General features: G+C 31.5%; 2 protein-coding genes across 2 annotated transcripts in view; one reads left to right on the top strand and one right to left on the bottom strand.

The window, feature by feature from the left end:
* Nucleotides 1–4158, bottom strand: part of LOC123656379 — a 15323-nt gene extending 11165 nt beyond the window's left edge. Inside the window, exon 1 of the mRNA XM_045592067.1 lies at nt 3901–4158. Coding sequence (XP_045448023.1) covers nt 3901–4158 — 258 coding nt within the window. The remainder of the gene's footprint in view (nt 1–3900) is intronic.
* Nucleotides 4159–54347: 50189 nt separating this feature from the next.
* On the top strand, nt 54348–71503 carry LOC123656608 (histone-lysine N-methyltransferase SETMAR-like). Its single transcript, XM_045592276.1, is given in 2 exon segments — nt 54348–54375; nt 70777–71503. Coding segments are annotated over 2 exon segments (720 nt in total). The 3' UTR covers nt 71469–71503.
* Nucleotides 71504–72089: the final 586 nt, after the last annotated feature.

Here is a 72089-nt window from a genome sequence, read left to right as displayed (position 1 = left end):
TCTAGCCGCATATTATTTCCTGTGTTCACTTTGAATCGTATTACAACAATTAATTTACTACGAGTATATATACGTTTATGTATGTCAATTATTATTATTATTAATATTATTTTTATCTTTTTACATTTTTTATTTGTCTAAATATATTGTATGCGTTTAGATAAAAACTGTACACCTAGACCATCTACATGTATATAATTTCCTCTGCCAAAAAGTTTCCTGGAGAGATAGCTTATTAGCGATACGGCCGTCTTTTGTACTTATCTCCTGTTTTTATTTTTGTAATCTTGCTCATTCTTGGTGTACAATAAAGTTTTTATCATTATTAATATTATTATAAAATTTGTACAAAAAAATATAACCCGTATTTAGGCATAATTTTACGCAGACGTCAATACATAACTATCTGGGCTTATTTCATCCAAATCAAATATCGATATGTAATACATAATTCTATTCGACTGTAATAGTATATAATCAATTTCCAACATGATTCCACCTCTATTATCTTATTGTACATTGTAAAAACTTGATGGGCTCCATCTAGATAATTACTAAAAGGGTAACGTTCTCATAAATAAATTGAATATTGTATAATGCGTAGCGTATTCATAGTAATGTACCTATATATAGTATTAATAGTTAATGACGGTCGTTTTGTATTTTTTCTTATGTAGTAAACTTTAGGTAATACTCAAAATGTGTTGTTAATTCGTTTAAGCTTCTAATTAATCAAATTGGTTGTGTAAGATATATTCAGAGGTTTAATTTTATTCTTGATATCTTTCTAAATTAAACCAGCGACAAAATAAGGGTCATAATTTTTTTTATGTTGCTAAAATAGGTTTAACATAAATAGGTTATTTTATTGCCAATTCTTATTAACGTTAAATTTTTTTTACGAATGTTAATAGTAGGGTTCGTTATTATTTTCTGCAATAGCGGCGAGTAAATGACACGTAATTGTAGAACATTGGATGTACTCGTAAACGTAAGATGTAACCCAACGCGTACAATCGGTTTGATTAACTATTATTTTTAATCATGTCAATATACAATTTTAAAATTTATCTTATGAGATTGCGGCGGGTAAATTTATTATTTAATTAAAATAGGTTTCAAAGTTATAAACCTTCTTACAATGTAAGAAAGTTACGAGTACGTTATGATAGTTTCATATTATATTAAATAGTAAAAAAATAAATAATTTGACATTATATATATACAACTTTATATGTATGTTATTATAGGCTAAAATATCATTTTAATAAAAAATTGTTACGGCTGAAGAAGAAACATAACATTATAAGATTCGAGGAGATATAAAATAGTTAAAAAGCACACGATTACCTTTATTTTAAGTAAAGATCAGCCACGTTTCTCGGGTTAGAAACTAAGGTTTGACCATATCGGGTGAGAATAATAGTTTTATTGTCCTGCTCGACCCCTGATCTCGACTACCTCCATACGCTCGCTTGCAGTTTATGGTGAACTGATTGCGAATTTTATGGTAATATAAATTATATTATTACATTTTATGTACTTATGGGCACATATCTATATGATAATCAATAAAAACAAGCAATGAAACAAAATTTTGTCATACTTGCGAGATTAAATTTTTTGTGACATTTATATAGATCCGAAATGTAGACTTAAGCAGCTTTCTGAGCAGCGAAGTACAGCAATATTTAGTTTGTGTAGTAAGTAAATACCCTGCGTATAAATTGAAGTAGGTACATAAAATTCCTTATGTTTCTCACCTATATAGTCTCATACAGATGTAATATGCATAATCTATGAAAGCGTTTTTAATATGAGATTAAAAATTAAATTCAAAGTATTCTCTTTTAAGATTATACCGTAAAGATGCATACGATCTATTTCATCCCCACACTATGAGACCTAAGGCGATGTATGAAATATTTCCGATAGTGTAGTGTGGTCACCGCGGTAATAGATATGCGCGCGCGCTCGGCGGCAGCGCCTTTCTATTAGAAATACCCCTGGATATTGATTCCGATTTATTTTACGTCTGACTTCCAAGGAAAGATTATCAGTATTGATATTACAAAACAAGTTTAATGTTATCTTTAGTTAGCTTTCAATACTATTGTATTTCCCATATTTTTTTTTTGCTCATATTTTGTGATTTATCTATAAGATAAAGAAGTGTATAAAATATTTTGTTTCCACTGTTTATCTGATAGGTATTTTGAGACTAGTCACGAATAATAGTTCATGATAAATATTACAATATTTTTCTAAATTAAATTATATATGATATGGTTTAAAACAACGAATATCTTAATTTTTGTTTAATTAAAATTATAAATGTACAACGACAAAGCACTATTTAGGCACATATAATATGTAATAATTAAAAAGAAAATGAATTAGTAAGTTTACATAATTGCATACTTAGCAGTAAGATCTTTTTGTTTAAATATATTTATGTTCTGATGATGTTTATTATGCAAATAGAGCCCTGCCAATACCGCTATGGAAGCTATAGATTTTTTAAACCTTTAAAGAAAAGCACTCATGCGCGTGCGTCTAAGCTAAACAAAGAATAAATTATGCAATTTGTGCATTTTTGTAATGCGTTTAAAATACTAAGTCCACGGACAGGAAGTTAGGGTGAATAATCAGTATATTTAGTAGTAGATTGTATTCCTATTTATATCTTCTCACTCATTCTTGGCTGCCTTATTTGCATAGACATATTGTTAGAAGTTCCAGCGTTAAGTATCGTTAATAACCGCATTATAAATTACTGCTAACTACATATTGTTATATGTTAACGGGTTAAAAGAACTTGCGAAAACAGGCATAGTAATGAGGTGTAATGACCGCGTAATTTCATAATCTTGCTTGTGCTTAAGAAAAAAAATAGTTAAGTGTAAATCTAATTTAGAACGCGAGAGTTCTTTTTATTAAAAATACCCTTAGTTAATATCATGTGATATCATAATTTTTTTAATAGTCTAGAGACGAACTAGTCTAGTTTGTATCTCCCTACTATACGCATTATATTATGTAATACTCGTAGATGTATACACTGTACTAGAATTTCCTACTAATACTATTTTTTAAAGCAGCAAAAAAGTTTGATTTTTTTTATCTTTACAGTAAAACCTTGTTTTTTTTTTGTTAGCTTCAATAAAAAAAAATATACTAAAAAGGAAATACTTTGAGTTTATTAAAAATAAAAGTTAGCAATTTAATAAAAACTAAATCTCATATAAAATTAATTGTGATTGCTCATTAAATAAAAAATTTCTAATGAAAACACGCTACTCCCCCAACTGAGAAATGTAAGAATGTCGAAGATTTATATTGAAGAGTATATGATTTGTTCAACTAACATATATATACGTTTTCAGCCTGTTAGAAAAGCCATTATGAGACTTATGAATTTGAACTGGAATGTTCTATGACATACTTGCTCGTCCAAGTTCTAATGAGGCCATAATACTATTCAAACTCATAAGCCTCATTTGATTATGTATAAAATTTCTTAAATAAAATCAATAAATAAATTAGCATAAATAGTCGTACTTCATTTTAACATACGGGGAACTCTAGCTAGAGTAAGTTGCAAAAAATGGATATAATTATGATTTTTAAACGGAATTAACTTTCGTCACGGTTAAGTTTCACTTATGATTATTCTTTATAATTATCCACCAGCCAATAACTATATGTACCTACCTACATTCGTTTATAAAAATTTTGAATCTAACAAACCGTGAACTATAATAGGATTCAAGAAATTATTATTTGTAATTGTAAAATATCTGAAAGCTTTATAATATTTTAAATACATATATATATGTGTTAGAATCCATTTAAACTACTTAATGATATTTTAAATAAGATAAATTTTAAGGTGCTTACAATATACGGTATTTTTGGAAAAGCTGGTAGCCTGCTACAAGCCACCGGGGAAGGTTTGTCAAGTTCAGCTTGCTTGCTTTCTGAGTATGCAACGATGGTGCGCATCGTCGAGAAGGTCTCCTGTGGTATTCGGCGATCTTTCCAGCGTATTCCTGAGTGCCATTCGTTAACACATGCTATCCAGCTAACACAGAATATAGTCACACCGGCTAATAAAATTTTTGTCACTCGGAGTAATTTACGTGCGGAACGCGACATTATTATTTCTAAGTAAGGACCATGTCAACATAAAAGTTTACGTTAAGTTTTTGTATTGATATAAATAAGAAGTTTGTGGGTCGTGTCGGCGACGTCGCAAGAACTCTAAGCTGCTTAGCGCTGTGCGCATGCGCTCAAGTCGCGCTACCATGGCGGACTGCGTCGGAACAGCTGATAGCGTATCAACAAAACGTCCCTCACTACTAATCGTTCTAAACGCCCATGGACATGGAAATCTAGTTTTCTATACTAGTTTTGCTCGCGAACCTTCTTGCCTGACGATGGACACGGACGATATCCTAAGCATGACTAGTTATGTATAAAAAGCGAAGATGTTGCAATCTCACGCGGAACAAGATATTTTATAGCAAGACAAGTCTGTTCTCTCGCTCATGTAGTCATTGATTTAATTGCATAAGATCGATTATTGACGGCTTGCATTAAAATTGTCGGATTAATTATGCATCGAAGAGGCCGTACCAATATCTGGATTCTATACATAGGTATCTAATAAAATTGTAACGAAACAAATTTTACAAACTGTGTATTTTGTCTAAATTTTTTATTTATGTTATCATGACCAAAACTAGGAGCTTTTTAAATTTTTGTTAGTCGATATGTTGTCTGTTTAGATAATTGTGCAAATTCTAAATATTTTCTATTGATTTCGATGGATCATAACATTATTAATACAATTAAATCTGTTCATAACATTCGCCGTAAAACAAAGTTACATGTTGCACAGGTATATTGACGCAATTAATATCACGCGGGTCGTCTAGTATCTAACAGATTGATGTAAACACATGCCGTGTCAAATCTACTTAACACTTACAAATTGATTTGTTTCAGTAAAACGTTTGTGGTTTTACCTAGCTTTTTAAGAAATAAATATATTAAATAATAAATATATTTAATAATTATAATTCTTATATATAAAATTCTTGAGTCACAATGTTAGTTATAATACTCCTCCGAAACGGCTGGACCGATTTTTATGAAATTTTGCGTGCATATCGGGTAGGTCTGAGAATCGGCCAACATTTTTTTTTCATACCCTTAAGTTATAAGAGGGAAGGGGCTATAAGGGGTAAATAACATATATAGCAAAACAATGTTTTGCGGTCAGCTAGTAGATTTATAATTTAGAATATAAGGCTAATAAAATAAAGTCCTATTTCGGACTCACAACAAATGAATGTGAAGTGTACAGAAGTCTAAAAAGCGATCCTTAAGTGAATGTTATACTGTGATTGTTCGATAAAGTTTATCTTTTTGATAAATTGCTGATAGCATTTACGAACAAGTGTTAAAAAATGCCAGCCAAGGGCAGTTTTAGTCTGAATAATTAAACAGAATAATAATATACAGAATGTGCATAGAAATATTTGGTAGATAAAGTGGAGCTTGTTTGTGAAAACAACAAAACTATGATTAAGGTTAATCTGTTAGATATCGTTATACGTCAGATAGAGCTATCAGTGACTGGCGTAGCTGGCCCTTAAGTGTTATTATGCTTAACTAAACGTTAGTTGACGACAACAAGAATGATACGTAACGTGTCTAATGCAAATGTCAGTCCGTAAGGAAACAAGAATCCATCAACGGTTTAACTCGGTTCTCCACGGACTATCTTGCGAGGCGAGGCGAACCAGTGATCATTTATAATATATACCATACTTATTTTTATAGCGTTTCATAATATCTTCTTAAAACAAATACTAATCTCTTGTTAAAGTATAATCAAGTAACTGAAAAAAAATGAGTTAAAAATTTGGATTACAACAATGACGATGTTTTATTATGGAAATTCGACACGATTGGAACTGATGCGAATAAATAGCTAACCATTTGGTTTGACTTAAAGTGTTTTAAAGTATAGCATAGACAACAATCTCTTCTTTTAGAAGGGTTTTTTACTAAAAACTTTGTCGACAATGTAATCTTACTATTTAATGTACTATGCAAGAAGATATGGTTATATTTTTATTGCATATACAGAGATTATATATTTTATTTATAATATATTATAAGCTATTCCAATAAACAGCAATTGTTAAAATATTAAATAAAGATAAATTTGTTTTCCAGTTACAACGGCACGCAACACTAAAGTAACAATATGTTGTATGTTAATAATGTACATTACAGATTGATGTAAACACATGCCGTGTCAAATAATGTCAATATTCTTTCTTTAAACTCGGTACCTACTTAATAAATTTATTATAGTTATTATAGTTTATGACTTATATGAAAAATGTTTTAAATCTGTTTAACATTTTTCTGACCTAAGTATCTTCATACTCTCCTTTATGATAAATTTGTCGAAAAAAATAACGTACTTGATTTGACATTATTTGGATTGTAATATAAAGTAAAATAAAAATTGTAGGTATATGTTTCTATTCTTAGAATAGACTATCAATAATCAAGTGTGAGAACACTTAAAAAAATTGGGCATAGCTACTTTACACTTATTACTTTTTTATTTATTTATTTATTTATTTATTTATTTATTCATAAGTCAACACCAACAAGTAGTACAACAACAAATACAAAATTAACAAAGTAAACATCAGTATCTAGATAATTGCCTATTTTAGCGATAAGATCGCCTTTGTACATCTTTTTTTGAATGTATAACTTTTTGTAACTTTTTTTTTTTGTGGTGTACAATAAAGAGTATTTATTATTATTATATTTATAGAAACCTTTAATTAACTTTTATTCCTTCAGAGTGTAAATTTGTATACATGTGAATTTCCACTTGCCTGTGATTTGTTGCAATTTATGGAGCACCGTCCTATTACATCTTCCTGCGAGATAGGTAAATGACTCGACCCTAGAAGAACAGGCAGAACGGGGAATGTATAAATATATTTAATAAGAAAGTAACATTAGCACAAATTCGATTAAATTAATATAATTAATATTTAAGTATTCATTCAGAAATATTTATACAGTGATTTAATTTGAGTTGATTTTTTTTTGTTAAATCTCTGTAGAACTATTACTAGATACAGGTATATACATATATACACAGACGGATCGCAAAAAACACTATCTGCCCGAAAAAATCTTAAAGGCCGATTAAACATACCTGTTGGCTTTAAATTTGCAATTAAACCCTTAAGGAAGCCATGTAAATAAGTAAAAATATTAATTAAAATCAATCAAATTAAAATAATTGTTTGCTGGCAAACGAAAAAAACCGACTTCAATTACATCGACAAGTAATACAATGTAGATATATGAAAAAATAGTCAAGTGAATACGCATTATCTAAGATTACTCCAAAAGTTGTAATCAGATCTCGATGAAATTTAAATGTGACCACTTGATAAACATCGGATTTCGATTAAATTAAAAATCATAAAAAACGGTATACCTAGTAAAAAGTTATGCGGATTTTGAAGGGTTTCCCTCGATTTCTCTAGGATTCCATCATTAGATCCTGGTTTCCTTATCACGGTACCATATCTAGGATATTTCCTTTCCAACAAAAAAATAATTATCAAAATCGGTTAATAAACGACGAAGTTATCCCCATATACATATAAATCTCTGAACATATATATACACGGTTGAATTGAGAAACCTCCTCGTTTTTTGAAGTCAGTTAAAATATATTCGTTTAGATTTTTGAAATGAAAGCTTAAACATGAATGTGTAGAAAACAGCTTAAAAAAAACAGACTCTAGTTGAGAAAAATATTACGCAAAGTATCCGGCATATGAAGTATTAATTTTATCAATTTTATTTTGTTTCCGTCCATTGGTTGTTTAAGACGATTATGATAAACACATACGCGTGTGTCCGGAGCTGAACGGGCTAGTTCTTTCCTCGTAAATTACTTACGACAATTTAATAAATACATCAAGACATAAATGCTTTTTCAATAGCCTTAGATTGCATCGAAGGGTATTAATTTGACTCGGTAGAGCTGTGCACTTTATAATTGTTCTCGCTGAAGGCTATATTGATGTTTCATTCGGACTATGAAGTGGCATGCATGTATAATTACTAGCTCGTTGTTGATAAACAGTTTGTTTCTAATACATGTACTCTTATTCTTGATGAAATTCTTAAAAATATTTTATTTTTCAAGTAAAGACTATCTTCAATGTAAATCCTATTCATCATATCAATTCATGTAATTGTGTGCCAGGTTGTGGAGTAATAATACCTCCTTATTCGTACCGATTTCATTTTTTAAAAATATTTCTTTATAGTAAGTAGTAAGAGAACTGATGAAGTGAAGCATAAAATTATTTCCTGTGGTCAGTTTACGACGTTGTTTATTCCCACAACGATCCCTCTAAGTCATTTAAAAAGTCTAATTATGCCTTTTGTGGTTCTGTTACGTGAATTGCTAAAAGGCTTACTCGGAAATTTTATGACACAAGAGATTGATGTACAATTACGGAAATACGATTAACTATTGAAGGATTTCTATTGCGATACAGAGCAGATGGACAGAAAATGTTTGAAGGAATTGCTCAAAATAGTACTTTCAAATACTGTTGACTTTTTTAGACAAAGTATTGTATATTAGAATTTTTTTAATAGTTTTAAAATAATCTGCTCAGTCTATTTATTTATTTTATTTTTGTCTAATAAGTATAAGAAATATAATAATGTATGAGCATAGAATTGTTAATGTCTTTGTACAGGGTACAGGGTTTGTATTAAAATGCTAGTTTTATCTGCTCACGAGAATCTTGTTCGTTAGCGCGAGTGCTGGGTCGAGTATTGAACTCACTATCGGTGTTAGACGCAATAGCGGAGTAACTTACACCGCTTATTTATTTCCCTCGTGATACAATGCTTTGCCGAACTCGATAAAAATAATGATAATATTGAGTAAAATACTACCCGGTATTCTATTCTAAGGTTTAGCATGCTAGAAATTAAACGTCTTTTCAAAGTTTTGAAAAGTGTGTGTTCAACTGAATTTAAAAAAATTGTTTTCAACGTATAAGTTAATAATTAAAAATATACATATTTTAACGCTTATTTTGTTGTAAAATAAAGGGTTAGTATTATTTATGTTATTATATCTCAAACCTTTTGCTTAGATTCTAATGAATGAAGCGTGGACCACTAAACGATTTGTCAAGACATTTTATGAAAGGTGATAGAAAATGTTTAGAGGACGTACTAGTAAAACTTAATCACTACAGTTTTACATATAATTGTGAAAACTATTAAATATTGGTGAAGAGCGTTAGTTAGAAAAATAATTCGCTTACTATACGTATTTGTACTGAGTTTTGATGTATTTAATAATATAAGGTTCAGAACTATAATATTATTTTTATATTTATAAATAAAAATGGACCGCCAAAATGTGCCTTGTAATTAATTACATGCATGACTTCCGAACGGCTCCAATGAGATAGTTTTAATTTGTATTCGTTATTGTTACAAGGTTTGTATAAAAGAGTCATGAAACAATCGGCATTTTCAAGAAAAAAATATGGCGGTACTATGAATGGCTAAATAGAACTTGATTCGTGGAAATGATGAAACTGTAAACAGGAGCGTGTATGTGCACTAAAAGCTTTAATTTAAAATTTAAGTGACCGCTGTAAATGCATCCTTATTTGCACTCAATTACAAAATGAACACCTCTATAAGCGGACGAGCCGTTTGCAAGAGGTTAAAGAGAAAATGCCCTGTGGTTAATATAAATTGAATTTAGCATGCGTATTGAGTGGTCGTTATAGTGATATGTGAGTTCGCGGTTTAGTTCCATCAGATTGCACAAAATGGTGTTTGGAATTTAATCTACAACATATGCATACCATAAATGCATTAAGTTACAAAGAAAATAAATAAAGTTATTATCGTTTAAAATAAAAAAGAAAAGAAAAATAGAATGGTGTTTTAATTCAAAATAAAACTATGCCTTATTTAGAAGTAAAAATATATAAAAAGTTATACAAAACGTTTGACATAGTGTAATGTCGAGCTCACATCAAAGTGGTACACACGATTTTTCACCATCGCAGTTGCAATCTCAATAAACCTATTTGTGTCTGGTCTCGACGTCAATGATACGTGATCCTACATTATAGGCCTTTGTTTCGGCGACCACGACGTGCTATACGACCAAACCGACCGACCGACAGAGGTATTCACTTAAAACGTTTATTTATTACGTCTGTGCACTGTCACGGGGTAACATTGTGTGTCGTATTTATGAGCCTATTTTCGACATGTAATCGTAATTCAATTATTCGTATTATACAAATAAATTTGCACAGTTTAACGCTTGATTTTATCAACAGGAAGCTTATCTTATATTATTTGTCGTGGGTATATGATGATTTTATAGTATTAATATTTAAAGTATTGCTGTTCGCTTATTTTTTTTACATTTAAATATTTTTGATGTATACTAACACTTTTATTTGTGTGTGCTCATAGTCGTCTTGGACTATTGTAGCGTGTCAGGTGAGTAACAAATTCATTGCTCGCAAACGGTATATATGTAATGTTGGAGATAACTTTTCTGGCTTACTATTTCTGGCTTTTTCATTTAGCAGCGGAGTGGCCCAATAGCACCAATATGACAGCTGTAACACTTTATTATAGTACCCGGTTAAATCAGCAACAAAGTAGGAATTATGTGCTCACAGCTACACTTTACGACGATATTGTTATAGGTGTTGCAATTTTATGTGTATGACAATTACTTTATTATTTTGAATACATCAAAACTATTTAGTATATAACCATTTATATCAAATAAAAATTAATAATTATAGTGTAACTAAAAGCAAAGACACGAAGTGCGGCGCTAATTTAATAGTGATTAGTATAATATTACTAATTTCCATTTTATAATATAGTAGTGTCAATAGTGTGTTGGTGTTCTAATTTTAAAACATTTCATTAAAACATAGTGGTACATCAACAAAAATTGTAAATATGTATTTGCAATGAATACCTTCGTATCCATGTATATATTTCAGAAGGTTTGTGGAATAAAAAAATAATTCATTTATAAAAACGGAAAAGCTCAAGTCGATCCAAAATAAGAGGCACTAGAGCCTCATTCGCGCTTGATCGTTTTTTATTTTTATTTTTATAAAATAGTAATTGGATTATTTATATATACGATAAATATTTCAATTAAATTAATACTCGACTAAGGGATAACAAGGTTCCACAACCATCTTGGAACTTAAGAAGCCGACCGATGGCGGGATAACCATCCAACTGCTGGCTTTGAAATACACAGGCCGAAGACGGGCAGCAGCGTCTTTGGTGCGACAAAGCCAGTACTGCGGTCACCAACCCGCCTGCCCAGTGTGGTGACTATGGGCAAAACACATGAGTTCACGTTATTTTTGACGTAAACTTGTGGAGGCCTATGTCCAGCAGTGGACTGTATAGGCTGTAATGATGAAATTAATACTCGTAATGGCAAATCAAAATGTATTAATACATTATTAAGTGATTATAGGTCTATTTGTATACATTTCAAACGAATAAAACACAATATATGTACAACATTATTCATTTCTATTTCCAGACAAGGAATTTCATCTTACATTAAAATATAACCCAATCTATTACAGATATTACCATTTCCTTTGAGCAGTGGTAATAGTTCCAAATGATATTTATTACCGACGTCAATGAACGATTGTGCGGTTCAGGAGTAAAACGTTTTTATATGTAAATAAAATATTGCAAATGATATTGTTGTTATTTATTTAACATGTTACTCAATTAAATAGTTTTGTAATTTTATATTTCTTTGCATAGTGGGTGTAAGTCTATCAAGAAGAATTTTAAAACCACTTAGTTTTTCGAGTAACGTATTTTTTCATAATATTCTTATGGTTGAATTTATGATTCTACTAACTGACGATCATCTTGACATTAGTATCTGCACTATTTTACTATACGAATTGTTCTGCCTTTCCTACTATTAAAAACATTGTTTACTTTTAGAATAAATAAAAAACAAATGACTCTAGTTAATGTTTCTGGAGTATATAACAACAAATAACTCTCAAACATATGTACCTACCAATTTATCTGTTGTTGCGCGTTAAATCACATGCGTGTCAGCGTGTATGTTGTTAGTTTTGAAAGTAGTCTAAGATACGAACTAAACGCGATCTTCAGCCAACGCGATCTTCAGCCATCTGCTTGGTGGATAAAAATTAAATAATTATCTTCTTCAGTATGTTAAAGATAAATCGTGAAAAAGGTGGCTGACAATTACTGGCAGGCTATATATTCGGCAACCGTCATTAAACCCAGACTTTTGCAGGCAACTCTACGTCGTCGTGTTCGCAATGAAACAGCACTCATTTTGATGTGAGATTTATTTATTAAAGATGCTGGTGAAAATAATTAGAACATTACATATTGCTTTACTTGTTACCTGCCAACCCAGTAGTGTCAGGAAAATAAGAGGTTGTTGAGATTGAGGATCTTTTGCATTTTCTACAGGTTTCATACTGTCGGTAGGTATTAAATTTATTCTTTAAACTCGTAGACTCATTTTTAAATTAAAAAAAAATAATCCAATTTTGAATTAAATTTGGACAGGATTTTTCAAGCAATCCTTTCGCGATTATCTTTCTAATATACTAAAATAAATATAAAATAAATTTCATTCATTAAGCACATGGCTGAGATTCGTCTCTAGTTTGGATCTCCTACTATAGTTATTTGTGACAGTTACCGAGTATAATAAGTAGTAAATTGAACGTGTGACTGTTGGAAATAGGATAAACATACAGTATATCAGTGCTGTATCTAGCATTTGGCGCCCCTGGATGGATTTGGTTATTGCCTCCCGTCGATCGAAAGAGAAATATATTGATTGCTATTTATTGAAATTTGTTTACAAAAAAATAAATATATACGTAAATAATTTTCTGTGCGAGAGGCTCGCAAATACCTTTATCTTTACCAATACCAATTACCCTTTGATTGTGTCTTTGATTTCCATATTTATATCTTTAGTTTTGTTTTTTTTTTTTACTTGATATTTTAATTTGCTATGAGAAAATAACTACTATGATTACTATCTGGCTCCAAATTATTGTAACCGATTGTCAGTAGATAACAAGGTTATAGAGTATTGTATGTGTTAAAAAAAAAGAAAACATCTGTTTAAAAAAATCAATTAAGAAAAAATATATAATAGGCTAGTTGCATCTACCAAATATTGCGTCTCTGAATTCTCCGCCCCTGGTTCATGCCTGGGTTGTCAAGGCCTAGATTACGGCGCTGAGTGTTTACATTGTGTTATCAAGTTTGATTATTGTCGAGACAATAAAAACCGTTCCTATGTGAACTTTACAAGATACGGTTGTGCGTAACATAATTTTCATCAAAGTATCGGATTCAATTTTTTTAAAAGATAATTTTCACATCAAATGCGAAACTTGAGTATTAAAAATACTTAAATATAGCTTTTTATTATTTTTAATATAATCTTAGACTTACCTTTTGTAAACATATACTTTTTATTTTCAGAGAATCGTGTCGAAAATTTTCTCAAGTACCTATATTATTTATCTATATCTATAATATATATAAAAGCGAAAGGCCACTCATCACGAAATCTCCGAAACTATAACACCTACAAACTTGAAATTTGGCAGGTAGGCTCCTTATAAGACGTAGGCATCCGCTAAGAACGGATTTTACGAAATTCGACCCCTAAGGGGGTGAAACGGGGGTTGGAAGTTTGTATGAAAATCCTACGTTTTTGAAGTAAGAGACTTGAAATTTAAAATATATGCCCTATAGATGGTGAGAAGGTGTCTAAATAATGTATCTTTAGAAATCAACTCACTTTTAGGGTTAAAACGGGGGATGGTAGGTTGACTCACTCATCACGAAATCTCCGAAAATATAACAACTATAAACTTGAAATTTGGTAGGTAGGTTCCTTATAGGGCGTAAACATCCGCTGAGAACGGATTTTACGAAACTCGACCCCTAAAGGGATAAAACATGGGTTGGAAGTTTGTATGAAAGTCCTATGTTTTTGAAGTAAGATACTTGAAATTTAAAATGTATGGTCTATAGATGGTGAGAAGATGTCCAAATAATGTATCTTTAGAAACCAACTCCCTTTTGGGGTTAAAACGGGGGATGGTAAGTTGACTCACTCATCATGAAATCTCCGAAACTATAACACCTACATACTTGAAATTAGGTCACTGACTCACTCATCACGAGAACTCAAAAATCGCTGGATGGTACATCCATCCAGGATGGACAAAGATGAAATTTAGCAGGGAGGTAGATTATAGTTAGTAAACGTCCGCTAAGAACGGATTTTTTCATATTCCACTGCTAAGGGCGTTTGATTGGGGTTGATAGTTTGTATGAAACATATACAGCAGCTATAAGTTCGCCTGCTAGGTTATTTATACTGCAGCCTAAAAATAAAACTAAAAATGTGATGTATAGAGAGGTTTTATAAAAATAACAAATAAATTATACTAAATTGTGCCTTTTAAAAAATTACTCAGCGTGATAAGCATTTCAAGTGACTGAAATAAAAAAAATAATTTGCTTAAACATATAGATACACATACAGATAGATAGTAATGCATATCTTCATAACCACGCGAACGTAGTCGCGGGCAACAGTTAGTGTATTATAACAATAAGTCCCCAAAAGTGTATGTGATCGATTCCCTCAAAATTTACTGAACGGCTTTTCATGCGGTTTTACCAATGGAGAGAGGGCTTCAAGAGGAAGGTTTACGGAACGACTAAGCCGATTTTGATGAGATTTTGAGTTTCACTGGAAGTTTGCCGGGAAAACTTTGTGACTCACTGATTTAAACGCGGGCGAAGCCGCGGGCACATCTAGTAATTATATATAAATATATTGTTATATTGCAGAAAACCGGGATGTCTTGCGCGAACTCAGTTAGGCCTTTGTCCAGCAGTGGACTGACTGACTGACTTGATATAAAGCTTAAACAGATAGTCGATTTCGTGTTCATCATCATCATCACTTTAGCTTGATACAGTCTACTGCTGGACAAGCCGCCTCCGCAAGTTCAAGCTCCTCATATGTGTTTGCCATAGTCACCACGGTGGGCAGGCGGATTGGTGACCGCAGGGCTGGCTTTGTCTCACCGAAGACGTTGCTGTCCGTCTTCAGCCTGTGTATTTCAAATTCAGCAGTTGGATGGTTATCCCGCCACCGGTCGGCTTTTTAAGTTCCAAGGTGGTAGTGGAACTATGTTATCTCTTAGACGCCTCTTACGACACCCACGGGAAGATAGGGGCTATATATTTTATTGCCGTAACAACACAGATATTTTGTCCAAATGAAAGTCCAGTAATAAAATAAAAAATAAATAAAACAACTAACGCAGGTTAGCTGGAAGAGACTTTTTCTAGAGTTATCTCTACCGGATTTCTACATATAAATTATATAATGTGTATAACGCCTGACTGAGCGCAGTAGTCAGTGGTCGTCCGGGCTACATCTGACGCCCGTTAGCAACAGTTTTCATTCATTAGTTTTGTTTCATTTTGGAAAATTACTAAAATCGGAAACATCGACATTTTTTTTATTGTCCGCTGAACTTAAACACGCCAATACGCCAGCCAACACGCCAATATGACTAAACTCCAACACGCCAACACACCAACACGCCAACACGTCAACACGCCAATACGTCAATGCGCCAACACGCCAATGTGCCAACACACCAATTTTTTATTTGTTTTCTTTTTTTTTTTACGCAGAGGAAATCTTCAAGAAGATGGCTGGCTCTTGGGGTTGGGGTAGAGACGAGTTATGTGGGACACACCAATACGCCAACACGCCAACACGCCAATGCGCCAACACGCCAACACTCCAACACGCCAACACTCCAACACGCCAATACGCCAATACGCCAACACCCCAACACCCCAACATGCCAAAACCCCAATACGCCAACACGTCAACACGCCAATACGCCAATACGCTAACACGCCAACACGCCAATACGCCAATGAGCCAACACGCCAACATGCCAACAGTCCAACACGCCAACATGCCAACACGCCAATACACCAATACGCCAACACGCCAACACGCCAATACGCCAATGCGCCAACACGCCAATGTGCCAATACGCCAACACGCCAATACGCCAACACGCCAACACGCCAACACGCCAACACGCCAATGCGCCAACACGCCAACACGCCAACACGCCAACACGCCAACACGCCAACACGCCAATGCGCCAACACGCCAACACGCCAATGCGCCAACGTGCCAACGCACCAATGCGCCAACACGACAGGACGCCAACAAAAATAACAAACCTGTTTAATAACGAACCGTTATTTATGATATTATATCTGTCCAGGTCCGGAAGAAGCCACTTCGCCATCTAAGGACATCGTGGCAAGTTTGCCGGGAAAACTGTGTGACTCACTGATTTAAACGCGGGCGAAGCCGCGGGCACAGCTAATATATATATATATTTATTATATGTCTGGCGCGAACTTGGAAAGGCCAGCAGTGGACTGCAATTGGCTGAACTGACTGACTGACATCAAAGTAGAATAAGTTGTGTAGACTTATTCCTTACATTTCAAAAATGTTTTTATCAGTAATATAATACTTATTTATATTAATCGAAATGTTTTATTCGATGTATCAACAAATGAAACGTGCCTAAGTAGCTTTGGGACGCAATTTATCTTGACAATAATGAACCATGGACTTTTTAATTTTTTTATTGTTAGTATTTTTGTCACAATTGACATTTAAAGAGCGATGTTACGCCCACGGTGAATAAAGCAAATCCATGTTCCAACTGTAAGGCGAAGGATTTTTGCGCAACGAATGCCTTTGTAGGCGTTTAAGAGAGGTTTTTTTATTATTTTTATATTCAGAAACTTTAGTTAAATATTCATTGTACCACTTCAATATTATTCTACAGTGCCTACCTTGATAAAATATTCTTTATTATAAATGAATAAATATAATAAATAACAGAACTTACTTCATAAATATGCTTGTACAAATTTGAATACTGTTAATGTGTACTTTTAAATAAATTGAAATATTTTTAAATAGGTACATGTGCTTGAAAACTTTTGATTTTGAAATAAAACTTTTCAATATTAATTATTCATCATTACATCATTACAGCCTATATAGTCCACTGCTGGACATAGGCCTCCACAAGTTTACGCCAAAAATAACGTGAACTCATGTGTTTTGCCCATAGTCACCACGCTGGGCAGGCGGGTTGGTGACCGCAGTACTGGCTTTGTCGTACCGAAGACGCTGCTGCCCGTCTTCGGCCTGTGTATTTCAAAGCCAGCAGTTGGATGGTTATCCCGCCATCGGTCGGCTTCTTAAGTTCCAAGGTGGTTGTGGAACCTTGTTATCCCTTAGTCGCCTCTTACGACACCCACGGGAAGAGAGGGGGTGGCTAAATTCTTTAGTGCCGTAGCCACACAGCACAAAGTATTACTGTAGGTGATTAAGTAATTAATACAAGTAAATAATTTTGCCTCTGTGTCGTTTCCATCGTGATACATTATAAAACTTTATTTGCTATTACTTTACAAAATAAACAACCAAAATTATGATATATTTTGAAACAGAAATAGTAACAAACAAGTCATGTTACCGATATTAATTCAGTTTTAACTAGGTTTTATTGCAAGAAATTCTAATTTATAATCGTGGTTGTCCTGTCTGTCAATGGCTAATCTAAGAATAATCCAGAATAATATTCATTAATATTAATGCTGTATGGTTTCGTATATGGAAAATGTCTTTTAATTAATGTTCTCAGTTGTTTACTAGTGAGTATTTTAACGAGGAAAGATAAATTTATTCGCTCTATCTATCCTATCGAGTTGCGTGATCTTGATCACTGTGACCGGTAAAATACTCTATAGTGACATTGGTAACTAACTGCAAAAGTATCGAATCACTTATGTACCTACTTGTAATTGGTTCCGCACGATTGTTAGAATTAAATCACTTGTGAATAAAAATAAAAATTGCATTATTTCAAAGGTAGAGCTGTGAACTTTAAATTGATATAAAATTAATTAGAATCACGACAGTATTTCAGGAGCGTTATTAGCTACAGAGCTAAGAGCTTAGAGCTTTAGAGCTTGCAGTATTAAGTAAAGGAGAAAGGAAAAATGAGGAAATAAGATAAAAAAAAAACAATATTAATAAAAAAATATTGCCTTTAAAAATAAATTTCAATATTCTGTGCTGCATTTCCTAGCCCTAATTATGATGGTTCTACAGAGACGTAATTAACATATGGATCGATTCTTGATACTTTCTCACTATTAAAGCCGATATGGCTATTATTTTGATTTAAATATTCTTTTTGATTATTTTTTTATTAAAAAATCTGAAAATGCCATAAAAATTTAAAGTTATTTAATACAATTTAAGGGCCTTAATTATTTCGAACCGAGCTTCTGGTAGTCAAATAAGCTGTGTGTGTGCTAAGTGTGAAGTTAGAATAATGTACCGTAGAAGATTATTACAGATTTACTTATTTTCTCATGGTAATAAAATATAATGTTAAGACTTTTATGAGCTCCATTATGATTTAAATGACGCCAGTACCAATTATTTATTACGTTCGGCAATAACATTAAAAGCTTAATTGATTTCATATGCAATAATTTAGTTCAGTGTGAAATACGTACAGTCATAATGCAGCCGATTCACTTCGCATCTGTACTTGCCAACGGATTTTTTATTACTTGTACATTAGTTTACAAGACAATTTATTAAATATCTCTTGACACGCAGTAGTCACTTACGATTGAAATATACGTGCAAAAAAGTTTCTTTACATGTATAGTTATTTTTAAGATTTTTCAACGTTTGTAATAAACTTAATTAAAACTACTATCACTACTTTTTACAATTTGTGTATATTTTGATAGTGCTGTGACACAAGAAACAAGAGGTAGATTTTTCAAAACCAAAAAAGCAACTAAATTAATGATACTTAATTGATATGTTGTTAGTTAATTGTCTTGTGGAATAATTAAAGATTTTTTCGTCAACTTATGGGTAGGGAGAGTTCATTTAATACTAAAACAAAGTTCACGACTTTTAAACGGGTTTATACTAACGTCTTGTTATCTTTTTTATGAGAACGACAAGTTTCTAGTCATTGAGTTGTCTGCTCTGAGAAATTGTTTTGAATTTACATATAAAAGGGTGAAAATTTTCAACGTACCAATATTATTACGAGAATTTTTTTATAGACCTATAAAAGTCAGAGAACAAAAGGTACATTAATATACATGAATTTTTATGGTGTTAAAATTAGCACATTTGAAAATGAAATTTTTATATGAATATAATTTACTATGTGTTGTAGCTAGCAATTAATAGTGGAAAATGTAGTTGAGTGTTTTGGAAATAATGATTATGCTATGGATTAGTAATGATATTCGAAAACCTGTTCTGCCTTGCTAGTCTTATTTCTCTTCTAAAACTGTTCAAGGCGGTCCTCAGGCGATACATAAATTTTACATATACCTAGCAAGATTCCCTTTCCGGTTCGAAAGGCTATTGAACTTCCTAGAAGTTATAAAGGAATCCACATTTCATTCAGGTTTATTCTTGCGTAACCTGCTGTTGCGCTTTTTATTTTAATAAACAAGTTTGTAGTACACATCATGGGTCATCAAGGGTCTGCCCACATGTCTTAAGTGTATTATTAGAGAGCTAATTTGTGCAGTCATTTTATGAAAAAAAAATAATACCTAGAAATATTGTTAAGTAATACTTTACTTTAGGTATTACTAAAACAAGCATGTACATACCTATATCAATCCGATAGTCAAGTCAGCATCGAACTGTAACTTTACTACTGTTTATATTTTAGCAGGTTCTATGTCTAACAATATCTGGAAAATAGTAGGATATATATATAGTCAGGTGTGTACGGTTTTTATGATAGACGGCTTTGACTTATAAGGGGAGTTGCATTGGAGATATCGCAATTTGTAAAACGTCTTTTAGTAATTCATTTATATTAACTGACATTACAATTACTTATAGAATTAATTTTTGAGTTTTTTTTTTTTAATTTGTGTAACATAGGTACATATTCTAGCGCAAAAAGCTGAACATAAATGTTTTATATAACTTTTAGACGGATATTAGTATTACGACACTGATATTTTAATACCTTGTAATATTTTTGGTTCAGTTATCGTAGATCACACGATAGTTTAGGAATAATATATTAAATAATTCAAATTAGAATTCATAACAAATATAACTATTGTAATGTTCAACATAATTCGATAAGATCGGTTTTAGCATCGTATTATCATATTATAGCTTCGTGTGGTCGAGTAAGGGCCGGCCAAGTCGATGCTTTAGGCAATCCGAGGTTCTTTGAAATACGTTGCCATTGTGAATCGTTCCTTGAATAAATATTTAACTTAGCGTACCACCCAGGCTGCTGGTGGAGCCCTGCAGATGATTGATCTTTGAAGGGCAGATATAAATGATTCGAACAAACAAACGCTGCTCGTTTTGTTTGTATTAATTTTAAAGTTCGCAAAATGTTGTGTGTAGTGCTTTGTTTTGAGTTCAGTTATATCTACAAAGTGAAAGTAGATAAGTTTTGTGATCTTAAATATTATGTTGACGAAGCATTTTATGCAATATTACAGTATATTATATATTCTTTTTGAATTTTAGGTAATTGAGTGTAGAGCCATAATATTTTATGATATTGTTTTTGAAAAATCAAAAGAACTTGTAACGTTATAAGTAAGGTGTTTCGATTTTTTACCCGACTGCCAAGGAAGGGTTATGTTTTTCGCGCGTATCTTGTATGTATGTATATTTGTATGTAATATTCTTTACTACCTCATATTTCCAGAACCACTGAACGGATTTACATAAATGAGGTATCGTTAGGTTCGTCTTAGCTGCCCAAGTGTTCTTAGATAGGTGACATTAAAAAAAATCAAACATGGCGGCTGCGCGAAGCCATTGAAAGCATGTTATGTACGACGTTGCATAAAGTTTCGAAGGACTACCGTATTAATATATTTTAAATGTACAGCACAAAATGTTTGATAATGTTTCTATTTATTTCGCTGACTCTTTGTGCATATTGAATTTTTATCTTGTTTCAGCTTTTTCAGTTGACTTTCTATTAGTTGTTCTTCACGCAGGCGGGTTTTTTGTTTTTTTTTTTTAATTATTATTTTTTAAAGCATTTATAACTCCATTCTTTGTTCTAAGTATCCTTATTGTATATTTTAATAACATAATAATTAATCTTTTGACACGACTTTTCACAAACCGTATCCAAGCTCTCTACTTCTTTAAAATACTTCAGATATATGAAAATGAAAACGGCTATAAAGCCTTTACAAAGTTATTTAACACACATTTATCCTTTCCTCCGTTAATAGTACTTTTAAGTTGCGGTTATTTAAGAATAAACGTTGCATTTGTGCCGCTTATAGAAGTTGAAAGTTAATGTTTGCTTTTTATATTCAATACCTCAAATGGGATAGGTGTGGCCTTCGTTCAATACAGCTAGAAACTAATTCACAAGTAAGTGAGATGTGTTTCAGTTAAAAGAAACCGACGTACTAAGATAAAAATACAGAATACTCGCTATATTTAAAATTGATGTTAATTGACTTGAAACTGAGCATGGTATTGTTTATATACTTTTTATTTACTTGAATGAAGTGTAATGTGACGGAATCTTAGTGCCTATGTAGAAATAAAATGTTTTGAAGTTGCTTTTTGATTCGTCATGTTCATGGACTATATGTATGATGTGTGTATGGTCCACTTAGTTAATAACTGGCTACATTGTAGTTTTATTGCTTCGGAATTGCATCAAATACTTTTATGCGATTACCTTCACCATTCTAATTGAAATTATTTAGAATCAATAAAGATGCAACTGATGCTGATGCGTGCTTTAAATAGTTACAAATATCTATAAATATCTTTAGTACACTCTCTCTCTCTCACACACACACACAGACACACACGCACTGTCGTCTGTTTCTAAAGTAAGAAACTTAATGCTTGTGTTACCTATAAAGTAACAGCCGACTGTTTTAGCTGATTTTTTTTATAAAATATAGGTACATAGAAATAATGCAAATATTACATTCAGACTTAGGCGGGAATTGAACCCGCAACCAGCGAAACACAAACTGCGCCAACGGGCTAGTCAAACGGTTACGGGTGCTATTAGGTTATTATGTTATAAATCTTGGAATATTTTTTTTGATTCTATTTTTAGAGTAAAGTAATACAAAATAAAAATAGGTAAAAAAAACTTTTTAAGTTAAACGGTTTTATGTTAAACATACATTGCAATGTTTAAGATAAATGTACTAAAAACCAAAAAATAATAAAATAGATACAGTCGTGGGAATTATAAACATATGCATAGACTAGACTAAAATAAAACCGTGGGGCACGTCAATTGTCTACAATCGTTGATTAAAATGTTTGTTTTGTAATGTTACACTATAATTAGGCAGTTGTTCAACCGACAACGATGGACGTGTGATAAGTAGGGCTAGAATGTGGAAACAAGCTAGCAAGCTCGATTATAAGCGAGTTTTAGGGTTTCATAGTGGTGAGCGAGTAGTACTTTTATCATATGTTTTGTCGATTAAAGACAAACTACGAGCAGTGAAACGATTCCTCGCCAGCCAGCAGTGTGAATGTCCAACGATAAACTAGTTGAAACATCTCTTTTATTTACATGGAGTGTATAACTATTGGAATTTCCATGAGCAAGAAAATAGTAAGTAATTTCCTCACCGTCTGCGGGCCAACTGCCTATTTTAACGACGAATTAAACGATTCTTCTATCGCACATTAAGTCGATAATTTGTAGACAATTGACGTGCCCCACGGTTTTATTTTAGTCTAGTCTATGCATATGTTTATAATTCCCACGACTGTATCTATTTTATTATTTTTTGGTTTTTAGTACATTTATCTTAAACATTGCAATGTATGTTTAACATAAAACCGTTTAACTTAAAAAGTTTTTTTTACCTATTTTTATTTTCTAGTTTTTAGTTTTTATTTCGCATTCTGTTTAATTCATTTAGTGCTTCATTATTGCAAGGCCCATCTTAAATATTGAGGTTGTATAGTGAGTGCACTGTATTCTTCTTGTCAAGTCCTTTTATTTGATACCCATATTGGTGGGATTGATAAAAAATTGTTATCAGACATTTGGTAGCGGCGGCCAGCTTAGATTTCAAATTTGCATAGTAAATTGTATTCTACTTGTTGAGACCTTTCATTTAATAGCCATGTTGATGGGATTGATAAAACCTAAGTTATCCGCCATTTTGTAGAGGCCGCCATCTTGGATTTTAATTTTATATAGTACATTGATTATACTGGTTGAGCACTTTCATTTGATACCCATATTGATGGGATCGATAAAGCCTACGTTATCCGCCATTTTGTAGCGGCCGCCATCTTGTGTTTCAATTTTTTATAGTATATTGTATTCTGCTTGTTGAGCCCTTTCATTTGATACCCATATTGATGGGATTGATAAAACCTACGTTATCCGCCATTTTGTAGCGGCCGCCATCTTGGATTTCAATTTTTTATAGTATATTGTATTCTGCTTGTTGAGCCCTTTCATTTGATACCCATATTGATGGGATTAATAAAACATAAATTATCCGCCATTTTGTAGCGGCGGCCATCTTGAATTTATAATGATAATGAATAAACATAATTGTATTGTCACCAAAATCCAAAGTGTATACAAAATTTCAGATTAATCGGTTGACAGGAAGAGGGTGAAATTTGAATTACTAAATTTGACCCAAGAATAAATAATAAAAAATAAATAAAACAAACGGGGTGAGCTAAATAAAACCGTTTAAAAATACACACACGTAAAAATATACAGCAAGATTGTAATATGTTATAAATTGGTTGGTTAAGAAAAACATGGTTAAAAAAAAGATTCCCATACAATAATAAAAAAAAAAACATTATATCTTCAAGGTAAATGAAGTACGCAAAAACATGCGTGAGTAAAAATATGTATGTATTTATTTTAAAAGCAATTTTTTTTTGTAATTTGTTTTTAAGTTGTTTTCACATTCATGTTTTACGATTTACTTTTTATAGCACGCAGATAAATAATATCGTGCATGTTCCATCAACGTGTAGTCCATCTTTGAGGCTTAGTACTTTTATTATGGTTAATGCTGTCAACATCACGACCCGCGCGGAGATGACTTGGCAGCAGAGTAGTTATAATTGAAAACTAATAGTGATATACTTCTCCACTTGGGATAAAACTAAAAAGATATAATTACATAGACATATTACGTAAATAAGTAAATTTAATAATAAAAATAAGCTTGACAATAGCCGTGTGGTTCCCGGCAGACTAGAATAGGGCCACCTAGGCCCTTCCTATGCGTAGGGTGTCGTAATAGGCGACTAAAGGCAACCAAAGCTGCATAACATCTGCGCAGCCTTCTCAAAGAGCGTAAGTGCTTCTCTGAGGAAGTATCATAGCACTCAAATAATGACATGGATGGAGGTCAAAAAAAAAATGGTGAAATAAAAAAAAATGAAGTTGCATAATGCCGCTGCCTTGGTATTGCGAGATTGGGGGTTCTGAACGTATCAGCATGCGGGCCACCAGCCTCCGCCGCTAACCGGCACCACCACCTGATCGGTCGGTTAGTCTAACATCCCCACCAGCTTGGCACTGACAGAGTCTTAATGGACTCTGCGTTCTTTGCCTGCTGTTTGTGTAGTGCGGCATATGAGGAATATATGCAAAATTCCTTCTATATATATTGCTTATATTTGCTTTTGTCTAAAATTAATAAATATTGTTTCTTGGCATTTTTACATACCGTTGTAAAAAGAAAAAAGAATTCATCACGAAGATTGATTTTTAACCGACTTCCAAAAAAGGAGGAGGTACTCAATTCGACTGTATTTTTTTTTATGTATGTTACATCAGAACTTTTGACTGGGTGGAGCGATTTCGACAAATTTTCTTTTAATCGAAAGGTGGTGTGTGCCAATTGGTCCCATTTAAATTTATTTGAGATCTAACAACTACTTTTCGAGCTATATCTAATAATGCGTTTTTACTTGACGCTTTTTTCGTCGACCTACGTTGTATTATACCGCATAACTTTCTACTGGATGTACCGATTTTGATAATTCTTTTTTTGTTGAAAAGGAGATATCTCTAGTTTGGTACCATGATAAGGAAACCTGAATCTGATGGTGGGATCCCAGAGAAATCGAGGGAAACTCTCGAAAATCCGCAATAACTTCTTACTGGGTGTACCGATTTTGATAATTTTTAATTTAATCGAAAGCTGATGTTTATCATGTGGTCACATATAAATTTTATCGAGATCTGATAACGACTTTTTGAGTAATCTTTGATAACGCGTAGTTGATTGACTATTTTTTCGTCGATCTACGTTGTATTACTTGTCGATGCAATTGAAGTCGGTTTTTTTTCCTTTGCGAGCAAACACAATTATGTACAATGTTCTTTTTTACAAACTTGAATAAGGGACTAATAGTACTAGTGACTGAGTAGACAAAATTTTTAGTCAAATAATATTAAATAAATAAATAAATATTTATGTTTCTATGGTAATGTTCCTATGGTAAGTAACTTAATGCTTGTGTTACAGGTAACAGCCGACTGTTAGAACTATATTTTTTTTAAATAAATATTCATAGAAATAATACATATATAAATATTACACCCAGTTTCAGGCGGGAATCGAACCCGCAACCCGTGGAACAGAAAGCAGGGCCACTACAAACTGCGCCAACGGGCTAGTCATTATAGTTAAAGAACGTTTATTACGTTATTCGACATTACTTAGCTACCAAAGTTGCTAAGAGAATACGGTTGAATCTTGTATTCCTATCGAAAGACTTTCAGTTGTGGCCTACATAACTAACACTTATTAATCTATCCACACAAATATAATTATAATGACATGTTTTTGAATAGTACCTAAGCAATACAGTTTTGGTCTTAATCAACATTTTATTGATTTTTGTTGTTTTCTCCCATAATTGCTAACTATTTAGTTTTGTCTGTTCTTTATTAGAATAAGTTTATTATTAAAGTACAACATTAATTTTTTTTTACCAGATAATTCTAGTTGTATCAAAGGATTGTTAAAAACTATAGAAAGTGCTTCAACTGTAACATGAACTTGTATTTATTATTGTTAATATGTTATTTTATTAACTTTAAATAAATTAATTAGATTAGATTTTATTTTTATCTATTAGGAGTTGAAAGAAAAATGTGTTACATCAAGTAAACATTTATTTTATCTATGGTTTCTTTTTTAATTTTTTTAAATTATTTGTCCTTTAATTTTGTTTGTAAGAGTAATAGATTTGTATGTTACTGTATTTCAAGCTTACGAGATTATAAAACAATCAGACTATGTTAGTTTTATTTTGAAAACTTTTACTTACTCTCTATTTTATTTCGTTTAGTTTCAAAGTCAAGACGAAGTTTCTGCTGCCAATAATGATATAAAGACGTTTGTCCTGAACTGCTACACCACGGCTTTCCCAATTATATTTCCAATTACTTTGATGTTCAAACTTGTGAAGCGAACCCCAATTACAAGATAATATTATTTTGTTAAGAGGATCGTATACTAATGTGATCCGCAAGACAAAGTGTCTTACATTGTACAAGTATATATTCTATTTATCCAACGCACTATAATTTCACGAATTAATTTTAAGCAATTTTAAAATATATATTCATATAGCTTGCTTCAGCTTATCACAGTCCACTGCTAGATGTAGGCCTACCTAGATTCGCGCCAAACTTCCCGGTTTTCCGCAGTTCTCATACATCTCACACCGGCGCGGGCGATATTACTAAGATCATCGATCCAGCGGGCCCCACACTACATTTACCAACACGCGATCTCTACTCCGGGACATGTCTGCTCCAACAGCCGATAGAGGTGACCAGCCCACTGCCTCTTCAACTTGCTTGTTCTATTGGCTATGTCGGTTACTTTTGTTCTCTCGCGGACGGTTCATTTCTGACCCTATCTTTTAGAGAGACACCAAGCATAGCCCGTTCCATTGCACGTTGAGTGACTTATGTTAGAACCTTTGGACTAAAATAAATCATAGTAAATCATTCGTCATATATATATTTTAATTTCTTTAGTAACCGTGAGAGAATACTTGAAGATAATGAAATATAAGTGAAGCAATAAAACTGTTACTGTTGAAAATAAGAAATATCCGAAAAAGATTCCATAAAAATGCTCCTAATTTTTTTTTACCTACTTAGTTAAAATAATCTCGCGAGTCCTTGTAAAGTTGTTGTTTGTTTGTGTTGTGTGTAGTTGTAGTTTTTGTTTGAAAGATTAAACTGAGTTTTCAAAAGTGTCAGATAAATTATGAGGGGCGTAACTGCCAGTGTGCTTGAAGTAATGTGGTGAAATGAATTTTCTTTGAAGTGTTATGTTTTATATATTGTTGAAATCATTGTGGGTGGTCTGCCAGCACTGCGTTTCTCGAAGCGAGCGAGGGCGCAGGGACTCCAACAATTAGTCTCCTATAAATTTATGTGTTTATTTCTTGAACGTGACGCATTTTCATTTCATCGACTTTCAAATCACAACGATCCTAAAGGTGCTTTAATTTAACAAAAGTATCAAATGCTAATTTTATTAGGAAATTAGTCCATACTCAGATAATGAAAAATGTATATAACAAAATCATTTTAAAAGTTAAATTCGCTAGTGTAGCTGAATCCTTAAGTTTACAAGTACTGAGTGACTACACATCTTAACGCGCAGTGATTGCTCGGGAGCGGCCGCGCCGTTTCGAGCTCAATCAAGTTATTTTTTAGCAGTTTTCTTTTATTTTTTGCTCGTTGCTCTGCCATAATTGCACATCATAAATCCTCATTGTTGACGTGCTAGTATGACATACGTACATATATGATGAATATTCCGTAGCTAATGGACTTGATAATATTACTTTAATTTTTTAATAAACATTTATTTTTATGTAAGAGTTTTTGTCTGTTAATGCTAAAATGTCACAAAGCTCTGCTAAGACCACTTCTTAGTAGAAGTTGCGAATTGATGAAATCGTGTTTCAGTTTAATCAAGGTTTCAAGGAATTAATAATTAGGTAATGTTTATATATTGTTATAATTATGTCATGTCATTATGTCAATGATTATTTATTGTAATTTGTGATACTATGATTAAAATTCAGGGCTGTTTTGTATACACACACACACACACACACTTCAGCCTATCGCAGTCCACTGCTGGACATAGGCCTCCCCAAGTTCGCGCCACACATCCCGGTCTTCCGCAATCCTCATCCAGCCTACACCGGCAATCTTACGTAGATCGTCGGTCCAACGGGCCAGAGGCTGTTTTGTATAATCTATTCTAATTGTTTTTACGACTTTTTAATAAAATTTATGGTTTAGTTAATTTTGTACAACACATACCAGTTCCCATAGTTAATAATTGCTTATAATGTTACTCAAGCTATACTATATTTAGTGTAAATTGCAATTTCTGAGTAAAACGTACGCCTGTCGCATCTAATTATATTAAATGAGACGCCTCGTACGTTATACACACCGTATTGCAATAATAACTGTATTTATAAAAATAGTTGTAGGTAGGCTCGGGAGGAGGAATTATTATTTTCAAGAAAAGGAATTATTACTCGCATTACTTGGTTATAGTATAATGGATCAATTTGTTTCATTTGAAAAATTGTTTGTTATAATTACTTAATTATTATTTAGCTTCTGCACCACAAGACATCACTGCAATATTAAAATTATACTTTTTGATTTATTTGAAGATTGAACGACGCGTGTGGCATCAATATGAAAGTTGAAATTTTGAATGAGGTGAGTACTATAGTCTAGGAATTATATTTGATTAACAATCAGAGCTGCATTCTTTTTCGATAAATTGGTATAAACTTCAACTGAATTAATATCTATTAATTGAGAACTATTGCTGTATTGTTGGCAATCCAGTTAATCGATTAATTGTTAAACTTAGTTGTTTAGCTTCTTTTGCCGTTTTATTAGTAGATTATTTATACTTTAATTCTTAAGTTAAATTTTTGCTCGAGTTACCACTTAGCAATAAGTTAAAACGTAAATAAGTCAAAACAAGTATTTATTTGTTTTATATTACAGTAATTTCAATGGCAATGAAAGGAATGACTATAATTATCATAGGACTTTATTATGGGGTAAGGGGTAAATACTTATTGTATTGCTGACAAACTTTTTGAACATCCCGGAGCCCTTTATATGTCTATTCATTATCCGAGGAACTATTTTTGAGGAAGAGTTTGTGGCATTTATGGAATGAAGTTTTGTTGTACCGTAATTTATGTGCAGTACTCTACTGACTCAGCAGTTTTGGTTTTCAATTTTGTATAAATTTAATTTTTTACAAATTAAAGTACGATTTTGTAATTATATTAGCGTTGTCATTATGAGAGAAAACAGGACTTTTTTGGACTAAATTTAGATACTGATAATATTGCAAGAACAATGCTATAGGATTCAAAATTTCAAATGACTACATTGTAGTTTTATTGCTTCGGAATTGCATCAAATACTTTTATGCGATTACCTTCACCATTCTAATTGAAATTATTTAGAATCAATAAAGATGCAACTGATGCTGATGCGTGCTTTAAATAGTTACAAATATCTATAAATATCTTTAGTACACTCTCTCTCTCTCACACACACACACAGACACACACGCACTGTCGTCTGTTTCTAAAGTAAGAAACTTAATGCTTGTGTTACCTATAAAGTAACAGCCGACTGTTTTAGCTGATTTTTTTTATAAAATATAGGTACATAGAAATAATGCAAATATTACATTCAGACTTAGGCGGGAATTGAACCCGCAACCAGCGAAACACAAACTGCGCCAACGGGCTAGTCAAACGGTTACGGGTGCTATTAGGTTATTATGTTATAAATCTTGGAATATTTTTTTTGATTCTATTTTTAGAGTAAAGTAATACAAAAAAATACACACACGTAAAAATATACAGCAAGATTGTAATATGTTATAAATTGGTTGGTTAAGAAAAACATGGTTAAAAAAAAGATTCCCATACAATAATAAAAAAAAAAACATTATATCTTCAAGGTAAATGAAGTACGCAAAAACATGCGTGAGTAAAAATATGTATGTATTTATTTTAAAAGCAATTTTTTTTTGTAATTTGTTTTTAAGTTGTTTTCACATTCATGTTTTACGATTTACTTTTTATAGCACGCAGATAAATAATATCGTGCATGTTCCATCAACGTGTAGTCCATCTTTGAGGCTTAGTACTTTTATTATGGTTAATGCTGTCAACATCACGACCCGCGCGGAGATGACTTGGCAGCAGAGTAGTTATAATTGAAAACTAATAGTGATATACTTCTCCACTTGGGATAAAACTAAAAAGATATAATTACATAGACATATTACGTAAATAAGTAAATTTAATAATAAAAATAAGCTTGACAATAGCCGTGTGGTTCCCGGCAGACTAGAATAGGGCCACCTAGGCCCTTCCTATGCGTAGGGTGTCGTAATAGGCGACTAAAGGCAACCAAAGCTGCATAACATCTGCGCAGCCTTCTCAAAGAGCGTAAGTGCTTCTCTGAGGAAGTATCATAGCACTCAAATAATGACATGGATGGAGGTCAAAAAAAAATGGTGAAATAAAAAAAAATGAAGTTGCATAATGCCGCTGCCTTGGTATTGCGAGATTGGGGGTTCTGAACGTATCAGCATGCGGGCCACCAGCCTCCGCCGCTAACCGGCACCACCACCTGATCGGTCGGTTAGTCTAACATCCCCACCAGCTTGGCACTGACAGAGTCTTAATGGACTCTGCGTTCTTTGCCTGCTGTTTGTGTAGTGCGGCATATGAGGAATATATGCAAAATTCCTTCTATATATATTGCTTATATTTGCTTTTGTCTAAAATTAATAAATATTGTTTCTTGGCATTTTTACATACCGTTGTAAAAAGAAAAAAGAATTCATCACGAAGATTGATTTTTAACCGACTTCCAAAAAAGGAGGAGGTACTCAATTCGACTGTATTTTTTTTTATGTATGTTACATCAGAACTTTTGACTGGGTGGAGCGATTTCGACAAATTTTCTTTTAATCGAAAGGTGGTGTGTGCCAATTGGTCCCATTTAAATTTATTTGAGATCTAACAACTACTTTTCGAGCTATATCTAATAATGCGTTTTTACTTGACGCTTTTTTCGTCGACCTACGTTGTATTATACCGCATAACTTTCTACTGGATGTACCGATTTTGATAATTCTTTTTTTGTTGAAAAGGAGATATCTCTAGTTTGGTACCATGATAAGGAAACCTGAATCTGATGGTGGGATCCCAGAGAAATCGAGGGAAACTCTCGAAAATCCGCAATAACTTCTTACTGGGTGTACCGATTTTGATAATTTTTAATTTAATCGAAAGCTGATGTTTATCATGTGGTCACATATAAATTTTATCGAGATCTGATAACGACTTTTTGAGTAATCTTTGATAACGCGTAGTTGATTGACTATTTTTTCGTCGATCTACGTTGTATTACTTGTCGATGCAATTGAAGTCGGTTTTTTTTCCTTTGCGAGCAAACACAATTATGTACAATGTTCTTTTTTACAAACTTGAATAAGGGACTAATAGTACTAGTGACTGAGTAGACAAAATTTTTAGTCAAATAATATTAAATAAATAAATAAATATTTATGTTTCTATGGTAATGTTCCTATGGTAAGTAACTTAATGCTTGTGTTACAGGTAACAGCCGACTGTTAGAACTATATTTTTTTTAAATAAATATTCATAGAAATAATACATATATAAATATTACACCCAGTTTCAGGCGGGAATCGAACCCGCAACCCGTGGAACAGAAAGCAGGGCCACTACAAACTGCGCCAACGGGCTAGTCATTATAGTTAAAGAACGTTTATTACGTTATTCGACATTACTTAGCTACCAAAGTTGCTAAGAGAATACGGTTGAATCTTGTATTCCTATCGAAAGACTTTCAGTTGTGGCCTACATAACTAACACTTATTAATCTATCCACACAAATATAATTATAATGACATGTTTTTGAATAGTACCTAAGCAATACAGTTTTGGTCTTAATCAACATTTTATTGATTTTTGTTGTTTTCTCCCATAATTGCTAACTATTTAGTTTTGTCTGTTCTTTATTAGAATAAGTTTATTATTAAAGTACAACATTAATTTTTTTTTACCAGATAATTCTAGTTGTATCAAAGGATTGTTAAAAACTATAGAAAGTGCTTCAACTGTAACATGAACTTGTATTTATTATTGTTAATATGTTATTTTATTAACTTTAAATAAATTAATTAGATTAGATTTTATTTTTATCTATTAGGAGTTGAAAGAAAAATGTGTTACATCAAGTAAACATTTATTTTATCTATGGTTTCTTTTTTAATTTTTTTAAATTATTTGTCCTTTAATTTTGTTTGTAAGAGTAATAGATTTGTATGTTACTGTATTTCAAGCTTACGAGATTATAAAACAATCAGACTATGTTAGTTTTATTTTGAAAACTTTTACTTACTCTCTATTTTATTTCGTTTAGTTTCAAAGTCAAGACGAAGTTTCTGCTGCCAATAATGATATAAAGACGTTTGTCCTGAACTGCTACACCACGGCTTTCCCAATTATATTTCCAATTACTTTGATGTTCAAACTTGTGAAGCGAACCCCAATTACAAGATAATATTATTTTGTTAAGAGGATCGTATACTAATGTGATCCCCAAGACAAAGTGTCTTAAATTGTACAAGTATATATTCTGTTTATCCAACTCACTATAATTTCACGAATTAATTTTAAGCAATTTTTAAATACATATTCATATAGCTTGCTTCAGCCTATCGCAGTCCACTGCTGGATGTAGGCCTACCTAGATTCGCGCCAAACTTTCCGGTTTTCCGCAGTTCTCATACATCTCACACCGGCGATATTACTAAGATCATCGATCTAGCGGGCCCCACACTACATTTACCAACACGCAATCTCCACTCCAGGACATGTCTGCTCTAACAGCCGATAGAGGTGACCAGCCCACTGCCTCTTCAACTTGCTTGTTCTATTGGCTATGTCGGTTACTTTTGTTCTCTCGCGGACGGTTCATTTCTGACCCTATCTTTTAGAGAGACACCAAGCATACCCCGTTCCATTGCACGTTGAGTGACTTATGTTAGAACCTTTGGACTAAAATAAATCATAGTAAATCATTCGTCATATATATATTTTAATTTCTTTAGTAACCGTGAGAGAATACTTGAGTTGAAATAATTGTGGGTGGTCTGCCAGCACTGCGTTTCTCGAAGCGAGGGCGCAGGGACTCCAACAATTAGTCTATAAAAAAGTGAACACACGACAGAAGTGAATCTTCTGAAAAGTCGTAGGAAGGCAGGCCGTTGCGATTTTTCCTATCGACGATGATCACGGTCTCGTTAAAAAGGTCTTAAGCGCCATGCAAAGTGCGTCGCTTAAATTTATGTGTTTATTTCTTGAACGTGACGCATTTTCATTTCATCGACTTTCAAATCACAACGATCCTTCAGGTGCTTTACTTTAAAAAAAGTATCAAATGTTAATTTTATTAGGAAATTAGTCCATACTCAGATAATGAAAAATTTATATAACAAAAACATTTTAAACGTTAAATTCACTAGTGTAGCTGAATCCTTAAGTTTACAAGTACTGAGTGACTACACATCTTAACGCGCAGTGATTGCTCGGGAGCGGCCGTGCCGTTTCGAGCTCAATCAAGTTATTTTTTAGCAGTTTTCTTTTATTTTTTGCTCGTTGCTCTGCCATAATTGCACATCATAAATCCTCATTGTTGACGTGCTAGTATGACATACGTACATATATGATGAATATTCCGTAGCTAATGGACTTGATAATATTACTTTAATTTTTTAATAAACATTTATTTTTATGTAAGAGTTTTTGTCTGTTAATGTTAATGTCACAAAGCTCTGCTAAGACCACTTCTCAGTAAAATTTGCAAATTGATGAAATCGTGTTTCACTTTTATCAAGGTTTCAAGGAATTAATAATTAGGTAATGTGTATGTATATTGTTATAATTATGTCATGTCATTATGTCAATGATTATTTATTGTAATTTGTGATACTATGATTAAAATTCAGGTCTGTTTTGTATAATCTATTCTAATTGTTTTTATAACTTTTTAATAAAATTTATGGTTTAGTTAATTTTGTACAACACGTACCAGTTCCCATAGTTAATAATTGCTTATAATGTTACTCAAGCTATACTATATTTAGTGTAAATTGCAATTTCTGAGTAAAACGTACGCCTGTCGCATCTAATTATATTAAATGAGACGCCTCGTACGTTATACACACCGTATTGCAATAATAACTGTATTTATAAAAATAGTTGTAGGTAGGCTCGGGAGGAGGAATTATTATTTTCAAGAAAAGGAATTATTACTCGCATTACTTGGTTATAGTATAATGGATCAATTTGTTTCATTTGAAAAATTGTTTGTTATAATTACTTAATTATTATTTAGCTTCTGCACCACAAGACATCACTGCAATATTAAAATTATACTTTTTGATTTATTTGAAGATTGAACGACGCGTGTGGCATCAATATGAAAGTTGAAATTTTGAATGAGGTGAGTACTATAGTCTAGGAATTATATTTGATTAACAATCAGAGCTGCATTCTTTTTCGATAAATTGGTATAAACTTCAACTGAATTAATATCTATTAATTGAGAACTATTGCTGTATTGTTGGCAATCCAGTTAATCGATTAATTGTTAAACTTAGTTGTTTAGCTTCTTTTGCCGTTTTATTAGTAGATTATTTATACTTTAATTCTTAAGTTAAATTTTTGCTCGAGTTACCACTTAGCAATAAGTTAAAACGTAAATAAGTCAAAACAAGTATTTATTTGTTTTATATTACAGTAATTTCAATGGCAATGAAAGGAATGACTATAATTATCATAGGACTTTATTATGGGGTAAGGGGTAAATACTTATTGTATTGCTGACAAACTTTTTGAACATCCCGGAGCCCTTTATATGTCTATTCATTATCCGAGGAACTATTTTTGAGGAAGAGTTTGTGGAATTTATGGAATGAAGTTTTGTTGTACCGTAATTTATGTGCAGTACTCTACTGACTCAGCAGTTTTGGTTTTCAATTTTGTATAAATTTAATTTTTTACAAATTAAAGTACGATTTTGTAATTATATTAGCGTTGTCATTATGAGAGAAAACAGGACTTTTTTGGACTAAATTTAGATACTGATAATATTGCAAGAACAATGCTATAGGATTCAAAATTTCAAATGACTCAGTGCGTCCTGGAAGATTTATACATGTTTTTAAGCCTTTTCCGTATCATGAAGTATAGCGCTATCTAAGCCCTGTGGATATATCGTAGTGATATCACAGGATTTGAAATATTGCTAGTTCATAATAATACTTTTTCTAGTGGTCGCCCAGTAGTCGAAATTCGACCATAAATTAACCACAGACTTTAACAATAAACAAAAAAGTATATATGCGAATGTGTGTCAAATACGTGGTAGTGTGTGTAATGTTTTTTTTCTTGATTTAATATAATTTTATGCACAATTTAAAAAAATATTAACATTCTGTACTCCGTTTTTATATAAACTTTAAGTGTACGAATTTTCACACTCCTCCGTCCGCTCAATTTTCGCAAAAAGGGCTACAAAGTTTTTGTTTCACGTATTAATATATAGATAATGTAGATTCTTTAAATAATAGAAAATATTCATCTTACAATTTCAAATTATCGGATTTGGTTAAAAATAGTGCGCAGAATTAATTAAAAGCAACAATTATGTCTTTTCTCGTTGTGAAAGCGTGTTCCTACTAACAAATGCAAAACCTTAGCACGGCTACTTTTAATACATAAAATAAATAACCGGGTGGTATATTAACAAGAAATACCAATGCTGTGGTGCGTAAGCAACAGGCAGAGATAATTTGACGTGTCCCGTCAGATGAGTCGGCTTGCTTACCAACGACACTCGGCTAAGAGGTTGTACCATTAATCTTGGATGACAGCTCAATTACCTTCACTCTCACATATCGCACCGAGCTTTTGATTTGTACCTCATGTGCTTTGAGAAGGGTTGGCCCCTACAATCATTTTATCTCCGCTTTGTCCGTATGGCTGTCGTAAAACATGATAGCAGAACAAGCGCCATTTTGCTTTATGAGTATGTCTGTAATTCTGGTTAACTAGCTCTCCTTTATGAGATATGTACCTACATTATAATAATTACCCGTTGGAATTTTATGATTGACTGATGTGACGAAACCTATTTAAGTATTAAATTATTATGCATTCGAATTTATTGAAAGACCATCTATCTGATCAAGTTACCTGTTCAATATGATAATAAAATATATAAATAAACACGCGTTGTTCTAAGAACTCGAATCTAAAAAGGAAATGTACACTGTCCGTGTTTTAAAAATACATAAACTCCAGCAATCTTTCGTAGTAGTTTTTTATAATCCTAGGAATACATGCACATTGTATATAGTAAATTAATTATAAAAACTTTGACCATGTAGGTAACTATAAAGTATATTTTACATTTTAACGTTTTTATAAAAATGAGATAAAAAATTGTATTCTAGATTTGGATTTCTTATTTCTTAATTTAAATAAGACATACTGCGTAATTCTACAATTACACTTATACAGGAATTAATTGCTGTACATAGGGCAGTGAATACATAGCAGTTTGAAAATGATTCGATAAATTTAAATTTTTATTTATTAAGTAATTGGTAAAAAAAGTTGAACAGCATCAAGGGAAGAACAGACGAAGCTTAGAAATTTTAAAATGTATGAAGTTCATCAGTTACTGCCTCGCCTATCAGTAGATAGATAGATATCATGAGCGTACCTACTGGGAAAAAAACTGGGGAATACAAAACCAAATAAAGACACTTATTTTAAAATTTTTGTCCGTCTATTTATATGTATATGTTTTACAGATCGACATTCAATGCGATATTTAGTTTTTTGGGACCCAAGACTCCCAAGAGTCTTATTTAAAATCTGGTATAGAGCTCATCTTGTTTAACTATCCTAGAAATGATTAAAAATTGTAGTACTTAAATTTATAACAAAGTTATTAATTAAAAATTGCAATAGTTAGTACACACTTTAAAACCTAATAGTTTTAGAAGTAAAGTCACTCAATTAAAAGGGAACGCCAAACGGATGTAACAAACACAAAGTTTTTCAAACTTATTACTATACTTCAATCACTATTTCTTAGTTTAATAAATTAATAAATATTCGATTGAACATCGATTAAATTAATAACAATCACATATCCGAGTACTAGTGTTAATAATAATTGCTTATAGTTTACTAAAAAAATACCACTTTGTACATGTAGAATATTGAATTTATATACAAATAAATAAAATTGGAGTGTCTGTTTGTAATATTAAAATAACCGCCTTTTACTAAACGATACATATACCAAAATAACATTTTTTACAATTTTTGTCTGGCTGTCTGTCTGTCTGTTTGTTCCGGCTAATCACTGAAACGGCTAGATCGATTTTGACGGGACTTTCACTGGCAGATAGCTGATAAGGAGTAACTTAGGCTACTTTTTTTTAGATATTTTTTTATAATTTTTAATTTGCGAACTGAATAATAACTTTTTTATTAAATTCCACGCGGACGAAGTCGCGGATACAGCTAGTTTTTATATATAAATTATAAGCTTTCTTACTATAAATATGCCTTATCTTTATTATAAGTTTTTAATATTAAATAAATAAAATATATTTATAAAGCGAACCTGTTCGTCCGTTTTAAGGATTTAAATAGATAAATAACAAATTATAACTATAACAGAACTTAAAAAATAACATCAGAAAAATGAGTTAATATCTATAAAAACCCTTCAGGCGTCGATACTGAGTAATTTAATGCAAATTATTTACTAGTTTTGGAGAGGGAGCTTATGACGAGCAATATGATAACTAAAATTTGTTACAAATTATCATTCTTATTTTATAAATTCTATAGTAGCGCCCTCTTTCAGTTTTATATAAGGCTACTCAGTTATTCTCTACTTTACAAGTGAACCCATCTGTCTGACCATCAAATAATACTTGGAGAATTTTGTAGATGGCGCCACTCTTTTGAACTAAAAAAGTAAAACCTAACTGGTTTTCTATTTACATACTTTGTAATTTTTGTCAGTCAAATTGAAATATATATTAAGTTGATACATTTGTTTGTATAAACTCAGTGTAAGTATTTCTTTGATAGTTTAGTAATCTTATTGCCTGTCAAAAGTCAAAAATTTAGCAATACTTTGTTGAATTTATGAAAATACGTGACATTAAACTTAAAAATTATGGTTTCGTAATGAGGTTCATATATTCCAGTATCCCGGGTCCATTTTTGCACTTGACTACTATCAAGCTAATTTCCCGTGAGTAGCTTCATTTTGATGAGACACCCAACAATTTCCCGTACCTATTAAAACTCTCGATTGTGGTTGGTAATATTATGTGTAGCAGGGATAAAATATGTTGATTTGATGATCATCCAAAACACCATTAAAATTTCTAACCGCCACAATGGAGTTTTTTTTAATTATCTTTCACACAACCCACATCCTGGGAGTTACAAATATAAAATTTAAATGTCAGCCAAATCGGTGAAACGTACTCGAAGTATTCATCCTTCATATATGCGTCAATTGATTTTTAGTTATGTAGAAAAGATAATTTTAACCATATTTTTTTGTACTTCTATAGCTTTATTTTATTATTAGTATTTGCCGATGTTTTTCAGACTTGTTTTATTTTTTATGCCAGAATTTCGACAAATAAGTGCACAGTCCACCTGATGGTGAGCGGTTATTAACCTGTGGGCATTTGCAAAATCAAGAGTACCTACCATATGCGCATTGCCAACCCTACCTACCTACTTTACTGATCACAGGAGCACAAGGCTAGTTCAGACTAGTAAATATTATTTGGCTATGGTCTTCTATTAGATTTTGAGCTAGGTATTATGATTCCAAGACACCGATTACCAGACAAACGTAAGTTAGTAACAATGTTGCTTATAATAATCTAATGTTAGTACAATTATAAACCTTAAATAATTACATTTTAACAAATTTTAAATTAATAATGTTTATTATTAATAATAATAATTTAAAAACACCTCAAATGTACATTTTTTTAAATTTTATATTAATGTGAATAATAATTTAATTATTTATTTATTTTTTATTTTATTATTATTATTAATAATTTGTAATTAGGGAGCTAAATACAAAAAAAAAAAAAAATTAAAATACAAAATAGACATTAAAAAAATAATCAAATGAATCAATATCATTCATTCCTCCTTTTACTCTTCGTTGCTTTCATACATATCGTATGTACCTATCATGCTAATGTTATTAATTTATTTAGCGGCTCCGTCCGACGGCATAACATGCATGGTGATCCAATGCTTTATTGTGGGTCCGTCAAATCGGTCCGCAACTGTACGCAGAATGCTGTTGGTGCTCGCGCGTATCCGCCTCCACAGAGATGCCACATACTTACGCATAATAAATAAGTGCGTCATGCAGATTTTGGTGCGTATCCAATCGATTACTGAGCATACTGTCTAGTATTTTCGCAATGATGGTGGCCAATGATATGGGTCTATAGTTACGTCTATCAAAAACATCCCTGTACGGTTTTTCACAATAGGTACCACCAGAGTCCTCATCATTTCCTCAGGTAGCTATGAGTGACACACCCAAGCAGTATAAAACACCTTTAAATTGTTAGGAAAGATAAACATTTTTTTTTACAATAAATTTTACTGGAACTATTTTTCTTCAGGTACAAAAAGTGTACATGTTTTCTTTAAAAACCATCCATGTTTTTTTTACCAAATAAATACCTCGGAATGTATCGGGTTCGTAAGTAAACATTCATCCAGACCAGAACATTGAACGGCTACGAATGGATATCACTTTTACTATTGGTCAGTTTAATTTTTACCCAATATCGTTTTCGGTTCGCCTTTCATCAAACTTTATTCTACGCTACTACGATTTTATGATTAAAAACTTTTTTATACAGGAATGGCTCAGATTAATAAACAAAAAAACCTTTTGTTTATTAATCTGAGAGTAATGGTTTATAAAATTCTGTATATTTGTTAACTTCCTAAGAGATGGGATTTGCTAACTAGGTGCTGTTATATGATCATTATTAATGGATATTAATAAATCCTAATTTATAACTATTCAATTTTTATTAAGTAATAATATACATAGGTATATGTGTACTATTAATTATTTAAATTTTTGGCAAGACAACTTTTTAAAACTTACTATTTATCTAGAAATTCCTTTCAGTAAAGATATTACTACATTACTTTCTTCATGTATCACTTTTGTTGTAATTTTTCTTTGTGGTGTACAATAAAGAGTATTTATTATTATTATTATTATTATTACTTTCACCTAAACAAAATCATGTGATTAACGTATTTTAAAAGTTGCTAAATGAAATGAAAAATAAAACTGATAAAAATAAAATTTAATTTCAACTAGAAGTAGGTTACATGTAAAGAAAATCTCAAATCCATATCTTGGTATGATTCTTCCGTTCAACTATTGTGTCGGATAGGCGAGTTCGTCTCTGTTATTCAGGTCAACCTCTGGGAATCATTTTACGTGCTTACTTCAAGTATTCTAGATAAAAATAAGACCCGGAGTACATTTAGGTTTTCCAATTTTATCACTAGTTTAGTTAAACTATAGTTTAGAAAACCGATACTCAAGAAGTAAAAAGCTAAATTTATTATATTATTTTTCAGAACTACGATAAAAGTACACGTACCACTGAAATTTTACGTACATTAAGTTGAAAAAGTTTTGTTTTCTAAAATGTATCATGCTATTTTAGAAGTTATATGAAAGTTTTGTTTTAATCAATTTAACCGGTCCCGGTTGTTATCACGTAAACTTGATAGCGATCCGTACTCATATTATGAACTAAATCCGCCAACCCAGATTAAAACAGCGTGGTGGATTAAGCTCTGATCCTTCTCCTACGTGGGGAAAGAGGTTTGTGCCCAGCAGTGAGATATTACAGACTGAAGCGAAGCGAAGTAAATATTTTAACTAGGATACTTGTATGGAGTATGGTATATTATGTACTAGCACGAAAATAATGAATATCCTTTTAGTATTTATCGAATTTTAAGTAACGAAATTCAAATCTATTTAAGTGATAATCCACATTATGAGAGTAAGTCATATATTATAATACGCCTACATATACACGAGAATTATACATCAGATTGATTTGTAATTTAGCATTTTTTACTCTATTATGACTAGGAGTGCTGCAAATTTATATCTATCCAATCCAAGAGTAAACAACCATAGGCTAATGGCAATGAAGACGACGATTGTTTTCTCAATTTAGACACTATAAGAACGAGTTTAAAAATCTTTAACTGCGTAAAAGCATCAAAGCAGGTGAAACATTGCTGATGGCTAGTAAGTAGTAATTATACCCACTTATTTATTTAGAATTTATTGAAAGCAAAACATCGATATGTTTTTAAACCCAAGCTTTTATATAATTAGGATCTTTTTGGCACTTTGTTTACGCGATTGTCAAGGGACACCGTACGGCTAATTATGCACGGGCAAGGGTTTCTAAATAATCTAAATGTCTGACGAAGGATTCTTCGTTAATAATTCATGAGGCCTTGCGTTACATCACTCTTGCGAGTCGAGTCGGAAGGAAGGAACTTAAACTAAAGAGAATCAAGGAGATATCTCTCCTTTGATTTCATTCATTTCGCTTGGACTAACTCGTTTCCCGATGACGTATCAGACGATTTTACACGTCAGATGTTTGAAAAGCGAAATCGATGTTTATTGATCTTTCACTGTCTGACTGATTTTCTCAAAATTTTATGGGTCACTGGTTCTTTAGGGTGAGTAATGTTCACTATAATTCAAATGTAAATAATAACATCAATTCAACATCGTTTAAATTATAAGTATTAAAATTAGCGGCTTAAGTATTTATTGTTTATTATATGTATTTATGTTAATTTCATTTTTAACAAATATTGAGTGTAAAACATAATAACACAATATACAGTAAATACGAAATCCTTCGTGAAATCATCTCGTTAGCACTTGGCCGATTTTTCTGTTGCTATATTATTTATTACAACAGTTTTATACTGAGTTTATTAAGGTTTAGTAATAACTCCACAAACTGCCCCTAATAAAGATAGTTAATTGATGGCAGTTTACATACGTGATAACAAGGTAAGGTTCGCCATAAAATGTAACTGTAGTTCCAATTACTACCTCCTACTTTGTAATGAGTTGTGCCATTTCCAAATAAATTTGTTGCACGATTGTTCGAGGCGTAAAAACTTTTTGTAATTATCATTATGTTAAACGTCAGACTGTTAAGATGTTTTATATTTCTGAAACGTACTTTCAGTACACTTATAACTGAAAGTATATTTAATACTTTTATTAACGTACTTTGATTTTAAAAAACTAACTTTATACAATTTCAGTTTTACATTTTTTTATTCAAACTTTACAAATGCCTAAAAAAGAAAACAAAATACGAAATTTTAATGTTAAGACAATACAAATAAAGAGGTTAGGTAGATTTAGGTAAGAGTTTTATTTTTACGGGTTAAATATTCGTTTACGTGTATGGAAACATTTCCCTTAGGGACTAGATTCACAAATGTGCGGATGATTAAATCAGCATAAATTCGAACTCCCATTCACCTTGCGACTACGTAAAGTTGCTACGCGCGTGTAAGTAATGGTCTCTGTTTTAGCTGAGTATTTACGATTGTTTACACGTGACTCGGGATCATTGTTCACAGCACGAGCCTTGTGTCTAGGATCGTTATGTAAAGGTCTGTGTTTGAGAAGTTTCTTATGTAACTATCGATTTAGTGATTAATACAAACAAACTGTCCCGAGGCAATATTTATGTACACATAAAGTATTGTCTTTTACATATTATCGGAAAATATAATAATTTAATAGTGTCTGAGATTTTTTAGGCTTTTCGAACGCAGAAAAAGGAAAAGATTCGACATCACCTCTTTGTTTACATACCTAGTTACGTACCATAGTTGTCTATAAAAACAATTATAAAAGTAACTATTTATAAAAAAAAAAAAATTTAAAATTTACATTTTTTACGTGCTTTTAAAGTATATACTGTTTTTATTAAAAAAAACTTATTTCTTTTACTTTATTTTTTACAAGCTGATAACTAAACTAGAACGCGTATTACTAACGATTACTAACGTAAAAAAGGATTTAGTTATTTGCAGTAACTGGGGTAAGTTATCGTTGAAAACCTATACGCTAACGGGAATTACGAAGAGGAACATAGGCGTGATCTCTCTGACGTGCACATCCGTATCATCGGCAAATCCCATTGAACAGGAAGATTGGAATTTGGATTTAGACTGACCATCACTGAGCGTACGTTAGGCGCTGTTAAATGCAGACGTACAGCTTCCACTTGATACTGCACACTATTACGCAAACGAATCATCGAATCCTTAATATCGAGTAATACACTCGACATGTGAAACAAGAATTACTTATTTACTAACCAAATAGTTTTTAGTGCAAGATAAATATTAATTTTTAACTATATAATTATTGTGTTTGCTTGCAAACGAAATAAAAACTGAATTCAAGTACATCGACATGTAAAACAACGTTAGTAGAGCCAAAATTATCAAGTAATTCCGCGTTATCAAAGATTACTCAAAAAATAGTCATCAGATCAGATCGGTTCAGTAGTTTAGGAGCCTAATAAAGAAAGCTGCAACAAATAAACAATCATTTTTTTCCTCTTTATAATATAAGTATAGATAAATGTAATAAAAAGTCGATATAGTTTTTTGGTTAGATAAGTGAATCCTAGTATTGAAATTTCCCAAATGCTGACGTTTTGTTTTGTGAAGGAAAACAACGCGATGGAACTCGTATTTTTTTGAGAAAATAATGATTGCTGTATATTTATCATTCCATGTTTAAAATGCATGGATAGTTAAGTTACGAGTTCACTAAGTTAAGGTTACTTATAACACTAGGTACATTATCTAAGTTTGTAATGTAATAATGTTAAGATGTAAAAATTTTATTTTATTGCTTGATATTTTTTCTACCTTAACCTTCTTTTATTATATTGAGTTTTTTTTTTGTAGATGATATTATTTTTGGCGTTCGTTAAGTGTGTTTATCATATTATGGCGAAATAAATGTTTTATTTCATTTCATTTCATTACGCCTTTGCCTACTTGGTTGATATTTAAAGATTTTTACAGTTCAGTAAAATATAGCCTTTTTTATTGATTCCGCCTTGTGCTGTTTGCAGTTGGAGTTGCGGATTGGCAAATGAAATAGTGATTCCGGACAGGAATACTATATATTTTTATAAAGTGTATTCTAGTAATCAATTTGTTTAAATTACCGCTTCACATCTAAAAGAGGAAAGAGGCCTATGCCCAACAGTGGGATATTACAGGCTGAAGCGAATCTAAATCTCAAATAGTTTTACTTAATCAAAGGTAATCAAGGCTTTATGTGAAAGAAATGAGAGTCGCTGGCAAAGTTCCAGTCTTTAGACTCTTATCACTTTTTATATAACGAAGGGCTTAATTTATAATTTGTGTTTAAAACTACATAGCAACATATTTCTTATCCTTTGCTACGTTAAAATTAAATGCGTAATTGAAATCAGCTGATTCCTGAAGCAGGCGGCGGTAAATATAATTCAAACCGCAGGAAAATTCCTATTATTTGAGTTCGCGTTGCTGTGGTAAATACGCACTAAATTGTCGATAATTTTCAACGTAATTTTCACATAATTATTTAGAAGATGCTGTGTGTTTACGACATTAAAGAATATAGCCACCCCCTCTCTTCCCGTGGGTGTCGTCAGAGGCGACTAAGGGATAACACAGTTCCACGACCGCCTTGAAACTTAAAAAGCCGACTGATGGCGGGATAACCATCCAACTGCTGGCTTGAAATACCCAGGCCGAAGACGGGCAGCAGCGTCTTCGGTGCAACAAAGTTTTTAGGATGTTGTTATTTTTATAACAACAACATTCAAATATGCGTCGTTAGATTATGCGTTGTTACAGAATGCGTTGAAGAAATAAAGGTTCATTACTCGTTCCCTGTAGATGATAGCGTGATAATATGTAGCCTATATGTTGACCCGACTTCTTAATAATATTCGTGCCAAATTTGAATTAAATCCATGCAGTACTTTTTGAGTTTATCCCGGACATACATTCAGACAAACAGACAAAAATTCTAAAAACTATATTTTTGGCTTCGGTATCGATTGTAGATCACACCCCAAGTATTCTTTTTACAAAATATTCAATATACAGTTTTGACTTTCCTACCATTTTATTATATGTAAATATAAATATAAATAAGATGCGTATCGACAGTTGTTACAACCACGGCTCTAAGCAACTAGTCAGTATAGTTGCGGCATGTCATTATGACTGTGTCTGTGTGTAATGAATGACACAGAATGTATCTATGTGTGTGTGAAAAATGTAAGTTTGTTCTTAATTTAGTATGTGAGAGTTTCGTAGTGGCAGACGATTATTTTTGTGTGGGAATTAGTTTGCGTGTGTGTGATTTCCGCCCGCAAAAAATGACAGACGGTTTTGTATCGGTATAAAACGCTATGGCTACTCTCCTCCGTGTTGCTCTTTGGTTTAATATTAAAGCTAGTCTAGTATAGCAACATTCAAGCTTAACAAGCCAGAGACAATCAAGTCATGGCGGAGTAATCAGCTGTTAATTGCAATGCCGAGGAGTAGAAATAAATCGTTTCTTTTCGGTCACTAATGCATAATTTTCTTCTTACTTTCCTTCTAAATTATACATGTAGAAAGTGATATTCAATTAAAAGTTTTTTTTTAATAATCCAAGAATGGCGTGATGTCCTGTGTCATCTGTCAGTTTAATTTATTCATCCATTGTAGTGCAGAAAAAAAATGTGACTTGTTTGGTAAATTCTGTTTTATCCATTAATTGCTAGATGAAGAATAAATACAGTGGTTCCATGTTTACTTATCCTTTTACGTACTCGCCGGTAACCATATCGTATAGTATTTATATAAGTACGTAGCGCAGCTTTCATATGAACTGATGAAAATTCTAAAAACCATATTTTTGGCTTCGGTATTGATTGTAGATCACACCCCAAGTATTCTTTTAAATAAATATTCAATGTACAGTTTTGACTTTCCTACCATTTTATTATATGTATGAGTTCTAACCCATACATATAATAAAATGGTAATCATTACTTACATACATAAAACAGTAATCATTACTTTCAGTATGCTTATTGCAAATGCAGTACTTGCAAAATGGTGCGTGGTTTGTAGATAAATGCGATAAACAATATTTCTTAATCTTATTATCACAATCAAATTTTTGTTTTTTAATTTCTACAAAATCTACAAAACTTGTTTCAAAAACAATTTTTATTATAGTTTATAAATACATTATAATAATTAAATTATTAAATTATTTTATTTTATTTTTAATTTATTTTTTAAAATATATTATTATATTTTCTATTATTTTTAAACACATTATTTTCATTTTTTAATTATATAACTTTACTCATCAAGTTATCATTCTTTTGAAATATACAAAGTATACTAAATTATAGTAACGAAACTAAATTATATATTAGACTTATTATCACGATCAAGATGGATTCATTGTTAATTTTTAATGTAATCTGTCTCATAAACTTTGTTTCAGAAACATTTTGTAATACTACTAAAAATATAGTAACGGTGTTGTATTGCATTTGGCTTTAGTTAATAAAATAAACAGTAAACGTAGCAAGTACCGCATATTTTTAATTGAAAATATGTAGTCAACTTCCAAAATCTATTGGTCTACAATTCTGAATTATAGTATCGATTACTGCAAGTAAAATTAATAGGGCAGAGTTGTAAATACAATATTAATTATTAACCATGTGCAGTAACTATATTTATAAACTAATACTTACGTACATATTTAATTTTGCGCTAATTAATTTTCGACTATTATCACTGGTCTACTGACTAAATCACTTGTTAGTTCACTTGCCATTATTACTATATTAAATATCGTATTGAAGATTTAAAAACTATACAAAAATAAACGTGTTTACTTGTTTAGTATTTAATATTTTTAAATTTTTTATATGTCAATTATGTCATTTCAACATATTTTTTATCAGACAAATAGGGAAGTGGTGATTATATTTTAAGAGGTGAATGAAATAAGTGAATGAACAAAATGAACGATAAAATAGGCCGTGTCCTTTACCTTAAATAACATGGACTTAAATATATAAATAAGCACATACAAGTGAACTTAAATATAGGACAGACACGAGCACTAATGCGCTAAGACAAGACTAGAGGACTATAGTTAATATACAAGAAAAAAAAATGAAAATTGGATTTTCAAAACCAACAGACTGACTATGTTTGAAAAATTGATCGGCCATAAGATTAAGTTGTTAAATATATATATTTTTTATGTTGAGTGAAAAAAATGTTTAGAAAATATTACAAATGTCAATCTTTTATAGTAGTGTTTAATGTAAAGGTTTTATTTTATATTGTGAATATTTCTGAATATCAATTTCACCCAGAACATTTTTAACGCTACCCCATTTAATATAAAATAACTTTGCCTTTTATAAAGATGCTCGATTACTATTTATTTTTTTCATAATTCTGTACCTCTGCTAATTCTTAACAAAAATATTCAATATATTATCAGATTTTGAAATATCAAGGAAAAAAAAGTCAAGTAAATACGCATTATTGGATATAACTCAAAAATTACTTGTTACATCGCAATTAAATGGAACCACAAGACACATACCACCTTCCGATTAAATCAAAAATCATCGAAATCGGTCCACCCAGTCAAAAATTCTGAGGTAACATACAAAAAAAGTGTGTATGTCAGCTCCGACGCACGAGTTTACTCCTTCAGATCGACTGTCTAACTAGGCATAAAAAGGCTTACTAGTCTGAGAAAAACATTTGCCATCTATCTATCTAAAATGGCGGTATTAGATAACGTCGTTACGAGAAACATAACGAGATCATTCGTTCAGTAAATTTTTGTCCTCATATTTTTTTCATACCGGGGTCCTTATATAAAAATGCAGTAAACTCCAACACAATAGAATTATGAACCTTCTCCTTTTTTTGGAAGTTGGTTAAAAAATAAGCATTTAAATGCAAGCGCACTCCGATTCCAAGACTGTGGTCGAGTAGTATAGAAATAATGTTATGCAAAGAAATGTTTATTCCAGTGCCAAGTAGAGTTCTAGCAGCATTCCTCTGCTAAATAATTGTAATTCAGATTTTTTATACAAACTTACCCCCTTATTACTAGTAGAGACAATGCGCAATGAAGTTAAATCTATTAGAAAACTTTCAATGCTGCTATTCCAAGGTTCAAGTTTTTCCACTACAAACCTTTGACCCTATCATCCTGAAAAGACAGTGTGTTGAGGTAGTTTGCTTCCAACAATAGAGACCGGTCCCTTTCTGGGGATCCAGCATCAACCCATTAGGTCTCTCAAAATGTTAGTTTGATGTGTTCTGAAAGACAATGTTAGTTTACTATTTCTATTTAAACAAGTTCATGAAATTTAAGACTACAATAATTTTGATACTGGAACACAAATTAATGACATTGTTCTTGTCTTAAAAAAAATAATTACTTATTTAAAATAACTATTTTACCTATTTAGAAACGCTAATATTTTTTTAAAATTTTATCACGGTGCTTATTACTTAATTGTAGCATTAAATAAATTCCTAAAAATTATTAATTTTACACTTTATTAACACATAGGTACTAATTGCATCGAAAGGTTCAGACTCTTAACTATGTAAGTTAAATAATTAAAAAATAGATATAAAGTTTACATAGAAAACGAAATAAATAATAATAAATTGAATGTACATGGGATAAAGGTCCTTTTAAAGGTCGTTAGTAATCTTCCATTTTTGTCCACTACAACTGATTACGGAACCCTTTTCAGTCCGCCAATTAATCATTTTAAACACGATTAAAAAATAAACGCTTCACTTCCAAATGAGTCGGAAACACACACAATACAAAAACACTTAAATTACGGTAAAAATCTATATATTAACCATATAAATATTTGCCATGAGCCGTGAGCATGGATCGAACTTATGACCGCCAGCGCAAAAACTATTGCTTTGACGCCAACGCGTCTCTCTTTTTTCTTCTTTTAACATTTTCTTTATAATACAAAGTTTAGCGACATAGTAATTTGTGCTCTTTTTGAGTCCAAATACAAAATGAAGGTATGTTGTCTGACTACACGGCTAGCTTTGAATCTACTGAGAAACTTCTTTGTATTGTGAAGTGAACGAATCAAATCAAGCCCCCTTGCTTTAAAAAAAATTATTGTTCTTACATATTTTTACATACGAGTATGTTACATATTGTTCATTGATAACTTATTAACAATATTTAATAATTAATTATTTACACAATGAAAAAATATTTAAAAAATGTAATAATAAAAAACATTATTTAATAAATGAAATCTTTTTAGCTGTCACTCTGCTGTCCTTCACTTTTCATTATCATAGATAAATAATTCGTCTAAAGATTTTCACATTTTTTTTTCCAGTTGTATTTATCTATATTTGTTCAGCTATATTTTACGCTTTCTTTCAACGTGGTGTCTGTTAATGCGACACTTCTTTAGAGAGCCATTCCACGCTGTTACCTTGAGTGTCCACCTGTTGTCTCAAACTTTTTCACCGTCAAGGTGCTCAGGACCCGATGTGTTGTCCGGCGCCTTACTACATATTATATACGTATAATATGTAACTAAGTATTGTAAAAATTCTCAATTAAATTTAAAAAGGACCACATGACACGCACCACCTTTCGATTAATTGTTTTTTTATCGAAATCGGTCACCCAGTCAAAATTTTTGATGTAGCATACATAAAAAAATACAATCGAATGGGGAACCTCCTCCTTTTTTGGAAGTCAGTTAATAAACAGCATAAAGCGCTTTAAAACGTCGCTCTTACCGTCACTGATGATGAATAAACTCAAAAAATAGTCATATGTATATATGTATAAAAATATTATTTACTATAAAAGTTCACATATCACGCTCAACTTTTAGGAGGCTGTGGAACTCAGAACACTGAAAAGCTACCTTTTTATGAAGAGGGATAGTCATTTTTTAAAATATTTACATTGTAATAGTGTGTTAGTTAAGTTTATTTTCGTCTCTTTCTTTTCATTATTACAAAATAGCTATTTAGTTTTTATTTAACTATAATTTAATAATTTTATCCGCATTGGCGTTGTATTTATTAATAATCCTATAAAGTTTTAGAATTGAAGTTTCAAAAATAAGAACATTTTGCTGTAGCAATTTACCTCTATAAAATTGATTTTTACAAAATACACGGATTTAACATTGGTTTATTATCTTTGAGCGTATGGTAAAGTGTATTAAAATTATGAATAAGTCAGAAAGTAAGGACATAATATTATTTTATGCTTACAGAAAATATGGAAGTATTCAAATTATTATTATTTATTACATTTTCATTACATTAAGTAGCCATATAAAATAATTTTTAACAAAAAAAAAACCGACTTCAAAACGGAAACTAAAAAGTGAAAAATAAATTTACTTAGTACAAAGTAATTCGTATTTTGATTTAGTTAGGCAGAAATGATTAAATAAATATTTTATAATTTTGAAGTCGGTGCCAAGTAAAACAATAACTACTCTAGTATCTACTCATAAGTTGTATTCAGTTTTCTTTCATAATTTGTTTCATTGACTATTAGGTTGAATACTGTTATTATTCTGTTATTGTTTTGACATATCTAATAATATTTTTTGTACTTGTTTGTTGTGTGTGTGTTGTTTGTATTTGTTATTGTAGCCAGGTTGTTGTAGTATTTACTTGGCACCAACTTCAAAATTATAAAATATTTATTTAATCATTTCTGCCTAACTAAATCAAAATACGAATTACTTTGTACTAAGTAAATTTATTTTTCACTTTTTAGTTTCCGTTTTGAAGTCGGTTTTTTTTTGTTAAAAATTATTTTATTTTACAATTTTTAGTGATGGGTAGACCTATAACAAGGATGCTTTTTCCCTTATGTCGGGGGTTCGGAAACATACACAACACACAAGCACAAACACCCAGATCACGACAAACATCTATACGGCCAATACAAATGTCTGTCGTGCGCGGGGATTGAACCCACTAACGCCAGCGCAACAGCCGGTGCTGTGACCGCTGCGCTAACGCGTCGACATACTATGAGTAAAGTTCGCTATCAGGTGTACGTAATAACAACCGGGACGGACAGCCTAGCGTGTTCTCGAGGCTAGGTTGGGAGAATCACAAGGATTAACAACTAGACCGAAAATAAATATTTGTATAAACATAAATATCCACTCCGAGCGGGAATAGAACCCGCGACCGTCGGTGTTTAGGCGCCGCCGACACGGCACATGCACCATTATATCAAAGCGGTCGTCAAACAGCATAAGGTAACTGCTGTAAATTGTTGAGAAATTCCCTCGAGGGTTTATGGATGATCACACAGCAGGTAATTGCTATAAATCGTTGAAAAGTTCCCTCGACTATCTTTCGTCTCCATCATCAGACTTTAATGGCACTTGTAACTCATATAGGTGCAAAGTTCTCATCAATAGAAACGAATTAAGTTCAAACAGCAGGTAATTGCTATAAGTCGTTGAAGAGTACCCTCGACTATCTTTCGTCTCCATCATCAGACTGAAATGGCACTTATAACTCATATATATGCAAAGTTCTCATCAATAGAATCGAATTAAGTTCAAACAGCAGGTAATTGCTATAAATCGTTAAAGAGTTCCCTCGACTAACTTTCGTCTCCATCATCAGACTGTAATGGCACTTATAACTCATACAGGTGCAAAGTTCTCATCAATAGAAACGAATTAAGTTCAAACAGTAGGTAATTACTATAAATCGTTGAAAAGTTCCCTCGACTATCTTTCGTCTCCATCATCAGATCGACTCCAGACCTTTATTAAATAGTAGTGCTTTATAGTACTTAATGAAAACATGATTAAATTTACTAGTCACCCTTACGATTTTTGAAAGTTTCCCTCGATTTCTCTAGGATCCCATCATCAGATCCTGGTTTCCTTGTCATGGTACCAAACTATGAATATCTCCTTTCCAACAAAAAAAGAATTATCAAAATCGGTTCACAAACGAAGAAGTTATCTCCGAACATACATAAAAAAAAATATATATATATATACGGTCGAATTGAGTAACCTCCTCCTTTTTTTGAAGTCGGTTAAAAAAAGTCTAATATTTTCTTTATAGTCATTACATAGGTAGAGAAGTAAATTCTTTTGTCACTAATTTAAAAGTTTTTGTCGCTTGATTGGTTTATGAATATTAATGGGCAAGGGCGGTTTGAACCCTTTTTACAGACTGTTAAAAGGTGTCAGTGCATTAGTATTTATGAATATTAAGTATTGACATTTTTCTACTGTATAGGAATTCGGTTTGTATATAATTTTAATTAGCAATTAATTTTGAGAGTTATAATTATTCCCATAAAATGACTTCAATCATAGATCAGATTATACGCAATGCCTCGAATTCTGTTTTAATTTTAAACATTAGGGTAAAACGCGTGGATCGTCTTGTTAATTTATAAATATTGGCTTGTGATTGAATTTGGAATTTATTTACTCACGTGTAATGGCTTCAGAAGCATCCTTGTAAATGTAAATAATCTGTGAAGGATTCGTTTTGAGTAGTATATTTCAAGTATGGTTAATATAATATTATAACATATGTCTTTAATACTTTTATTTTGCCTGATTCAAACAGGATTCTTAGTTATAACTGAAAGTGACACTTGAGGTGTGTCTCGGTGATGACTGAAACTAAAACCAACACCTCGCTTTATTGTGACATGATATAAAATTTTCCATTTAACAATATAATTAAGAAGTTCATTAGATTTATGCAGCTTTACTGGAACTTATGGTTGATGTTCCATTTAAATAAGTTGTGGCGAGATGTTTTATGGTCTAAGTAAAACTAGTTTTTAAAACTAGAGTGGTAGATGTAATGTTTAAAATATTTCAACAAATCTGTTTATAATACTTGTAAAAAAAAAAACATTTGTCACCGCTATTGTTTACTTTCCCAGCGATTTAGGAGGCTGATTTAAAAGATAAGAAAAATGGTTTACTCTTCTCTTACCATAATAACTTATATAATTATAATTAGGTAATCAAAGGTTAGGGGTCTCAATTTTCCGTGCTGAATTAGGATTTGAATTCAATATATAAAATTATTTAACATAATTTTTTTTAAAACAAATTAAGATTTAAAATCAATGCAATCACGAGTATAAGTTAAATGGGTTAAAGTTAGTCGTAGGTATAAATTAGTAGACGAGCGCAGTCCTATCCAGTTAAGACTTAGTCACGTTGTTCCAAGTTCACGGCCAATTAAGCAAAAGAAGTTAACGTGAATTTCATTTGCCCTGAAATTAATTACGATAGGCGAGAAAGACCCTTTCTCTAGATACGGTCATCGCTTTAAACTGGTTCCAATAATAAATTGAAATATTTAGTCGTTTTTCATAATTTTTCTTTGAGACTTCTTACTTCTTGTGAAAATCTTTAAATGTATTAAATTTGGTGACTGCTCTAAAATATCTCAGTATTTATTTTATTACTATAGAATAAACAAATACCTTATAGTATTTAAGTAATTTTAGATGATTTTAATTAGACTGGTAGCCATGTCAACGTTTCAACTGTACCAATCAAGTAAGTACTAAACAATAGGTAGTTATTAATATATTCAGTAATAATTATTTATCAATGGACAGCACGACCAGACTGATAAACCGATAACCGTTGAATGGACATGTTATAACTGTATATACTACGATGGACGCTCTGACTAATATTCATTTAATTGAATCAATTGTTTTTGTAGAGAGCAGTATATTTAAAGCCCACCATTGGTGTACTCGATCATGTTGGCGCGTCCTCGATCAAACACGCTAAAACCAATTTCGGCTTTATAAATTGAAATGTTTAGTGCGGTTCCTATGTACATTCGACGTATCGATTCAGATGCGGTGTGTTGCAAATTACATTATCTATAAGCCGCTTTTGAATACCTACTTCATGATTTACTTACTTAATCTCTCAAAAGATCCTTACTCTTTAACAGTTAATGCATGACTTAATTAATTTTATTTTTATTAATTGAATTACAATAACAGAATTTTAATTAAATTTGAATAGAACTGTCAAAATAAATATTTTATTGTTCATTGAGAAGATTTGATAAAAAAATGTAAAAGAAGTTTAAGATGTCAAACAGAATGTGTATAAGTATATTAAGGTCAGAAATAAAATAGTATCTATGATTAAAGATAGTAAAGACCAACAAGTTGTATAGTTTGTACCTCTAGTGCTTTCATACACGAGCATAATATTGATCACACAATGACTAAGCTAATAACATTACATGAAGGTGCAATAATGCAATTAATTAAAATGTTAACTCTAGTATAGCCATTGGGAGCATAACGACAAGATCATAAAAATGCAAAAGTATCAAAAGCTAAACGTGACAATCTGCGGGATTGATAGTGAAACATTTAGAATTTTTAAGTGAAGGCCAAAGTGTTGAATTTGTAGTACAATGGAGATCAATTTCGGCACACTCTTTATTTTTGACTTAGGTACATAAAATGCTAGCAATTTCTGGTTATCTTTCGTTCAATGCAAATGATATATAACTTATTCGATTTTAAAACATCATTCCGTCATTTTTAGTACACTTGATAGCGATCGTTACTCATAGTAGGGAATATATTCATCAACCCACATTGGAGCAGCGTGGTGGATTAAGCTCTGATCCTTTTTCTACACGGGGAAAGGTGCCTATGCCCAGCAGTTGAATATTACAGGCTGAAGCTTTTTTTTATTTATACAATGATAGGCTTGCGTTTGACCACTATTTCACCTAATGATAAGTGAAAAAGCGGACTAAGATGGAGCACGCTTACCTAGAAGTAACCTATTCACTCGCGACTTTAAAGATCCCCAGGTTATAATTTTCTGGAAACGCAGTAGCTAGTAGAAAGTACTTTGTAACCGTGATTCGCCAAAAAATAAAATAAAGAATAATAGCTATATATTATTTTTGGAGCTATAATAACATAAATAGACAATCACTGAAACCTAATTTTATTTATCTCATCAAAGAGCATTGTAACTGCGCTTCCGTAACCTCAAATTATCCGACGTTACGCTCAGAAAATAGCTGAATAAAAGAATTTTCCCTCCTCGGAGATTTTTCGTTCGTCCCCAGGCGTACCGCTTTGACAATATTAGCTACAAATTGCGTTTTTAAAATACGAATCAACACACAAGATTGCTAAGTTATAGCCGACCTCTGACATAAACCTTCATTGTTCACGCCCAATTTTCACCGCATGAAACTCGGTGGAAAATACCTTCAGTTAAAATTGCGTTTATATTTTTGATAGTAATAACTTTATTTTATTTTATTATGTTATATTAGTTATTGTCCACGATTTTGATCATATTGAAGTAAATCGAAAAAGATGTAAATATTCGGTATCTCGTTTTTATTTTCCTTAAGTAGATTTTTCTTTATAGAAATTTAAGTAACAACAGTTCAATAAACTTCAAGATTTACAGAGCCTATGTGCTATCTTCCATTTCACCTACGTTATGGTCGAACTAACAAAACAGCTAATACATCTGTGTGTTTAATTCTGAAACATTTCAAAAATCATTGCTGATATATGTGTGTTGTAAAATGAATACATGAAGGACTCAATACAAATGTAAATGAATGAGTTCAATTAATTCATTTAACTGATTATTCAATCAGTCGCATAGTATTTTATTATGATAACGTTGTATATCTGTTTGCTATCAAATTTTATGTTTTACATATTTAATTAAAGTGTTTTCGAGAACGTTTAATTAATTGTTTTTCATACAAATTAAAATACTATAATAATTATTATTGCAATTTGAATAAGTTTCATGTAATTAAAATATAACTTACAGCATCATTTGCGTCTTGGTTAATTAAGATTAGGATTGAAATCCTTTTAAGGTATTTCGGAGCGTAGAAATTTAATGAGTTCCACCTGCTTTTGCGAAAGTTTATTATGCCATCCTCTGTAAGGAATGAAATATTTTCCTGGGGAGCGACGCGTCGCCTAATATGTCGTAAAATGAGACATCTACTGCGTTTGATAGCCTTGTGGAAATTTCAACAGAATGCAATAGCCCAGGGATTTAGTCTACGCTAAATAATGCAATTACACCTAATGTTAAAAAAAAAATACGTGGTTTGTATTTTTAGCTTTTGAAAGGCTGATCATACTGGTCTAATTATTTATTTGTTACATATTTACCTGGTTTTTTGTACATTAAATTAAATTTACTTGTTAAGCTAAAAATATCGTTTATATAGTTATTTAAACACTTATATAGTAGTTTGTGTTTATAGTTTCTTATTTAAAACAGTTCAATTGATTCTGTCGAGGTGATCACTGTCAGATAGCTAATGTTAGAAGGACTGAAGGACCTAAAAAAAGTATTTAAATTTATATAGCTAAAATAAATTTTAGTAATTAGTGAATTCATTAAAACTAAATATTGTTTATGTTAAAATTTTTGTAATAAAAATAAATATAATTCATTAATTTTAGTCTTAAATTTAGTGGGCATAGAATATTATACTAGTAAAGCTGTGAAAGGGAAAAATGTAGTGCTTATAATACTATATATATCGTCTATCATGCCTTTATCTTATACTTAAAATATAAACTCAGGCTAAGGCTGAGCGTAGGCCTTTATAAATTTAAACAATAATTAAGTAGGTAATTCTTGCTTGTGTGATAAACGATGTATGTGAGGCAATCTACCGGCGCCGATAAATTACAAATTTTATATCGATATATTTACAACAAAATGTTGAGAATGTATATGATAGTTACTAGTACTACAAATATAGACAGAATTGGTAAATTTATATAAAGGTAAACATAACATGTTTTAGAAAGAACCACCACAGAAGAAAAATACATTACACACTTGCGCTTGTTATTTTTAAAATTATTATAAACTATAATTTTTATTTACTTTAAATAGAGATGTATTTATATCACAAGTCGTTATTGCCTATTATTAGAGCTCTCTTTTACGTATTTAGCAGTGGTTGCTTTAGAATTATATAGACGCAGACGTCTAGAGAAAAATAAAGGCCTTACTCATTGCAGATCGCTGGTCACTTACCTATATGTGGCTAAGAGAGGCTTGATGATAATAAAGATGATGTAATACTAAATTAAAAATGAAATCCGGATAGAAAAGCTTTTTACCAAGCTTTTTTGAATAAACCGACGGACCTTCATGAGGAGCCAATTATAAGGTTCTTGTTGAAACTTCTCATAACCAGAATCATTCTTTCAGCGAACTCACAACGAATACTAAAACCTAATGAAAGCCGGCAAACGTTGCCTACTTTTCAACTTGATATTGTTTCCGGTTAAGAAACGCTTCGCTGCCTCCATTTCATAGCCTCTGTTTATTGGAGTTCTTCCAGATCGCTATTGTTCTTCGGAAGAGGTTAATGGATAAGAAAGTAAATTTTCCATTTAATCATAAGGACGCGAAATTACTCCGCAAGACAACAATAAGGCCCTTAGTTTTTATTTTTCATTTACTAACTGTAGGTACTATCGAATTCTTATGACTGTACGTCTATTAAAAATACGTAAAATTTTATTGCAATGGAAGTTATATCATATTAGAAATTTTAAGCATACTGGGAACAAACAGACTAGAAACTAGAAACAGTTTTATTTTGTTTTAAGCTAATATTTTTTTAATTTTGGTTTTGCAACACTGCTTAATGTTACTTACTTTTTTGTCAACTGGTCTCTTTTTAACATTTTTTCGTCATATAATTATATATATATTAGCTGTACCTTTTTAAACGAATACATTAAAATACTACAAGACTTTAAATTGGCTAACAAAATCCTTATTAGTATAGGTACATATGTATACACATATGTTAATTGAATATAACAAGTTACACTCTTTTTGGTAGTTTAAATAATATCACCTTTCAGAAAGTGCATTCAGCCTGTAACATCCCGTTTCTGAGCATATACCTCTTTTTCCATGTAGGAGAAGGATTGGAGCTTAATCCACCACGCTGCTCCATTGCGGGTTGGCGTATATGTTCCCTACTATGAGTAACGATAATTATCAGGTATTTTATGATTGAAACCGGGAACGACGGTTTAACGTATTCTCCGAGGCACGGTGGGGAGACACAAGGACGGACATCCAAATTGTAAAGAAATATTTGTATATAAAGGCAAATATTAAGTAGCCTACATCCACCCCGACCGAGAATCTAACCCGCAAATCGTCGGTGTTTTAGACGACTACTACGCCAGAGCGGTTGTTCAGAAAGTTCTTTATAATTAATTTTAGTGAAGTCTACAGTTGTTTCAGTTACTTTTTGTAGATATATTAATTTAACGTTATGTATATGAACTTTCTTTTCTATATATAATACTAGCTGACCTGGCAAACTTCGTATCGCCTTATTTTTTTTCTTAAATATAATAATTACATATATCAAAACAAAATATACCCTATCTTTCAAGTTGGATCAAACTGCACACGGTGTGCAAATTTGACTTAAATCGGTTAAGTAGTTTAAGAGTTCATCGCGGACAAACATTGTGACACGAGATTTATATATATTAAGATGAGTATTTAGTAAATTTAGCCGTAACTTTAGCAGGATTTTTTTTCTTTAGAATATATTATATTATATTATATTTAAAACCAGGTTTTTCTCTAAACTCTAAAGAAAAAACGAATAGCGTTTACGGTTCCCGCAGCGCCTTGGGCCTATTTTAATTATTGCGTCATTTTATCTTGTTCATTAATTAGTACGTTATTATGTAAGACGTTTTCTCTTCATTTCGCAGATAATATTTTATGTCAATTTGTAAAAAGTTTTGAGACGAAGGTGTTTTTACTCTTACGTTAGAACAGGCGTAATTCGTTTTATTTTCCCAACCTTTTTGGGAGTTTTCAAGAGTTCGTAATCTTAATGAATAAGACGGGAATGAAGGTGACTTACTGTAATTTGTTCATTCGCTTTAATGTTAAATTAAATTTGCTCCTTTCGTAATTATGTTATTGTTCAGTTTCTTGATAACCTGTATCAATAAGATCACTACTAAACATTTTATGAAAGTTTACAAACTATCTATGTGTGCTGTGGATTAAACAAATTAAATGTAAAGTTTATCTAAAGGTTAACTAAAAATTGTGACTGGAAGGTATTTTGGTTATACCGAGGTTTGTTTAAAACCCCGTACAATTAAAATATAAATATAACTACGCACTTTGTTACTAATAATCTCCTTTTACCTGGGGTTGTCTGGAAGAGATTGCTTAAAGCAATAAGACCGCCTTCGCATGCTGTCATTGTAAGTACTTTTTGTTTTATTTTATTTCTGTACTGCTGTTTTTTCCTTTTTTTTACTACGTAAAAGTGTTTGATTATATTTATGCTAGAAGTAATAAAATAATAAATAAATAATAAATATAATCAAGATCACGTGGAACTCGGAGAACTTCGTGTTTTTTAGTTTTTTTGTTGATTGATTTCCTGTTTTGGGTTTTTAAAAAGTTTTAGAATAGAGCATTGTCAGTAGTGGTTTTTTTGCAGACGACGTCTAATGTCCAGTTTTTAAAAAGTTTGTTTTTTCTTGATTTTAGTCTAACTTTAACTATTAATTTGTCTTAAGCTCTTGTTTCCACTGCTCAGTAGTCTGCTACAAAAGCTAAAGTAATCTGATTACAATAAATATTATGAGTGATTAATGATTTAAATTTGACATAACTTGTATGGAAAACGTCATTTTCTTATAATACTAAATACTGTCCAAAAGTGGCGAGTTTTGCTTATCCCTTCAGTTAAATTTTTATAAACTAAATTATCACTTCACACTCACCTGATGGTGAGCAAAGACTTTAGCATACAGAGGCTTGCAACACCAGAAGCATCGCAAGCGCTTTGCTGAGCCTATCCCCAATCCCCAATCCCCCTAGGGGCTTTGGTCACCTTAATCACCACAGGAACATAACACTGCTAGAAAGTAATATTATTTAGCTGTAATCTTCTGTAAGGTCGAGGTACTTCCTTAATCGGGCTGCTCAAGATTTTGAGCAGGAAATTCCTGCTGCCCTACCTCAGTTGGATTTAAAATTCTTCGGAAATTTTATTAATGATAAATATTAAATAGGAAATGTTACTATCAGCGCTATGCAACTCATGTAAAAATATTTAAGACTTATTGCAATTATTGTTATTGCATTGTGTAAAAATCCTGAATGAGTTTCATAAGTAATTACAAAAGTGAATGTTCGTATACCGACAGAAATGTGTCCTCTCTTGTGTCAAGTTATTGTTTCTCTTCGTAACAAAAGTAACGGAACTTTCAACATGTTTATTTCAATATTCCAGGTCTGCACTGAGAGGATTGCAAGGATCTTTGAACTCCGTAGAAAATGGACGCTTTTGTTTACGTCATCGCGTTATAACGTCAGGGATCGGCGTGATATGGACGGATTGTACAGTAATAGAACTGACGTCTGTCTTTCTTTAGAAATAGTATACTTTCTAAGCTTTACGAATTAAACTATAATTACTTCTTAAACTTCTAATTAAATTAAAAATGACGAAATCCTGCCTACTTTTAAGACGTTTCACGTCATATTTTTTCTTATTTATAAAATATGAAACCAATAACAGTAATAGGTATAAAGTTTTGCTTTGTACTAAATACACTTGTTAAATTGTTATAATAAGTACCTGGGTGACCGAGCTTAGCTCGGTATTTTTAGTAAATTGTGAAGGATTAGTAGAAGAGGGAGTTAAAATGATTCACTGCCGGTTTGGATGAAGTTTTTTTTTACCCGCCTTCAAAAAGGAGGAGGTTACTCAATTCGACCGGTCCGGTCCAGATCAGGATAGCCTGATGTAAAATATAATCAAGTTTGGTAAGGCATACTGGAACCAGGACCCGGTCTGGTCCAGATCAGGATAGCCTGAAAGAAATTACGCGAACTGAGCCTAAATCGCGCTATCAATGTTTTTAAGCGCACTTAGTATATATACAGTTATCAGGACAGTCTAGCAGGGAGACCATTTCTACACAGTGGAGCAGTCGTAAGTAGTAGGAAGTAGTTAATTATTAGAAGTTAATAAATAAAATTTAATTAATAATAATAATTAATTAATAATATAAAAATAAATAAAAATAATAAATATTTAAAGTAAAAATATAAATAAATAGTACATTAGAAAAAATAAACGCAAATAAATATAATAATAATAATGTTAAGTAACATATTTATAATATCAATTCGTTTTTTTTTATTAAACGATTTTTTCAAGAATATACATTCGTGTTTTTTAAAAGGACCGGACCGAGCCGGCTGATTAGGATGAGATGAGATTTTCTGATCTGGACCCGATCAGGAAATCTCATCTCATCCTGATTAGGTCCAGACATATCTTCTGCGTTACATACCTTATGCGGTCCAGATCAGGCATGCCCGGTCCGGTCCTTCTAAGGAACACGAAAAAATTTCTACTCGAGCAATTCAATGACAAATAGTCTAAACTAACTTAACTTAACTAAGCAACAAAGATGAATTTAAAAATAAAATTAAGAAAAGAAAACTTTTATAAAATTACTTTAAAATATTGCGTTTCGGATACGACTGTCAACGACGTCTGCCCAAATAATAAGGCTCGGGTAAAAGGCTTAGGTAGGCATCTGATACTAATGAAAAAATAAATAGTAGGTAATAAATAAGTAGGAGCGGTCCTCCAACGCGATGTATTTTTTTAGAATTATTAATACTCGTACCTACTTAGGTACTTTAAGATTGAGTTTCTTTAATTATTTTTTACTTTTTAAAAGCAACTCAGGCTATTGTGTCGGGATTTTTTTTTAATTTTAATTAAATTTTTTGGAAATCATATTTAAATACGAATTACACATTTATAAAATATGAATAATGTATTTTTTACAGACAGTAATGAAAAACAAAATAAATATAAAAAATCAAACATAAAAAAAATATTAAAAAATTATAATGATAAAATATGAATAATATTTTTCGATGTTACCGTCATAATAATAAAACAATGTACTGGCTATATTAATAAAAAATAACGAGTACAATTAGAAAAAAAAAAGGAAAAATAATAATCGATCTGGAAAATATATATATATATATACATACAAGAATTGCTCGTTTAATAGTATTAGATAGATTCATAGAACATAGAAGTTGATATCTTGTAAATTTGAAATTAAATAAGTTACACCTAGCTTTATGTTAAGTTTATTACTGTAACGTCTATCAGGAAGAGTAAAATATTTTCCTGGGGAATGACGCGTCGGAGCTAACGTGTCGTAAAGTGAGACATTTATTGCATTTGATAGCGTCTGCGGCCCTCGTCTGTATAAACTGTAAATGCACGTGTAATGTGTAGCAACGTCTTCGCCGTATTAAGTTGCAACTACAGGTTACATTGTACGCTTGAACGATAAATAAGTGAATTGTTGTCTGTAATGTTTCATTAAATGAAACTTATTTGACTTTAAGGTTAAACAAGAAGTATTAAGGTCTGATTTTCTTTTTAATTAAATATATTTAGGTACGTGTCTATTACGCATTATATTTTTTGTATCTATTACGCATATCCATAATACTAGTAGTGAAATCTTTGCTTTAAATTAGATTGTTTTGAATTACTAAATATATTAAATATTAGCTGTACCCGCGCAAAAACAATATATATATATTTTTTTAATAGAAAAAGTTTGGTTATTTATATCTATTTGGGTAGTAGGTAAATGCAGTTTTTCTCGCGTAAATATCGCTTTAGTAGTTAAAAATATAAAAATTCTATTTTCCAAGGAGAGTCGCATAAAAATCGGTTCACCCGTTCCAAAGATTAGCACGGACAAACAGTAAGACAGACAGACAGTAAGACAATTTTTTAAAAATGATTTTTGTTTTAGTATCGTGTGAATATGCACGTGAAACAGATTTATTCTGACATCACAGACAAACGCTTCAATTTTATTTATATGTAATTATTTCGTGTGATATTGATACAAAATTACTTGATATAAAAAAATATAAATGAAATATCACAACTAGCATCTAAATATCACAGAGCAAATATAATTTTAGTTCAAGTGGACACAGATGAGTTTTACACAATATAACTTACTATAGAAAATTTTCCGCACCTAATCAATGGACATTGTAGACGGGCACGTAGACCTCTATTGTCCACACTCTTCCACAATAAAAATATTAGAAATGATTTTTGCTTCAGGCTTATTCCGGTCCTTCGAAACTCGCCAGTCTCGCCGCGGCGACAATGTAATTAACTGCGAGATTGCATTTTCAAAACGAATCAACGCAATATTCCTTACTTTATAAATAACGGAATATTCCGTATATTTTAAAATCGTTCTACGTATAGTCTATGTATAATTAAGTAAACAAAGAGCTGTGTTTTTATGTGAATCGATTATAATATAATTAAAGAATGTGTTTTAGAAACAATGTTAAGCTCTGAAAAATAATGACTACATACTTATTTAACTGAGGTAGGGCACAGCAGGAAACATCCTGCTCAAAATCTGGAGCAGCCCGACTAGGGAAGTACCTCGACCTTACACAAGATTATAGCTAAATAATACTGCTTTCAAGCAGTGTCGTGTACAGTGGTGAGTAAGGTGAGTTCCTGGCGGGAATTCGGGGTAGGGTCAGCAACGCGCTTACAGTGCTTCTGGTATTGCTGCGGTGATAGCTTACGATCAGGTAAAAATAAATAAATAATGGTCGCTCGGTGGTCAAAATTCGCCCATAATTCATTTAAATTATAAGTTTGAACATTATTCTGTCGTCAAAGATTATACTTCCATAATAATAAACAAAAGGGTGTGTATGCGTGTGTGTGTCAAATACATGGTAGTGTGTGTAATGTTTTTTTAATTGATTTAATATAATAAATTGTTTATGCATAATTTAAAAAAATATATTAGCATTCTGCGCTCCTCTATATAAACTACAAGTTTGCAAAATTTCATACTCCACTGTTCGCGCAATTTTTGTAAAAAAGGGTACAAAGGTTTTGCTTTACGTATCCATAGGTATAGAAAAAAAAATAAGCAATAAAATATCACGTAACAAATTAATAGGATGGTACAGTCCTAAAAGTGACAGTAAACATTCTAAAGAGTACTCAATCTATGTGAAAATATATATCCAGAAAATACCAGTGATCATTTTCATTGATTACGTATTAAAAATTCGTGTCGAACGGAAAGTCAGAAAGATTTTTGATAAGCGGCTTATATAACGAAACATAATTTTATGCAGATTTTCATTATATTCTCTTTTCATAATTTTTTTTGGGAAATGAATATTGTAATGAAGTTTTTAAAGATGAAAATAATATATTTCAGTAACATCAAACAAATTAAATTCATATATATTTTTTATATTTATGTGGTTCGAAAATTACGCCTTTATATTAATTTACAAATGGTAGATATATATGAGTATTTCCAGTTCTATCAAGTGGAATAAATATGTACAAATGTTATGTTATTTAAATTAGTATTGTTATACCATAAGGTAGCAGTATATATTTTTTTAGAATTGATTCCACCTTCTTGTCGCTACTGATGACCAGAAGGCTGGTAAATTTTTGGCCAGAGAATTGGAATTCTATTTCAACACAGTAATACCGCCAGCATTCTTGGCACTATTCCACGCGGATATGATTTGTACTACAACTATCTGTAAATAACAATTTTTCCGAAGTTGGGATCTGTAAATATGTATAATATTGTAAGATTTCAAAATAAACTTGTAAAAATTTAATATTTTAAAACATTATAGTTATAATGTTATTCTTTTTTCACATTATTTATTTGTATAAATATATTGCATGTGTTAGATAAAACTGTACACCTAAACCATCAACATATATACCATTTCCTCTGTCCAAAGGTTGCCTGGAAGAGATCGCTCATTAGCGATAAGGCCGCCTTTTGTACTTATCTCTTGGTTTTATTTTTGTAATTTTGCTTATTCTTGGTGTACAATAAAGAGTTTTTATTGTTATTATTATTAATGTTTAAATATATAAGTATAGTTTATACCGAGGCGACCTGTACACACGGTTTGATCGCTTTTATTTTTGCAGACTTAGGAAAAATGTTTTAATTATATGTGTAACATAAAATATTTTTATTAGTATTTTAATACATGTATCACAATAAAAGATACTCTTATTATTGATATTTAAATAAATTATTATTATAATTGACGTGACAACGTCTAATAAATCGATGAACGCCGGCTGCATGCACGATAATTGTGTTTGCTCGCAAACGAAAAAAAACCGACTTCAATTACATCGACAAGTAGTAATACAACGTAGATCGACGAAAAAATAGTCAAGCAACTACGCGTTATCAAAGATTACTCAAAAAGTAGTAGTTATCAGATCTCGATAAAATTAATATGTGACCACATGATAAACATCAGCTTTCGATTAAATTAAAAATTATCAAAATCGGTACACCCAGTAAAAAGTTATTACGGATTTTCGAGAGTTTCCCTCGATTTCTCTGGGATCCCATCATCAGATCCTGGTTTCCTTACCACGGTACCAAACTAGGGATATCCCCTTTCCAACAAAAAAAGAATTATCAAAATCGGTACATCCAGTAGAAAGTTATGCGGTATGATACAACGTAAGGTCGACGAAAAAAGCGTCAAGTAAAAACGCATTATTAGATATAACTCGAAAAGTAGTTGTTAGATCTCAAATAAATTTAAATGGGACCAATTGGCACACACCATCTTTCGATTAAAACAAAATTTGTTGAAATCGGTCTACCCGGTCAAAAGTTCTGATGTAACATACATAAAAAAAAACCAGTCCAATTGAGAACCTCCTCCTTTTTTGGAAGTCGGTTAAAAAAGGATAACTCATTGTCCCGTTAAGCTGAATGTACGCTTGCGCCGCATCTATCTCTCTTCCACTCGATTGGCCTATGCGTGCGAGGAGATGTTTTGTTATGACGTTGTCACGTTAAACTATCGTCCGTAAACCAACTTTTGTTGTAATTTTACCCCTCTCGCATCGAATGAAACAGTTTTGGTATCAGGCGAGACGACAAGCGGTTGTTGGTTCGGTTCTCGCTCGAGTAACCCTTTCAAAATAACAAAGCAGAATATATAGCTATTTCCACTACGGGCTTTCTTTTCAAGAACATTATAATATTTTCATTTTCAGAAAATTAATTTTATGATATTAAGACATTGTTTACATCTATACTATATACATACTCTATTTAAATAAATAAAATTGGAGTGTTTGTAATATTAAAATAACCTCTTTTACTAGATGCATATGGATGTATGTATGTATACACGGTACAGTTAAAATAAAAAATAAAATTTATTACAATTTTTGTCTGTCTGTCGGCTGGACCGATTTTAATGGGACTGTCACTGGTAGACAGCTGATGTAAGGAGGTATAAGGAGTAACTTAAGCTACTTTTATTTTAGAAAATTATTCATTTTATAACAATAACTTTTTGTTAAATTCCACGCGTTTGAAGTCGCGGGCACAGCTAGTTCAATAATATTTAACAACTTTTGTTGACGAAGAGTAAAGTTCAAAATATCGCTTTGTTAAGCCGAGGCTTCTATACCTATTAACCTTTTGCGTTTGATAGCTGTAATATTAGAGATTAATAAAACATCCCACGCGCCTCCAACCTAAAAATAAAGTAATCCTCTCATGTACGAGTAAAACTAAAATGTTGTTAATATTGTATATTGATTTTATACAATAGTAGTACATTTTAATAGATTAAAATAACTAAAATTAAGAAATTACAATACTTATATGAAATATATATTCATACGTAAATTTATTATTACTTGCAAGATTATTGTAATTTTTTGTAATGTCGAATGATAGACAATAATTTAATATTTAAGTGGGACAAATTGCGTAGATAAAAACGCAAATAAATATGGCAGAAAAATGTTTTAAAATAATTGTGACTTGGATGCTTCAACGTGTATTAAATGGAAAATATGTAATAAAAATTTTAGCACCCCACTGCTGGGCATAGGCATTTTTGCCCACCAACCAGGTTGCGGTTATTCGTACTGGCAAGTATAAAATAAAATTTAAATATTAGCACTTGTAAGCTCTGGGATGCTAGCCCGGATTTAAATCGCGATCGTCAATTTCGATTAATGTGTTCTATCAACTGAGTAATACAGTTCACACGATTTCGAAGTATATATGTATGCAGAATTACAGATTCCAATTTTTGTGACATCGTTATTCCTTGCTACCACTGTTTTATTGAAAAGGTTGCAGTTCATCGAAAGCTTTTTACTGTGGACCCTATATTATACTTTTAATCGATTTAAAAAAAAAGGAGGCGGTTCTCTATTCGGCTGAATTTTTTATAAATTCTTACTTGGTTGATCATTATTTTTTTAAATCGAATGTTGGTTCTGGTCATGTGGTTACATTAAAATTTGATCGAGACTTAACCAGTATTTATTGAAGTATCCCTAATAATGCTTTTAATTACTTATCGATAGGAGTTGATAACGGTATTTTTCGTTTGAAAGCAAAACGCAATTTTTGTTTGTACGAATTGTTAAGAACCCATTTGATCAAACTGTATGTCACCGATATGTTGTTGCTGTTTGTTCGACTATTTCCATTTAATATTTCTATTAATAGTAATACAGCATTGAAAATTCCGGAGACTTGTATTTAACTTTTTTAAATACTTCTCGTGCTGTCCTCGTACGTTGTAATTTTAGAGTAACTATTTACTTTATTGAAGATACTACAAATTAAATCATTCATAACTTTTTTTTCTTGTTATATTCTTGTTCCTTTTTTAAATTATTTTGTGTGATTATGTAACACACGTTTATTATTTTAAATACAAATAAAAACACGGTAATAATGCGGTGTTTATTTTGAGCAATCGGGATTTCAAAGCAAGCGAGCATGTATGCTAAGCTGTGGACAGGGGAAACTTCACTCAGCATTGAGACAATTTAAAAAAAAGGGCTTTGTAATGAGAATTCTTTCAATTGTTTTGGGCTTAACGATAATAACCAAATCGCGACACACATTTTGTTACACAGAAAGAGCTATTTGGGTCTCCTTTATTAATAATGTTAAAGTAATGTATTGTTTACTTTTTACAAATTCTTTAAACGTAAGCCGATAAAAATCATAGCCTGACTAAAAATCTTTCTTTTGAACTTTCTTAAACCGAAGAGGATTTGGAATGGAATAGAAAGACGGTAATTCTCTGAAACTTGTATAGCGTGTTCGTTAAGTTGTATGCGCGAGTGCCCCTCAAACGAATTCTTATGCGACTTAGAGTTAAGGAGCACCAGGCTTCTCGGGCTATTAAGCCCACAATAAGTTTCTGAATTAAAAGTGGGACCTCAATAAAGCGTTTTACTGAAGGAGAATGTGAGCAATCTTTAATTGAGCAATATTCTATATTTTCGTTAAAGTAAGTGCAGTTCAAAACTTAATCGTGGGCGTTAGTTGTAAGAAGAAATAATGAAGACGAAATGATATCGACTAGTAATATATTTCTGCCTTTCTACTTAATAATAATGATTACAACCTTTTTTAGGATATCTGCTTGATTTGCTAAAGCTTAACCGTTAGAGTAACTATTAATTTAGTTTTATTCATATATTCATGTTAAACTTTAAATAACGGTTCCTATAAAATATTTAAAGAGTTTCAATCTGTTTCATAATAATTGTTGTAATCTTAATTATCAAATTTTAAGTTAAAATATACTCACAAAGCACTTTTTAAATATATGATTAAATAATTAAAAAAAAAAGATACTTCAGTAAAAATACATTGAAACTTTCTATCGTGGATTTAGTTCATTGAAAAATAAATATTTTGTTGAGATTGTTAAATATTATATTTATTGAGATGTTAAAAAATATAAGGAATTGAAATTCTTGTATGGATTGTTACGACCTACATTTTTCTCCACAAATTCAATTATGATTTGACAAACAAAACTTAATGAACTGAAACAATGACGCAAGCTGAAATATTGATTGTTATAAAAAGACTATTTTTTTAATATCTAATATTAAATATTATTATTCTAATTTTTTTAATATATATATATATATATATATATATATATATTAAAAATATTATTATTAATTATATATATATATATATATATATATATATATATATATATATATATATATATATATATATATATATATATATATATAATATATACGTTTTGAAATATGTACCGTATTCTATTTAATGTACAACTGCAAATATTTTGTCGGAATAAAGAAAAGAAGGATCGTCAATAAGTACGAAATTAAAGACGCACAAATATGTTCTAATGAAAGTTAAAAATCTATGAAATAAAAAATTAATAATCTTTGTAAAGTTGTCAACACTACTAAAGAAAGAACTCAATTTTCACTTTCGTAACATTTAATGCTGATCAAAATATAATCGAGCTATGTTTATCTATTCTTTTAACATAGATATAAAGTGAAAAGAGGAAAATTTACAACTAAACAATATCAAAACTAGGAGAATACTTTATATGTAGCCGTAAAGTTTAAACTCGGAATAGATGAATTTTTTCAAATTCGATAAGTTGTAACTCGAGATATCGAGCAATATATAAAGTAGTCTCCGTGAAAGAGGTCGTCTATAAAAGTCTGGTCGCCATCTGGTACGTAAACTTCTAGACATCAGTTAGAATTTTGTATATAAATTTTTTAACATACATATACGTAAACCGAATGAATAAATTATATATTTTTAATATATTGAATCTCACGTTTTATATATTCATTGTTTAACATTGTAATCAATGAATAAATTGGTTGAAATATTTGGTTTTCTAGATTATTGTTAAATTTAATCCCAATAATAATCAATAATAATTAATTTATAGTAAAGAAGCTCGACAAATGGGTGCCTCACGAATTGAATAAACGCCAGTGCGAAATACGCGTCGAGACCTGCCTTGCACTGCTCAACAGACACACAAATGAAGGCGTATGGAATCGCATTGTTACTTGGGACGAAAAATGGATTCTATTCGATAATCGCAAGCGCTCAGTTCGTTGGTTAGATCCTGGTGTAGTACCTAAACAATGCCCTAAACGAAAAATGACCCCTAAGAAAGTGATGGTAACTGTTTGGTGGTCTAGTGCCGGTGTAATTCATCACAGCTTCTTACCAAACGGCATGAGCATTACTGCAGATGTGTACTGTGAAGAAATAAACACAATAATGGGAAAGCTCGCACGTCTCCAGCCAGCTTTGGTCAGTCGCTCGGCTCCGCTGCTCCTGCACGACAACGCGCGACCTCATACTTCACAGCAGACGGTCTCCAAGTGCCAAGAGCTGGGGTTGGAAGTTCTCCGTCATCCACCGTACTCAAAAGATCTTGCCTTTAAAGACTTCCATTTTTTCTAGAATTTGGATTACTTTTTGGCGGGAAAAAAATTCAATACCCGAGAGGCAGTACAAAATGCCTTTGAAGAGTTTGTTGCCTCCCGTCCAGCAGAGTTTTTCAAGAAAGGCATCAATAAGTTACCACTACGTTGGCAAAAATGCATTGATTCCATGGGTGATTTTTGAATACTAAACTTTGAATAATAAAAATAAAAAATATAGAAAAAAAGTGCGTTAACTTATTTAATCAAAAACGGCAATTTCATAAGTAAAGACCTATAATTAATACTCGTATGTCGATATTGCTTACAGATTGACTTGCAGTCAACTGAAAACTCCTAAATAAAAATATGTAGAGGATATAAATACAAATACTAGTATACATATTAAATATACAATAAAGCTGTGACGTAGTTGATTGTTATGATTATGTCGCGGTCGTGACTTTGGTAAGCTTCAAAATCAATTTCGACTTGTTTACAGAGCACGCGTCTCAAATAGCCTGTGCCGTACTGCCTTGGATAAGTAGATTGCCACGCTCTGAGAAGTATATTGTTGTTTGCTTTTGTATGGTTAGATGAAGTTTGTTCTTAGTTTTTGAAATTGTAATCTACGTTCGTTGTACTTTACGGCTTAAGTTACTTTAATTAACATGGTTATCGTCACTCAGATTGCGCGCTGATCTTCAACTTAATTTCTACGTTTTATACATATTTAATGAGTAGTAAATACTTTATATTCTTAAAATGAAAAAAACTGTTTTTTGTTTGCATCCTTGCATGATAATGAAATAAAATGAAACAAAAT

The sequence above is a fragment of the Melitaea cinxia genome, chromosome 9 (genome assembly GCF_905220565.1).
Source record: "Melitaea cinxia chromosome 9, ilMelCinx1.1, whole genome shotgun sequence".
NCBI lineage: Eukaryota > Metazoa > Arthropoda > Insecta > Lepidoptera > Nymphalidae > Melitaea > Melitaea cinxia.
Note: the sequence above shows the minus strand (reverse complement) of the source record. Positions and strands in the feature narration are given on the sequence as shown.